The sequence below is a fragment of the Pogoniulus pusillus genome, chromosome Z (genome assembly GCF_015220805.1).
Source record: "Pogoniulus pusillus isolate bPogPus1 chromosome Z, bPogPus1.pri, whole genome shotgun sequence".
Lineage (NCBI taxonomy): Eukaryota > Metazoa > Chordata > Aves > Piciformes > Lybiidae > Pogoniulus > Pogoniulus pusillus.
Genome location: NC_087309.1, coordinates 427,476 through 499,564, shown reverse-complemented (window position 1 = coordinate 499,564; position 72,089 = coordinate 427,476). Strand labels below are relative to the sequence as shown.

The 72,089-nt window shown below is 45.1% G+C and overlaps 1 protein-coding gene across 2 annotated transcripts; it reads right to left on the bottom strand.

The window, feature by feature from the left end:
• Positions 1-35,274: 35,274 nt before the first annotated feature.
• ESM1 (endothelial cell specific molecule 1) lies at positions 35,275-42,171 on the bottom strand. 2 transcript variants are annotated; one of them, XM_064140534.1, is made up of 3 exons: positions 41,868-42,171; positions 38,011-38,166; positions 35,275-35,375 (listed from the first exon to the last, which is right to left on the bottom strand). In XM_064140534.1, exons 1-3 carry the CDS (start codon positions 42,166-42,168, stop codon positions 35,275-35,277), a joined length of 558 nt encoding a protein of 185 aa, XP_063996604.1. In that variant the 5' UTR covers positions 42,169-42,171. The 2 variants fall into 2 exon arrangements, with proteins under 2 accessions (XP_063996604.1, XP_063996603.1); XM_064140533.1 differs by lacking the exon at positions 38,011-38,166 and having other exon boundaries at positions 41,868-42,168.
• Between the last annotated feature and the right edge of the window lie 29,918 nt (positions 42,172-72,089).

Genomic DNA, 72,089 nt, shown 5'->3' with positions numbered 1-72,089 from the left:
ACCATCCACAAGAAGGGTCGAAAGGAGGAGCCAGAAAACTACAGACCTGTGAGCCTGACCTCAGTGCCAGGCAAGGGCATGGAACAGGTCACCTTGGGTGCCATCACAAAGCACCTACAGGATAGCCAAGGGATCAGGCCCAACCAGCATGCGTTTAGGAAGGGCAGGTTCTGTCTCACCAACCTGACTTCCTTTTATGATCAGGTTACCTGCCTGGTGAATGTGGGGAAGGCTGTGGATGTAGTCTACCTGGACTGCAGCAAAGCCTTTGACACTGTCTGCCACAAGAAGCTCCAAGCCAAGCTGGCAGCTCATGGCTTGGACAGATTCACTCTGTGCTGGATCAGGAACTGGCTGGATGGCCAAGCCCAGAGAGTGGTGGTGAATGGTGCCACATCCAGTTGGCAGCTGTCACTAGTGGTGTTCCCCAGGGGTCAGTGCTGGGCCCAGTCCTGTTCAATATCTTTATTGATGATCTGAACAAGGGGATTGAGTCCTGCATCAGTAAGTTTGCAGATGACACCAAGCTAGGAGCAGGTGTTGATCTGTTGGAAGGTAGGAGAGCCGTGCAGAGGGACCTGGCCAGGCTGGATGGGTGGGCAGAGGCCAATGGGATGAGATTGAAGAAGGCCAAGTGCAAGGTTCTGCACTTTGGTCACAACAACCCCAAGCAACGCTACAGGCTGGGGACAGAGCGGCTGGAAAGCAGCCAGGAAGAAAGTGACCTGTGAGTGGTGGTAGATAGTAGGCTGAGGATGAGCCAGCAGTGTGCTCAGGTGGCCAAGAGAGCCAATGGTATCCTGGCCTGCATCAGGAACAGTGTTGGCCGCAGGACGACGAGGTTCTTCTGTCCCTGTACTCAACACTGCTTAGGCTACACCTTGAGTACTGTGTCCATTTCTGAGCCCCTCAGTTCAAGAGAGATGTTGAGGTGCTGGAACGTGTCCAGAGAAGGGCGACAAATCTGGTGAGGGGCCTGGAACACAAAGCCTATGAGAAGAGGCTGAGGGGGCTGGGGGTGTTTAGCCTGGGGAAGCGGAGGCTCAGGGGTGACCTCATTGCTTTCTACAACTACCTGAAGGGACATTGTAGCCAGGTAGGGTTGGCCTCTTCTCCCAGGCAACCAGCAATAGAACAAGGGGACACAGTCTCAAGTTGTGGCAGGGGAAATATAGGCTTGATGTTAGGAGGAAGCTGTTGGCAGAGAGAGTGATTGGCATTGGAATGGGCTGCCCAGGGAGATGGTGGAGTCACCATCCCTGGAGGTGTTCAAGAAAAGTCTGGATGAGGCACTTAGTGCCATGGTCTAGTTGACTGGCTAGGGCTGAGTGCTAGGTTGGACTGGATGATCTTGGAGGTCTCTTCCAACCTGGTTGATTCTATGATTCTATGATTCTATGTCTGCTCAGTAGCCTTCGCCAGAAGCCAGCACACATCTTTCTGCCCACAGAGCCTGGCTGCGAGGACGCTAGAGGGAGTCCTGAGGCTGTGAGATAGCCCTTGTGAACGAAATGTTGAATTAGAGCCTCTAGGGAAAGTGAAGGATCCAGTCCAGATGGACTAAACACTATCCAAGGTCTCAATTCCAATCTTTCCAATGACTCATTAAGCAAGCCAAATGATTTTTCAAAAGGTCATTGTTAATAAGGACCTTATTTTTTACAGTAGAGAGGTTATTTAAAGTTAGCATTCAAAGTGGAATACAATAATCTCATATATTATTCTTCTAGCAATTTAAATTACAGCATCTCTGCTCTATAAATCCTGCATGCTCTTCTTATGATCCCTCAGTGGAGACTTAACAGGTAGACCCTGTGGTCCTGAGCTTTCAAGTTAGGTAACTGAATTTTTACAGAAGTTAGTGACAGCATCTTGAAGTTCAGGCTACACATTTGGAATAAAAGTAGGTTTCCCAAGGCTGCATACATGCATCCCACAGGCTGCTTTGGGAGGCTGTTTCATGCATGTTCCTAAACCACTGTTACCATTGTGAAAATTTTGGGTGTCAGAAATAAGTGTTCATGCATCCAGGGTCTCAGAGTGCTAGCTTACACTGTGCACTGGCTCTCAGAATGCAGCTTGTTCTGAGCGGGCGAGCCACAGAATCAGAATACGTCTGGTTAGAAAAAAGACCTCAAAGATCATCCAGTCCAACACTTGAGCCAGCACTGAAAGGCCAGCGCTAAACCATGTCCCCACATGCCACATCCACTTGATTTAGTTGGGGCAATTATCAAGGCAGGAATTATAAAACATGTAGTTAATTTTATTTCCAGCAAGTGGACAAGCACCTGGGCCACCCTGTCTCTCAGCCTGACTCACCTGTGAGTAAACTGTTGGCTCAGCCTGATTAACAGTGGGGAATGTTGTGTTTAGTAGCCACAAAAACCCCAAGCAGCACTACAGGCTGAGGACAGAGTGGCTGAGAGCAGCCAGGAAGAGAGGGACCCAGAGGTGCTGGGAGAGAGGAGCTGAACAGGAGCCAGCAGTGTGCCCAGGTGGGCAGCACAGCCAATGGCATCCTGGGCTGGCTCAGGAGCAGTGTGGGCCGCAGGACGAGGTTCTTCTGCCCCTGTGCTCAGGCCACACCTTGAATGCTGTGTCCAGTTCTGGGCTACTCAATTCAAGAGAGATGTTGAGGCGCTGGAAGGTGTCCAGAGAAGGGCAGCAAGGCTGGAGAGGGGCCTGGAACACAAAGCCTATGAGGAGAGGCTGAGGGAGCTGGGAGTGTGCAGCCTGAAGAAGAGGAGGCTCAGGGGTGACCTCATTGCTGTCTGCAGCTACCTGAAGGGACATTGTAACCAGGTGGGGTTGGGCTCTACTACCAGCAACAGAACAAGGGGACACAGCCTCAAGCTGTGCCAGGGCAGGTTCAGGTTGGATGTTAGGAGGAAGTTGTTGGCAGAGAGAGTGATTGGCATTGGAATGGGCTGCCCAGGGAGGTGATGGAGTCACCATGCCTGGAGGTGTTGAAGCAAACCCTGGATGAGGCACTTAGTGCCATGGTCTGGTTGATTGGCCAGGGCTGGGTGCTAGATTGGACTGGCTGAGCTTGGAGGTCTCTTCCAACCTGGTGATTCCATCATTCATGAAGACATGCCAGGTCTCAAGGTGACTTCAACACCAATAAAAGTTGAGTCTTAATGGCCACAATTTTGCAGGGTGGAGGGACTGTTGCAGAGGGGGATTCTCACTACCTACACCTATTGGGAGGAGGAGAGAAATTAATTAGGGTGCTATAAATTTTATATAAAAATATAGATTTATTAAATTCAATATTCTGAACTCTCGCCGTCCCCAACCACTGTATATTAATATTCAGTTTGGTACATGGTTATGAAAACAATCTAGGATAAAATAAGTACAGGAATTTGTTAACTAACTAGCAAACATTCAAACTATAAACAGAGAGAGGAGTTTTCCCCATGGCTTAATGATGCTTGAGGTCATATGCTATTTGCCCAGTAGAGTGGGCTGAAACTCTTTCTGCTCTGTGGCAGAGGCAACAGATATTTACAGAGGTATTAAAGCTTTTACTCACAACTCTTATTAATTTTTAATCACCCTCCAGGACTGTGTCACAGCCTATGTCTAATGTCCAGTTCTCCAGGGTTTCTGCCTGTGAGCTCTGAGGCTGGAATCCTCATGACTTGAGGGGAAAGGATATATCTTCCCAGCTTCCGGGGAAATAGGTTTTCTGACCTTTTTTCCTGGTGAAGGATATAATTGCTGCCTTTGGTGCTGCTGGCTTCTTCTGGATGCTGTGTCCAGGAATTCTCAGCTGGCAGGATCTCAGGAGCAGGAGAATATTATGCTGTCTCTGGCACAGTTCTTCATGGCTAGCAGGCAGTGTGTGTGTGCAGACAACCCAGAATCTGCTTCCTGGTTATCTCAGCAGCAGTGGCTTTTACCAGGCAATGGTAGGCAGCAGGCATGCAAAGTGTGCGCGGCTGCTGCGAGTCTGAGCTCCATAGGTAAATGCAACGCAGGATCTGGTCCTGATAACACAATAGCGTGCAGATGTGCACAGCTGGCTGGAGACTATAGGCTCCTTATATATATATATATGTGCAGGCTTAAATGAGCTCTGCATCTAAGGTACGCAGGCAAGTGAGCTGCGAATGAGTCAGAGGTCTGGGCCTCTGAGCTATCAAAGTAGCATCTGAGCGACTGAGCGCTGCAAGTGAGGGTCAGAGCAGCTGAACTATGCAGGATCTGTGCCTGAGGGTCTGAGCTGAGCACGTTGTTTACCTGTGCACCCCTCTTTATTGACTGTGGGCCGAGATTAATGGCCTCTTTGGCCACTAGAATGACCAATCAGGTTGGCAATTAGCCAAATCTTACCATAATAGGCAGAAGCTTTTGCCTGGACTTGCCCCAAATATGGGGATCACACAGACTTGCCCCAGGGAGACATGAGCTGGGTGTTTGGGGGCTTACACAACCTGTTTACAACCAGGGGTCTTGGCAGAAAAACATGTCCAGGCATGCATAGGCACAAATAAGCCTATTCTTGGGCCTACAGGCCCTCCATGACAGGGATAATTTCTTAAACAGCTTCAGTCTTCCTTGCCGTGTGGCTCACTTGTCATAGGGTCAGGTTTCTCACTTTTCCCCAGCCAAGACTGTTCCTTAGATAAAGAAGAGAAAGATTGTTTTGATTTTTAACCCAGTGATTTCCTTAAGAAGAAGGGTGGCATTTGAAAAACTACCTCCTAACACTTGAGGCATGTTTGACTCGTCCTGTCTGTTCACTAATAAACCCAGTGTGAACACTTTGTTCTTCTGCATGGTATTTCAACCCTGAGATTACATTTTGCAAGCAGCTTGTTTTGTGTTACGCTCCACTGCCCAGACCAGCTGAATTTGAGCCAGCTCCCTCTGCACTGCTACTACCATGGAATGTCTCAGTGGTTTCAGTGGTCCTGTGGGAGTTGGGAGAAAGAGACTCTGAAACCAATACGAGCTACAGACTTCCTCATCTATGTCACAGTATCACAGTATCATCAGGGTTGGAAGAGACCTCACAGATCATCAAGTCCAACTCTTTACCACAGAGCTCAAGGCTAGACTATGGCACCAAGTGCCACGTCCAATCTTGCCTTGAACTGCCCCAAGGACGGCGACTCCACCACCTCCCCGGGCAGCCCATTCCAGTGTCCAATGACTCTCTCAGGGAAGAACTTTCTCCTCACCTCAAGCCTAAATCTCCCCTGGCGCAGCCTGAGGCTGTGTCCTCTTGTTCTGGCGCTGGCCACCTGAGAGAAGAGAGCAACCTCCTCCTGGCCACGACCACTACTCCTACTCCATTTTGTGGAATGTCTTTACAATTCCAGGTAGTGTTCTGTAGGCTGCTATATGGGAGGTACCTGGACTGTTATCTTTTCCCTACCTTGTGTGCAAGCAGTCCATAAACCAAACTGTTCCCCCTCCCCTGGTAGTGCACACAATCTGACCTCTAACTGCATGTCTGCCCAGCCACCCGTTCAGATAGGGGCTCCAGGAGCAGCAGCACCCTGACTCCATGGCTGTTTCTTGCCTGTCTGATCACATGCTGTCTCTGTCTATCCTGATGGGTTACTGATGAAAGATTGTTTCCTTACTGTTCTCTAGCTAGGCAAACTCAGTGCAAAAGCCACAGACAGCAACGAGATAGAATTATGAGAGATATCAAGCTTCTCCCCTGACAGTTTGAGCTTATGAAGGATTGCTTCTAAGAGAAGAAATTTAGGCCCCAAGCAGACGAATGTTAAGGCTCACCTCCAGTGCCTCTCAGTGTAAAATCCATGTCAGTTGTGAGCTACTCTCCTTCCAGCCATCTCAGGTGTATGTGGTACTGCTGCTCTTCAGATGCTTCTTCGGGGTTCTGCTGGGATGGAAGTGGCTTTTCTCTTTGGCAGTTTGAAAGCTCTCTGAGCAGAGCAGACTTTTTCTCCTAAAGGGGAGCTTCCTTCCCCTCTTTCTTTATACTCCCAGTAAAGTGCTATTTTCCAAGGCTCCAGATGTGTGCTCATCAGACAGAACTCTTCTTATTGTTATGTAGTCTGACTGTGCTTCTTCTGCAAACACTTCAGCTTTTAAGCACAGCATGTCTAGTTTATTTTGGCATCTTATTCTTTTCACCCAGCATATAAGGAAAATAGACATGCACCTTCTGTGCACTCTGCTCAGCTCTGCATCAACACTCTTGCATCTCCTGTCAGGGTGCATCTTGTTCTGCCAGTGAGAACCCCTTGAATCAGACATTAATCAAAGCGCCCTAAAATAGAAACAGTTTTGCTTTTTCATTGTCATCCCAATTTTATCATTAACAGTGGCAGACAGCAGCCAAATCTAGTTCCAGTAATCTTAGGCCTAACCATTTGTGTGGGTGTTTCTTGAGGAACAGCCTGCTCTTAGCCTAGCTCCCTCTTCACTCCACCTAGTGTGACACTGCTGAACATAAAGATCCCAAGCGGCATTAAGCCGCAGGGAAAACTCCTCTCTCTGTTTATAGTTTGACTGTTTGCTAGTTAAATAACAAATTCCTGTACATATTTTATCCTAGATTGTATTCATAACCGTGGACCGAACTGAATATTAATATACAGTGGTTGGGGGTGGTGAGAGTTCAGAATATTGAATTTAATAAATCTATATTTTTATATAAAATTTATATCACCCCAATTAATTTCTCTCCTCTGCCAAATAGGTGTAGGTACTGAGAAATCCCCCTCATCAACACCCTCCTTTGTGCAAACACAGCTTTTCATAGGAAAGACTAGCACCAGTTGTTTGGTAGCTGACATTTGATCAGTGTTATGCAGATGGTAATTCTTCCCTTAAATACAGTGTAGAGGCTTTCTTTTTCCTTCTTAAGTACACTGCAGCTTTAAGCGATGTGATCCAGTGAAACAATTAGATTCAGGAAGGGAACACTCTGTGGATTTCAGTTATGCAAGTCTGACTACACAGGTACCAGCTTCTTTGACCATCTCTAGCATTTAGAGTTTGCTCACAGACATGGTTTTAATCTTCCACCTGATAGTCAGACAGGGATTTTGCTGGTATGGGCAGCCTCAGAACTGCATTTTGCAACTGATGAGAATTCTCTGAGTGCAACACAACTTCAGAAACAGACCCACCAAGAGCACTACTTCCCATGATGTGTACTCTTTGTGGGATATTTATCTATGTAGCAGCCCTTGAGAGGGAAGTAATAACAAAAGGAGAATTTCACTTGTTCTGTTACTCTCCTCCACAGACTATTGCTGTGCAAGGTGTGCATGGCTGAGTTCTCCATCCCCCAAAAGAAGGATTTAGTTTTTACTTCCAGGTCTTTTTTACCTTAAAGTGCTGAGCATTCTGCATCTTTTTGCAGTGCCTCTACTGCATGGCCAGTTGTTTTTGGTAACCAGGCAGCCTGTTCAACTACCTGGAAAGCAGGGCTAGAAGTTGTACCTATTCAAACATCTTGCCTCTGTCTTGACACCTCATACTCCCCAGTTGCTGCTGCATTGGGATGCTCAGACTTAACAGTTACAGTATGTTGACTGTTTCTCACTTGCATCCATTTTCAGTAGAAAGAATTCAATGAAAGGTCGATGTTTGCCAAAGGAACCACAAAATGATCAGCTATTTCTGTTGGTGAAATGGGGGAGTGGCTGTGGAATTGCACGTCTGATAGCTTGTGAGGATAGGCGCAGGTCAGCAGGAATGTGACAGACACCATGTGCTAGTTTGAAGCAGGCTAGAATGTTTTCGTAAGAAAAACTAGACCATAGGCTGTGAAAAGGAAAACAATGGTGATGTCTCCTTCCCTCAGAGTCTTGCTGAAGAAGAATGTTGTGATGGTTTGGGCTCTTACCCGCCCCCCACACTTTGTATTTGCCCCAGCTAACTCAGAAGGGACTCCAGGAATATAAATGAAGCTATTTATTTTACAGCAGCAAATATACAAGCAGCTATTTACAGTATATACAGTTATATACAGAAATATACAAAGGATAAACAATACAGAAGCACAACTCCCCTCCCAGAAACCTGAGTCCCCAGGAGGGGCTCTCAAACCACCCCAACACCTTCCCCGGCCCCTCTCAACCTTACCCCAGATCCCAGGAAGAATAGAGATGCAGCCAAGAGGTTAAGAAGGAAGGTTAGTGGCAGTGGGGTTAAGGAGATGTGACTAGGTCTGAAGACAAAGGCAGAATGAAAAAAACAAAATGGAGAATGTTTTCTTCTTCTTCCCAGAGTTCTCAGAGTGACTGTGAGAGGAGTTGACACAACCATGTTTTCCTTTTCACAGCCCATTATCTAGTTCTTTTACCAAAACATTCCAGCTTGCTTCAAACTAGCACAAATGTAAACATTAGATAACACTCTCGCTTTTTTGTCTTCACTCTCTGGCTGGGCTCTGGCTGAGCTGCATCTCCCTAACCTCACCTGCCACTCACCTTTGCTTCTTAACCTCTTGGCTGAACCTCTTTTCTTCCTTGGGACTGGGGTAAGGTTGAGAGGGGCAGGGGGAAGGTGCAGGGGTGGTTGAGAGCCCCTCCTGGGGACTCAGGTTTCTGGGAGGAGAGTTGTATTTCTGTATTACTTTTACCTTGTATATTTCTGTATATAACTCTATATATTGTAAATAGCTGCTTGTATATTGTGCTAGCTGTAAATAAATAGCTTCATTTATATTCCCAGAACCCTCTGAGACTAGTCCGAGTGCCTTCTAAAGTGTGGGTTTACACCCAAACCACCACACACCATATCAACATCAGACAAAGGAAACGCTTGAAGTGCGAAAGGAGATGCTTTGGAGACCAAGGAGACTTGTGAGTAAGTGTCCTCTAGCTGGTCAGTGGCTCTGCACACTGTAGTGATTTGCTTTTTTGTGGAGAATTTGTGAAAGCTTTTGTCTGACTAACTGGATCCCAAGTCCAGCTAACCTCATGACATTCAACAAGGCCAAGTGTAAGGTTCTGCACCTGGGTCGGTGCAATCCCAGGCACAGATACAGGCTGGGTGGTGAATGGCTGGAGAGCAGCCCTGAGGAAAAGGACTTGGGGGTCTGGGTTGGTGAAAAGCTCAACATGACCTCCTGAAAGAAATCTCAGGGAAGAATGAATCTTACAATTTATGGAAGAAGGGATTGGTCACTTGGGAGAACTACGGAGAAGTAGACAGGGCTTATAGGAAGGCAACAATGAAGGCCAAAGCCCTCTTGGAACTGAATCATAGAACCACGGAATCAACCAGGTTGGAAGAGACCTCCAAGAACATCCAGTCCAACCTAGCACCCAGCCCTAGCCAGTCAACTAGACCATGGCACTAAATGACCCAGCCAGTCTTTTCTTCAATACCTCCAGGGACAGTGACTCCACCACCTCCCTGGGCAGCCCACTCCAATGACAAATCACTATCTCTATGAAGAACTTCCTCCTAACACCCAGCCTGTACTTCCCCCAGCACAGCTTGAGACTGTGTCCCCTTGTTCTGCCAACTGGATGTGGCACCATTCACCACCACTCTCTGGGCCTGGCTTTCCACCCATATCAGAGTGAATCTGTCCAAGCCATGAGCTGCCAGCTTGGCCAAGAACTTGTTGTGGCAGACAGTGTCAAAGGCTTTGCTGAAGTCCAAACAGACTACATCCACAGCTTGCCCCACATTCACCAGGTGGGTAACCAGAAGCTGGCAAAGGAAGAAAACAGAACAACAAGAGCTTCTTCAAACACATCAGTAGAAAACGGAAGAACAGGGAAGGTACGGAGACATTGCTGAACGTGGAGGCAGCCTTGATAACTGAGGATGCAGAGAAGGCAGAGTTGCTGAATGCCTTCTGTGGTGGTTTGGCTGTTATCTCGCCACCCCCCCCCCCCCCACTTTAGAAATGCCCCAGCTAACTCAGACGGGCTCTGAGAATATAAATGAATCTATTTATTTACAGCTGGCACAATATACAAGCAGCTATTTACAATATATACAGTTATATACAGAAATATACAAGGTAAAAGTAATACAGAAGCACAACTCCAACTCCCCTCCCAGAAACCTGAGTGCCCAGGAGGGGCTCTCAACCACCCCTGCACCTCCCCCTGCCCCTCTCAACCTTACCCCAATCCTGAGAAAGAATAGAGGTGCAGCCAAGAGGTTAAGGAGCAAGGTTAGTGGCAGTGAGGCTAAGGAGATGCAGTCCAGTCTGAAGGCAGAAGCAGAGTGAGAACAAAATGGAGAATGCTATCTAATGTTTACCCCTCTTGCTCCCATAGTTCTCAGTGAGACTGTGAGAGAAGGAGACATCACAATTGTTTTCATTTCACAGCCCATTATCTAGTTCTTTTCACCAAAACATTCCAGCCTATTTCAAACTAGCACACCTTCTTTGCTTCAGTCTTTACACCTAAGGCTGAACTCCCCTGTATACTCCAGACCCTGTATGAAGGAGAGGAAGCCTGGAGGAGGTAGTGCTCCCCACTGGTCAGTGCAGACTGGGTTAGCAATCAGTTACACAAATTAAACACTCACAAGTCCATGGGCCCTGATGAGATGCACCCAAGGGTGCTGAGAGAACTGCCTGATGCTATTGCTCTACAACTCTCCATCATCTTTGCCAAATGGTGGCAGACAGGAGAGCTGCCTGAGGGCTGGAGCAGAGCCAGTGTCACTCCAGTCTTCAAAAAGGGCAAGGAAGAGGTTCCAGGCAGCTTTAGACCAGGCAGCCTCACCTCCATCCCTGGGAAAATGATGGAGTGGCTCCTGCTGGAGGGCATCTCAAGGCACTTGGAAGAGAAGAAGGTTATCAGGAGTATTCAGCATGGATTTACCAAGGGGAAGTCATGCTTGACTAACCTGAGAGCATTTTATGATGCCATAACTGAATGAGTAGTGGATGTAGTCTACCTTGGCCTTAGCAAGGCCTTTGACACTGTCTCCCATGACAGTTTAGTGAGCAAGCTGAGGCAGTGTGGGATGAAAGAGCAGACAGTGAGGTGGTTTAGGAACTGGTTACAAGGTAGAGTTCAGAGAGTGGTGATCAATGGTGCCAGGTCCAGCTGGAGAGCTGTGACCAGTGGTGCCTCCCAGGGATCAGTGCTGGGGCCAGTCCTGTTCAACATGTTCATCAGTGACACTGATGAGGGCACAGACAGAGCCTGCTCAGCAAGGTTGCTGATGACACCAAACTGGGAGGCTTGGCTGAGACAGATGCAGGCTGTGCTGCCATCCAGAGAGACCTGGGCAGGCTGAGAGCTGGGCACAGACGAGCCAGATGAAGTTCAACAAGGACAAGTGCAGGGCCTGCACCTGGGGAGCAATAACAAACTGCACCAGTCCAGGTTGGAAGGTGACTGCTGGAGAGCAGCCCTGTGGAGAGGGACCTGGGGGTCCTGGTGGCTAACAAGTTACCCACGGCACAGCAATGTGCCCTTGTGGCCAAGAAGGCCAATGGGAACCTGGGGTGTATTAGGAGGAGTGTGTGCAGCAGATCAAGGGAGGGTCTCCTCCTCCTCTACTCTGCACTGCTGAGACCTTATCTTGGATGCTGTGTTCAGTTTTGGGCTCTGAAGTTGAAGAGGGACAGGGATCTGCTGGAGAGGGTCCAGTGGAGGGCTACGAAGAGGATGAGGGGACAGGAGGGCACTGCCTGATGAGGAGAGGCTGAGGGACCTGGGGCTGCTTAGTCTGGAGAAGAGAAGACTGAGGGGGGATTTGATAAATGTTTATAAGTATCTGAGGGTTGGCCAGGAGGGAGGGGGACAGGCTCTGCTCACTGCTCCCTGGGATAGGACAAGGAGCAATGGGTGTAAGTTGCAGCACAAAAAGTTCTGCCTCAACACAAGGGGGAACTTCTTTACTGTAAGGGTCCCAGAGCACTGGCACAGGCTGCCCAGAGAGGTTGGGGAGTCTCCTCTCAAGGCCTGTCTGGATGTGTTCCCCTGTGATCTGTGTTAGAGAGGATTGTCCTGCTGTCGCTGTTTGCATACTGCTACTGCTGAAGTTGAGGAAAAAGGACTTACGGAATCCAGTATGGATTGTAAATGCAAGCCATTTAATACATAAATCAGAAGGCTTTTATACTTTAACAGAAGGCTGTTATAGGATTACATCAGGATTACATGTTAATTTCTAATTGGTCCATGATACACATTGCTACATATTTTGTGGTTAAAGCATAATCATCAGTATATTACAAAGGCATATTGAATAAACAAAGGCAGCACTCAAATATGACTAGCTAGGGAGGCACTGTCCTTGCACAGCAAGATACAGCTATCTCTGAGACATATCTGTGACTTATTTATTACTTTGTTTCTTCTACACAGCTACACAACACAGCATCCCTACCTGCTGTGTTCAAGTCGCTTACATATTGTTCGCAAAGCAACAGCTTCTACAAGGTTTCCCACGTCCTGCTCTGGCAGGGGGGGGTTGAACTGGATGATCTCCTTGGGTCTCTTCCAACCCCTAATATCCTGTGAGCTGTGATCCTGTGATGAGCCGACAGTGTGCAGGTGCAGCTCAGACAACAGCCCTATGCTGGGCTGCAGCAAGAGCAGTATGGGCAGAAGGGCAAGGGAAGGGATTCTCCTCCTTTACTCTGCTCTCATCAGATCCCACCTGGAGAACTGTGTGCAGTTCTGGAGCCCCCAGCACAAGAGGGACATGGAACTGTTGGAGCCAGTCCAGAGGAGGGCCACTAAGGGCTGCAGCAGCTCTGCTGTGAGGACAGGCTGAGAGAGTTGGGGCTCTTCAGTCTGGAGAAGAGAAGGATTTGAGGAGACCTTATAGTGGCCTTCCAGGATCTGAAGGGATCCTACAGGGAGGCTGGGGAGGGTCTACTGACAAAGTCTTGTAATGAAAGGATGAGGGGGAATGGGTTTAAACTGTCAGAGGGGAGATTTAGACTAGATGTTAGGAGGAAGTTCTTTACAGTGAGGGTGGTGAGACACTGGCACAGGTTGCCCAGGGAGGTTGTGCCTGCTCCCTCCCTGGAGGTGTTTAAGGCCAGATTGGATGAGGCCTTGAGCAACCTGCTCTAGTGGGAGGTGTCCCTGCCTGTGGCAGGGGGTTGGAGCTGGATGATCCTTGAGGTCCCTTTCAACCTAAACCATTCTATGATTCTGTGATTCTCACTGCCCCTTGTGGAGGTGGTGACATAGCAAGCTGGCAGCTTTGTTTGTCTGCAGATATTCTGCTAAATTCCAGGAAATGCTGCCTACTGTTTGTTGTGAAGGTGTCTTGCTGGGGTTCAGGGGATTGATTATGAGGCCGAATTTAAAAGAGTTTAAATAATTTAATATTATATACACAAGGAATTCCCCCCTTCCCCAAACTGTGTACAGCTAACCTACACAAGCCCTTTGTATGTGGTCATGAAATTACTTTACAGAATGTCCATTTATAGAAAAAAAATTAGCAGAGGATTTCAAGAGGTTTGGATAGGGAGAGAGTCTAGTGGCATAAACGTGCCACAGGTAAAGTCTGAAAGTCTATGCTTCTCAAATCAAGGTTGCTCAGTTACTCACTGGCTGGAGTCAGTCTCGGGGATCCCAAATATGTGCGGCAAAGCCACATTGTTAACCCTTGTGGGTTTGAATAGCTCAGTTCAGGGATTATTGGGGTGCACTGTCTGAGGATTCCACGGGCACGATCAAGCTGGGAACGATGGGCTGGAGCGGTGGCTGGCCAGGAGCGCCTTGGTCAGTTTCCCTGGGCTGGTGCGAGGTGCGATGGGCTGAAATCATGCAGCGGTGGTGGTCCCCAAAAGCAGCTGCAAGCAGGGGGTGGAGAAGAAGTGGCAGGAACACTGAATTGTCCCTTTTATGAGGTATGACCCCGAGATTGATGGTCCTTAGCCACAATTCTATCCAATAAGGGTCTGGCAGCAGGCCAAAACATACCAAATAAGCTGAAGTCCACAGGTCTGGTATCCCCAAATATGGAGAGGGCTCAGGTGGATTCCCTACCCTAGGTGCATGAGCTTACACAATGTGTTTACTTCAACCTTCAAGCAGGCAGCCCAGACTCAAAGGCACCAGTCCTATTGTGCTCCTTTGTCCCCCTTAACTTGTTTTCCCCAAATTTAGGCAGGGCAACACCTTTCAGGGGGGACAACATGGCCGGGCATGAATAGATTTGTAAACACAGTCATTTGGGGCCTGTATGTGACCCTCCACCACACTGTTGGATCAAAAAATCTAAATCTCAGAGTCTTGTGTACCATTTGTTTTCTAGTATGAGTGTGATTCATTCCTGATTGTATGATGACTCATTGCTCCTTCTTATCTTGGCTCCTACGGGTGTTAATTGACAAGTATATGCAGTCCTTATTTGATTCTTGGGGCTGTTTTGGTATCCAGGTAAAATTCACTCAGTGTTTTAAGTAATCCTTTGAAGATTGTGAGGCAGTCATGTTGTTCTTGCAATAATGGAGCATAATGCTGACATCTAAAATATCTATTTTCATAGAATCACAGAATCAGTCAGGGTTGGAAGGTACCACAAGGATCAGCCAGTTCCAACCCCCCTGCCATGTCCAGGGACACCCTACCCGAGATCAGGCTGGCCAGAGCCTCATCCAGCCTGGCCTTAAACACCTCCAGGGATGTGACCTCAACCACCTCCCTGGGCAACCAATTCCAGCCTCTCACCACTCTCATGCTCAACACCTTCCTCATGTCCAGTCTGAATCTTCCCATCTCCAGCTTTGCTCCATTCCTGTTGTAAAGGGGTTTTGTTTGAGTTTAGGGGTAAGGTATGAGGCCGAATTTTGAAAGGTTTTAAAATAATTTAATAATATATACAAAGATAATTCCCTCCCCCCAAACTTATATACAGTTAACCCACACAAGTTCTTTGTATGCGGTTGTGAAATTATTTTACAGAATGCCTATTTACAGCAGGATTCAGGAATTTGGTAGAGGTTTGGAAAGGTTTTGGATAGAGAGTCTTGTGGCATAAAGTGCCATGGGTAAAGTCACTGAAATTCTTAGCTGCTCAAATGGAGGTTGTTCAGTTACTCACTAGTTGAGGTCATAGTCTCTGTGGTCCCGAATATGTGTAGTGAAAGCCACACTGTTGATCCTCGTGGATCTGAATAGTTCAGTTCGGATATTGGGGCGCACTGTCTGAGGAGGCTCCACGGGCACGATGGGGCTGGGAACAGCGAGCTGGAGCGGCGACGTCCGGGAGCGCCTTGGTCGATCGTTCCTCTGGATCGGTGCAAAATACTTTGGGCTGGAAACCATACTGCAGTAGTGGCCCCAGGCGATGAAGACCCTAGGAGCAGTGGGTGGAGGAGGGTGGCAGGAACTCTGAATTGTCCTATTTATGAGATGTGGGCCTGAGATTGATGGTCCTTTGGCCACAATACTGTCCAATAAGCAGGCCAAAACATGCCAAATAAGGTAGAGTCCACAGGTCTGGTACCCCCAAAGATGGAGAGGGCACAGGTGGGCCCACACACTGAGCGCATGAGCTTATACAACCTGTTTACCTCAACCTTACAAGCAGGGCAGGCCAGACACTAAGGCGCCAGGCTCATTGTGCTGCTTTGTCCGCCTAATTTGTTTTCCCCTGGTTTGGACAGAAAAACACCTTTCAGAGGGAAAACATGTCCAGGCAAACATAGACTTGTAAACAAGCCTATTTGGGCCTATGTGGCCCTCCACCACAATTCCCCCCAGTCCTGTCACTACCTGATATCCTGAAAAATCCCTCCCCAGCTTTTTTGTAGGCTCCCTTCAGATACTGAAAGGCCACAATAAAGTCACCTGGGAGCCTCCTCTTCTCCAGACTGCACAGCCTCAACTCGTTCTGTCCTCACAGCAGAGCTGCTGCAGCCCTCTGAGCATCCCAGTGGCCCTTCTCTGGACATGCTCCAGCATCTCCACATCCTTCTTGTACTGAGAGCTTCAGAACTGGATGCAGTATTCCAGGTGGGGTCTCAGCAGAGTAGAGCAGAGGGGGAGAGTCAACTTTCTTGACCTGCTGGCCGCACTTCTCCTGATTCAGCCGAGGCTCTGGTTTGCTTTCTGGGTGTGCTAGTTTGAAGCTAGCTAGAATGTTTTGGTGAGAACTAGATCACAGGCTGTGAAAAGGAAAACAAAATGATGTCTACTTCACTCATATGCTTACTGAGAGATATAAGAACAAGAATCCAAACATAGATAGGGCACTTCTGCTGGGGAGCTCCGAGCTGCATCTCTCTCTCCAGCCTCTCTGCCATTTCTCTGATTAATCCACTTTGCTTCCTAACCCCCTGGCCGAACCACCAGTCTTCCTTGGGACTGGGGTAAGGTTGAAGTGGGGGGGGAGACAAGGTGAAAGGGCAGTTGGAAGCCCCTCCTGGGTACTCAGGTTTCTGGGAGGGCTGTTGTGTCTCTGTATTACCTTTTACCTTGTATGTTTCTGTCTATAATTGTATATACAGTAAATATCTGCTTGTATATTGTGCTAAGCTGTAAATATAAGCATCACTCAATTTCCAGAGCAGGCTGAGTCTAGTCTAGGTGATTTCCACAGTGTGGGGGGGCAGGGAACACCCAAACCATCACACTGGGCTGCAAGTGCACACTGCTGGCTCCTGTTGAGCTTCTTGTCCACCAGCACCCGAAGTCTCTCCTCAGGGCGGCTCTCCAGCCACTCACTGCCCAGCCTGGATTGGTGCTTGGCATTGCCTTGACCCAGACGCAGGACCCTGCATTTAGTCTTGTTTAACCTCATGAGGTTGGCTTGTGCTCACCTCTACAGCCTCTGTTTTCCTTTTTGTTAATAATCTTCTGGAAACACTGAGAGCAATAGAAGAAGCAGTTAACTCTGAAATATTTGTTTCTTATTCATACACTTGTAGAACAAGGTGAATAATTTGATTTTTCAACAAGAAACACTGAGAGCAATAGAAGAAGTAGTTAACTCTGAGATAGTTGTTTCGTAGTCATAGCTTGTAGAACAGGGTGAAAAATTTTATATTTCAATTAGTGGGCTAAACCAAAAGAAATCAGGGAAATATTTTGTGTCTATCTTGGAAAAAAATAAAAAAGTGAAAGCAACCATGGTGAAATTAAACCTTTTATTAGATGCATAAACTGAAACTACATTAAGCAGCACTGGGAAGCAACAGAGTGGTACAGAGTTTGCTTGCTTACAGATGTGCACTGAAGCATTTCTCCCACATAATGATCATATGAGTTGGCCCAACTGATCACAACAGCATTGATTTCTTCTTTGTCATGGGCATCAGGGAGAAAAGGCATCTTTAGAACTTTTCAAATTGCATTTAGGCCGGATTAATTTTAAGGATATCTTTTAACTTTGGTGTTTAATTGAAAGACTGTTTTTACGAACTTGTTAGCCAAAAACAACAACTCTATTGCCAACACTATCTCCCCTTCCCATCCAGCTCTGGCAAGTGTTTCCCTTCCTCTCTTTTTTCTATTATCCACCCATGTCCTTCAACAGAACCAGAGGTTGGAATCTGAAAGTATACAGGAAGGCAGCTGTGAAGAAAGGAGATAAAAGCATTTTAGATATGGAGGGGGCAGAGATCTTTTCTCTTGTTCCTTAGATGCTGTCTAAGCATCCTGCTTGCCATAGAGAAAAGACGCCTCTTCCAAGAAGCTTTAATGTGTTTTAAATAGATACCCCTTTCCTAATCAGATATTTGGAAAGCTGGAATGCCAATAGACAGATCAGCAGTGCAATTTCAGAGGAATATTTGAAGTGCTTTATTTGGAATTATTTTTAAACTACATGTCTTGAATTTTCTATAATCAAATAATTTCTCTCCCTTTTTTCACTCTGAAACTGTTTGCAGAATCAACCTGAGCTGCACTGGTAGCTCCATCCAACCCCCAGAAGTGTCTTTTTCCAAGCATCTGAATATCTGCAGCCTGCTGTAGTGCTTTGTCAGATGCCAAATGTCATCTGCAACCTGCCAGCCACTGACTTAGATCTTGATAAACAGTGTTTTGCATTCCATGTGAACTGAGTTTTGTTCTTGTTTATACTCTGTGGTATAGAACAGCTCTTATTGTCCATTGTTCCCCTATGTACTTTCAGAAAACCTGTTTCTGCCAGCCTTCTCTTCAAGGAAAGTGATGCAGAGCACAGATAAAAGTGCAGGCATCGTTAAGATGATTGACATTATCCTGGCAACAGTGCAGAAACTGTCTGCTGGGGGCAGGCACAGCCAAACGTTCACAGCAGCTTTGACTTGTGGCAGGTATGATCAAGCATGTGCTTTAACTCAAGGAGGACAGGCAAAGCTCGCTGCTTATTTCCTGTCCTTCCTATGCATAGCAGTCGTGCACAAAGTAATTTATTCAGCAAGAGCTGACACTTACATGGGTGCTTTGGGGGACAAAAGTACCATTAAAGGGCAAAAACCCCAGAGTTATTCAAATTAGGTCATTTGTGGAACTTCAAGTGTTGATGCTTTGTTCCAGCCCTGACTGAGGGAGGAACATCTCCCAAGCCATAAGTGCTACTTTGGGCAACCTTGAGAAGATTCTTTATGTTCTCCCATTCCAGCTTTGACCTGACCTGACTCTGCTTAACTTGAAAATCTGACATGCGTAGTCTGATTTTTCTGTAGCTAAGGGTTAAATGCATATTTAAATGCTTCAGGCCTTCTGTTATCAGTGTTATCCTCTGTTCAAAGATACACTGTTCTGTTTGACTTATGCAGCTGATTTTGCCTTGACATCTCTGAAAAATATTTATGTAGGGGAAAATTGCTGAAAATTGACACTCTGTGTGTTTTTATATTTCTCACTATGATGTATTTTTAACAGGAAGCTAAGAAGCTTTGCTGGTGTCCATTGGAATTCACTGCTGTGTTTCTGCAGTGATGTTTTTATCATTATTCCTGGCTTGCTGGCTAGATCCAACAGGATGACCTTCTTGAAAGAGATCAGCTGTAATATTTTTTCCCCTTTCACCTCCCTCAGGGTTTTCTTTTCAGTTTGGTAATATAGAGGCAAAAATTCCTTTTAGATGCTTTCAGCTAACACAGATGTTAAGATCTCTAAATATCAGCAAGGGTAAATAGCTGTGGAGAGTACACTGCACGACAGCAGTCCCCAGCACATTGATGAACTGGTGGGTGGGATGACTGGCATGCAAACTAGGGACGGACTCTCCGCCTGTCACTGATGTGGCTCTGTCGACTGCAAAGAGATATCAGGTTGATACTTTGATAGATTGAAATCTGTTTTCAGCAGCTGACCCAGACATAACATCATCATTTCCTGATTATATTGGTATGTGTTTCTATTATGTACTTATTTTGCGCCTTGGGAAACAATTCCTTTTTGTTGTTCAACTGTAAACAGCATTGCAAGGCCTCATATTAAATCATAATTATTTACCATGCTGTTCACGCACCTTTGTCCCTGGGGAATGTGGTGACGTGAATTTACAGGAAGATCGGGGTATTTCTCACCAACAGTTTCCTGTTATTGATATGCTTTTGTTTGGTTGTGATCTTTTTTTTACCCTTTCAGAGTCTCAGGGGAAAAATAAACAGGCACATGACATTAATCACAGCCCTTGGGTATCGCATCAGAGGCCTTGCAAATGCTTTCGCTGTCGAGTTGGAAGCTGGGTTCGGCTCTTACTGCAGCACCGCTGGCAGGTTGTTCTTTGTCGTCACTTACCCTCCTGCCACAATAGGTTATTGCAATAATCCTTAACAAATGACTCTGTGATTGTGTCCTCTCTCAGAAGCCAGAAAGGTTCAAAAGTTTAAGAAGACAACCCTGAGTGGTTTGCGTCTGTGTGTGGAACTGCTCAGCTGGACTAAGCTTCCATTCGAGAGAAGAGACAAACCACACAGAGATACAGAGGAAGTTAAAAAATCCAGACCCATTTCACCAAACAGTAGCAAACGTGGCCAGAAATGTTTCCTTTGAGATGATTTGCCAACTGACTTCATTATAAGTAGGTGAAGCCCATATTCTTTCTGCCAAATTGTACTCACTGGTGCCTCAGGGGACACCAGCATGACCACCAGGGTGGTTGTCATTTAGCACATAGATCTCAGATGTCTGTCGGTGATTTTGACTACTTTTGTTTCAGTCTATGTGGACATGTGGAACGCTCTAACCACTGACCTTTGCAGAGCATCTTGATGTTGTAATAAAGAGCTGCAGCAGAGCAATGAAGAAGAGGTTCCACCTCAACACAAGGGGAACTTCTTTACTGTAAGGGTCACAGCACTGGCACAGGCTGCCCAGAGAGGTTGTGGAGTCTCCTTTCAAGGTCTGTCTGGATGTGTTCCTGTGTGACCTGAGCTAGATTGTGTGGTCCTGCTCTGGCAGGGGGGTCAGACTCGCTGATCGCCTTGGGTCACTTCCAACCCCTAACATCCTGTGATCCTGTGAACACATTTCATGTCAAACCATGTTTGGGAAGGTTCAGTTGTGTTTGGGTTTTTTTTCCCCTGGACATTGTATGAATATTGTGGTAAAAGGCAAAATAGCAGTGTGTCCCAGGGAGCCCACACCAGAAAGACCACCACAGGCCAGATCTGTTGGCTCAAACAAGCTATTAAAGTGAGCGTACAAGCAGTGCAGTGGCTGTTCAGATTCATTACAGATTCTCAGGGTTTCATGTTTCTGTTTCATCCATTGTTAAGCAGCACCTTAGAAACCGTGCTCCAAAATTTAGAGCAGATTCTCTGAGTCAGGCCTACTTATCCACCTCCTGCTAGTGGCTGTGACATTTGGTACTCAGTGTCCCACCTCAGCTGTGTGACACAGTTGTTGTCTTGCATTTCCACTGTTAGCAGTAAGGAATAGGGCCTAAGCAAATCTGTGTGTGCTGCAACATGATAAAACTCCATCTGACGTAATTTCATGCAGTGTTTTTTCATTACCTTCTCTTCTTCAGGAGTACTTAGCTTCTGGTAACATGCAGGCATTACCTGGATCCATGAAGTAGTCAGTTGTTCTCTTCCCAGCAGGCTATACGGCTCAAGAGACTCCGAAGGGTTCTCCGCGCACATGCACAGTCCTGCACCCACTGGATTTCTGTGAATTTGCCTTCATCTGTAAGCTTCCCCAAGGCAGATATGGCTGCTCTTCCCATGAAGAACTTCTGCAAATCTCAGATTGATAGGTTTTTCTAGGTGTGACATTTCCTCTTTTGGACCTAACAGGCCTTGAATGCAAGTGCAGCTGACTCAGACACATCTCCTCCCAACAGCATCACTTGAAGCTGTCACAACCTGAGCAAAACCGCTTTTTCTTTCTGGAAATCCCAGGATAGAAAAACAAAACGTGAAAAAAGCACAGATGTTTTATTAAGCAGCCCATCCTGCCTGGTTTTGTTCTCTAAGCACATTCATCTCTCAGTCCATAAAAGTATGCGTTCTCCCCAGTTCAAGGTCCTCCCATTCCAAGTGAAGCTAAAGCATAAGTCCTTAGCACAGCAGCAGGTTCCCTTCCCACTCTCTGAAATCACCTCTGAAGACCTTGTGTGCTGAGTTCTCTCCCAGAACTTCCAGATTGGGGGTCTCCTTTTATTTTCTGTTCCAACACGCTGCCTTTTTAACCACACCTCTTGGGATGTCAGCTTCAAAGTGTGTGCCTGTGCACTGTGCTCAGGCTGTGCTTTACCAGATGTGTGGTCTGCAGGCAACGGTGGGTTAGTATTTCACTCATGCAGCTGGTTTGTCTTTCCACCTTCTGCCAGAGCTGACTGACCTGGTGAACATGGGCTTGGCTAAAATGTGTTTACGTTAATGAAATGCCCATTTCCCTCATCATGTCTGCAGTTAATCACTCTCTGAACATGCAGAATTTTAACACAGTTCTCTCACAGATCACAGCCTTCAGTTTAAATACCGGACAGGATTACATTTCATCTACAGTGTTTCAGGCTCTTCATTCCTCCTGGCTTGGTGTTGAGGATCAGTCCTCAGCAGAGAGGAAGAGAAAGACTCTTGTTTCTCTGAGTCCTTAGGCATTTTTTGCTGCCATTCTTCTGAACTTCTAAGTCTCTGCTAACCAGCTCGAAGCCATTTTCACCAGTTATAGTGAGGCCAGCTTATACATTGTTATGTACCTCGAAACCTTTATTAGTGATTCTGATGCTTATAGGATCTCTCTGGAAATTTTTCATTATTATTCTTTAATGCCACAGTAAAATTTGTTTCTGTTGTTGTTTAGTGCCTCTGGAAAGCAGAAGTGTCAATCAGAGTCATTACAGAATCTTGGTTCCCTTCAAATCAGAAACACTTTCAAACTTTGCATGGATGCTCATGACCACTTTGTTTGGATTTGTGTTTGACTGACTGGTTGCTTTCCTATTTGCCACACTTAGGAGGACACATGTCTGACACAACAGACAAAAGACAGATGTTTGGAGGGCAATGTATGACAAAAGCACTTTTTCACAAACTGCCCCTAATACAGGAATACCCAAGTCTGGGAAAATGAAACCTTTTGAGAGCTCAAATGTCTCTGTTTCCACAGTTAAAAATATTAATTTCACCCAGGATGGGCACTATTCAATCAGCAGATACTGAACATATTCCTCTTCTTCCCTAATGATGACTAATAGTCTACTTGTTTCCTAAGTAATAAGAAGTAACACTTCTTAAGTGTTAACACTTAAAAAAGACATGTTTTTGGGGTTTTTTTTTGCCACTGCACTTCAGCTCTGCATATTTAGATAGGAACTGGACTAGATAGCTGGACTAGATGATCATTGCAGGTTTCCTCCAAGTCAAGTGATCTATTCTGTTCTGTTCTGTTCTACTCGATGCTGACTTCCACTCACCAACTGCATGCCAATGTACCCCTTTGATGAGTTCAGGTGCTGTGTTACTGTCATTATATTGATTCACAATTTCCAATCCCTGTAGAGCTGTAACTGATACATTAACACATGGTCCAGAAGAATACTGCAGTATTTATTACAGTTAAAAGTAAAGGGTAGTATGAAGTCACCTGACCTAAGTCAGATAATTGCAGAGTGGACACGTACTGCTTATTGATTCTCTCCAGTTCTACAGAGAAAAGTTATTTGAGTGAGTTACTGTAGGTCAGATGGGTGCATACATCTGATTTAGGTTTAGGAGTGTGGAGGTTTAGCAAGAAAGCAAATGAAACTGCAGCTACAGCTGCATGAACACTTCAAACACACAGCAGCTGGAGGAGACACCCGAAGGGACTCCAAGTCCAACCTGCCCCTCCAAGCAAGACTCATTTCCACTGGATCAGGTCAAACGTAGCTTTGTGTAGCCCATGTACTAACACACACATTGCCACACTTGTAATTTCCCATTTTCCCAGTCTCTTGGTCCCTGCAGCAGATCTCTTTTTAGTGTAGTAAGCCTCACTTAGAACCCTGGCAATGCGTAAGCAGTTCTAAGGCTGGCATTTCTTCATTGTTGCTGGGGCTTTGGGCATTGTTCATCGCATGATTTAATGATTTAACCATTAATTCAAGCATGCAGAGGCACCCAGCACACAGTGCAGATGGAGCACTTGAGAAGTCTCCCTGAAGGCTGTTGTCAGGTTGTGAAACCGAAGCTGAGGGCTCAGCTGCAGTCACAAGGAACAGCAGGTACATCCTGTCTTTGAGACACAGAGTGCAAGAGCAGAGCTGTTTTCTGGGTTCCAGAGAAAGAGCTCGGTTTTGCAATTGAATAGTTACCTGTCTGCCTGGGAGACCAATTACGCAGGTGATATTTCAGATATGGAAAAGCCTGTGGGGGAAATGTGTGAACTTCTACCTGCTGCTCTGTTTGCAAACAAAAATCAGCGTCCCTTAGTATTTAAATCTGACTGACCTGAAGACAGGTGTAGGCTGGACATGATAGTCCCTCGGTAAAACCCCCCAGTTACTGGGATTGTACTGGGGACAGTGTTGCGGAGGGGGTTCTCTATGCCTACATCTATTTGGCAGAGGTGAGAAATTAATTTGAGAAATTTATAATTTATTAAAATTGATATTAATGAACTCTTGCCACCCCCAACCATTGTGTATTAAAACTTAGTTCTTGTGCAAGGTTATGAAAACAATTTAGGACAGAATATATATATATATATACAGGGATCTGGTTAATAACTGGCAAAACTATTTCCACTATTCACAGAGAGAGGTTTCCCTTCTGGCTTAGTGCCGCTAAGGAACTTATGCTATTTGCCCAGCATAAATGGGTGCAGGTTTGAATGAGCTTCTGCATCTAAAGCACGCAGACAGGTTAGCTGCAAATTGAATCAAAGCATGAGGTCTGTGCCTCAGAGAGCATCAGAGCTATGCTACGGCTTCCGAGCGTAAGTATGAGCACCTGAGCGCTTCAGGTGAAGGTCAGAGCTTAGCTGATCCTTGCAGGTGGGTCACAGAGCTGTGCTGCGCTGAGCTGAGCTGAACAGATCTGAACTGAGCTGAGCTGAATCTGAACACATGGTTCTCTTGTGCTCCCCTCTTTATGGACTATGGGCCGAGATTAATGGCCTCTTTGGTCACCAGAGTGACCAATGAGGTTGGCAGTAAGCCAAACCTTACCATAATAGGTAGAAGCTGTTTGCTTGGACTCTCCCAAATATGGGGATCACATGGGCGGACCCCAGGGATACACGAGTTGGGTGTGTGTTTGTTACACAACCTGTTTACAACCAGGGGTCCTGGCAGAAAAACATGTCCAGGCATGTAGAAGCATAAAGAAGCCTCTGTTCGGGCCTACCAGCCCTCCATGACAGACAGTTCCAGAATTGTCCTGGGGACAGCTTGGTCTCATTGAGACACTACTCGAGCCCAACATAGAAAGAAGAAAAGTGAATATAAAATCATTTCTCTCTGTTTAAGAATTTCTTTAGCAGGATCACTGGTCCCAAAAACCAATTTGCACAAAAGCAGAAGCGTTCAAAGCCAGCATTTCCAAACAGGTTTAGTTTTAGCTGAGAAAGGGCAACAGTGATCTATTTCAGTCTGGGTACTGAGAACACTTCAGCTGTGGTGATGTCCTGAGCTGAGTCACAGCGATTGGGAGACTGATGTGGAAGTGGAGTATTTGAGTGCAGATGCATTTCCCACTCAGTCCAGAGTGTTCACAATGCCCCTGGCTGTCAGATACACAGAATCACAGAAACATCCAGGTTGGAAAGACCCTCAGGATCACCATGTCCAATCCACAACTCTAGTCTATAGAGCTCTCATTTCATGCAGGACTATTTCCAAGTGCTTTGAAAGCTTCACAGTTGAGTAGAGCTCACATCTCTGCTTCTGATGTGCTTGAGTTTAAAGACACCAAGCCAAAAGCTGATCCCGCTGGGGAACTGAGGTCCCAGCCATTGAGGTCTACCACAGAGAGCACATTTTTAAAGCATAAAACCCTACTCTCTTCTCCTGCAAAATATTTATCATTGCTTTTCCTAAGCTCTGTTTTCCTCCAGCATTTTTCAGACATTGGTGCCAATGTCATTGTACAGTGATTTTGGCTGAGTACAACACATTAAACTCTTCCTCTCCACACAGAACAAACAGATGAGAAGAGAAATAGAAAATCTGTTATCTGTTTTCTTCTTTTTTCTCCCAGAAGTACTAGTTGACCATTGTTATGATAACCACAAATCACTCATCAATCTTTCCAGCCACATTCTGGGGAATCAAATAGTTCTAACTTTAAAACAAACAAACAAACAAAACTTTAGTATGTTATGATAGAATTGGCACAAATTGTATTTATAGATCTTCTTTTTAAAGGACAAAATGCCTGTAAAATATTTGTAGTGAATTGTGACATGATGCAGAAAATGCCATGATTGCAGGTACACACTGTCAGGTCTGGAGAGTAACTCTCTCACAGCCCACATAGCTCTGCCTGAGGAATTCTCAGGAGGACTGTGAATAAGACAGAGGGAGAAAGCCTAGACAGGGTTTGAGAAGCAAAGCATGTGGTGCTGCACAACAAGCAGCTGGCCTGAAAGGAGGGAGGCAAAGCTGAGGAAAGGAGCAAAAGCAGCAGCAGAGCAGGCAAACTTTGAAGAATGAAAGGAAAAAAGGGAATCAAGGTGGAGGGAAGTAATGGATAGACAGGAATGGCCAGGCAAAGGTAGGTAAAAGTGCACAGCCTGGTAGGCAAAGGTGAGATAGTTCTCCCCAGCAAGCTTCACTAGGTCTGGTTTTATGTTTTCCTCTTTCCTTTTGTTTATATGTTTGGTTGGTTTTATTTCTCCCCAAAATTTGTGTGTGCAAGTGAATTCAGTAACAAACTGAGATACTCTATGGGATTTGAGATCCATTCCAGCTTGCAATACACTTGGAAAATTCTTTTCCTAAAATGATGCCTTATTTTAACAAGCCAAGTAATAAATGAAGATCTCAAGCATGAGGAGATTTGCTGTTCAGTTGGTAAGGAGTGTCTGAGTCTCAATGAGGTTTCTGCTTTTTTGGAAATATGCTTTGCTAACGACTTATCAAGTACGAATTTCAACTAAGTAATTTATTTCAAACAAGAGGGCATACTCTGTGGCTGGTGAAAACTTCTGAAAATGCTAAGTGTACAGATCAGAAATAAAAATATTTACCTTTCATGAAAGCTTGATGGCAAGGAAGGAGTTCTGGAGATATTTCCAGCTGCTGCTTGGCAACTTGGCACTGTGTCTGAGAGACTCATTCTTGCATCCTTTATGCCCCTGATAGAAAATTCCACTTCCCCTTTTATAGTCCTTACTGGGGAACCACTGCAGAAGCAGACCTGTTCATCTCCAAGGAGAAAAATTCAGAGTCTTAGGCTCAGGTTTTGAAAATGTACAAATTCCTTTCCACATTTCAAAGATTAGCAGGAGACTTGAGCCTGTTTCTCGCTCTCCCTCATCTCTTGGGTAAACCTGGCTGTACTAAATCATGCTTTGCACCTCACGTTCTTCATCCTGAAACAAGAAAGGGAAATGTGCTTTAGAGATGAAGATGCAATAGTTGCACAAGAGGTAAATATGGCTACCATGTGTTATTCCAAGTGTAAGACAAAGTCATTGCACTACAGTGTTAAAAGAGTTGCAGCTTCAAACACTGGTTCAGCGTTTCTTCCATTTTTTAAATGTTCTCTTTGTTGCATGTTCCAGATAATGGAAGGAAATTTATCCTTACCATGAAGAACTGGACAGAAATAGTGTAAAGAAGGAAACATTTTCAATGTCATTAAAGAAAATAATTTAAACACGTGATGTGGAAGAGGGAATAGATGCTCCATCTTAGAACAGACATCCTCCTGTCTTAGGGTGCTGGAAAAGACCGAGGCAAGACTTGTCTGCTGAAACAACCTTCACTGCACCCAGGAAAAAACCTCTGTAATGATAAAGATGTGTAGAAGAACTTGTTATAACAAGAATTAGAAAAAATGCAGGCAAGAAGTTACAAATACGAGCAGCAGAGAGACTGAATTCATTTTAGCCTAGCAAGAGGAGCCAAAAGAGCTACTGACTAGTGATATAAAGCACATGGTCCAACTGCGAGAGTGTACTGCTGGGATGGAGCTTCTCGTGTGAAAGTCATTCTTTAGCTATGGAGGGGACACCAGGGGTACTGAACCACGACTGTGAGCAACAGTGTGACACCCGACTCTGCGTCTTGGGTTTAGCTGCTGGGGTTCCACTGTGTGTGCTGTGCCCAGGGAAGCATGGGTTTGATCAGCCCTGCGCTGGGCTGAGGTTCTTTGTGATTCACTGTGTGGGCTCGCAGGAAGACATGGTCTTTGTCCCAAAGCATTTTAATGTCTACCTAGAAACAATGACTTGAAACAAAAGGAGGGAAGCAGAGAGGGAAAGGGACAATGAGGTCTCCAGCTACGTGAGTGAACCCTACAATAGAATTGGCCTGAATCATCTGAAAGGCTCCTCGGGTAAATAGCTTTGCTCTCCTGGTCCATGTCCGGGCAGCTGGCTCTCTTAGATGACTTTGATGGCATGTCTATTCATTTCTTGTTCTGATGTGGAGGATGTTGTTTGCATTGTAGGAGAAGCAGGCCTGATTTTGAGGAGGGAAGCAGGACTTCCAGTTTGGGAAATAAAATAAAACCTTGGACATACAACGTGTTTTGCTTGTCTGAGGAATACACAGGAACTGATACTGGTGTTATTATCTGTCTCTCTGGACTTTTCAGCTTCTATGGTCCCAGTAGGTTCAGAGATACATGTGGGAAGAGGCCGTGGAGTAGATCCTCCTGTGATTTAGTTTATATTCCCTGAGAAATCAGTAAAATTTAACTGCAGAAGACAGTCAGTCAGCATCATTCACGTGCACCTTATGTCTTGTGTGGAAAATGCCATTTCCAAAAAGATCTGTGTAAACAAAACCATTTTCATATCGGTTTTTTTGGAGAAACATCTGTAAAGATGCACAAGTCTGATAGAAGAAAGCATCTGTCCAGTGCTCCACCACCCTTAAAGTTCCTCCTCATGTTTAGACAGAACTTCCTGTGTCCAAGTTTGTGCCTGTTACCTGTGCCTGTTGTCCTGTCACTGGTCACCACTGATCACCCATCCTACTGATGCCCACCTTAAGTATTTAAAAGCATCCATTAGATCACTCTTCAGTCATCTCCAGATTAAAAAGCTCCAGATGCCTTAGCCTTTCTTCATAAGAGAGAGAATCTAGCCCCATAATCATCTTTGTAGGCTTTTGCTGTACTCTCAGGCAATTCCCTGTCCTTGAACTAGGAAGCCCAGTACCAGACACAGTATTTTTGGTAATACTAAGGGGTCCCCACTTTTGCTTTAAGAAGAAAAATATTCCTACCTGCTCAGCACAGACTCAGCTGAGCTCCTGCATAAGTTTCATCTGAGTTTTTTAGAGCACAAGAACTACAGGTAGCTTAGCTGCTTTTCATTTTGTGTGTGTGAGCACTGCAAGATGAACTCTAAATGCTTCTGTCTCCTTTCTTACTAAGGGTGCTATTTATAGCCAGTTTGGCTGCACTCCACCTGAAGGTCAGATTGTTTACACGGAGTGAAGATATATTATGTTTTTCTAAATAGAGAGCATATTTTTTATTCTTAATCATCATCACCCGTTCCCTGCACAGCATAATGGACAGACCCTACTTCTCACTCACGACAGAGACCTGGCCACAAATCCCAGGAGTTCCGGAGAATGAAGCTGGCTGAAGAACTGGGAAAGCACAATGAGGATATTTACATACATGCAAGAGAGTAAAGAATATTCAAGCCATAAACACAAATGAATACAGATTACTGTAAGGGCATTTATCTCCACTGAATATTTAACCCAAATTTATGTTTGGATTTCTTGCAGCAGTTCCTGTTCTGCTAGTGAGCAGTGTATGAAATCCTGCACATACAGAGTTCTACGCTCCAGAAATTTCCCTGTTTCCTTCATAGGAAGCAGGATTGGGTCAAAAGTTTTGGTGTTTACAAACCCAGACATAAAAGGGAAAGGGCAAATGCTGTGTAAGGTAAAAGGTCAGATAATGTGGATATACTGTGATACCTATTCACTGAGTTCCCCATCTAAGGGAGCAGTACCTCCTGCTCTGGCAGAACGAAAGAGCCCCAAACACGACACAGTACAGTGCTTGTCTTTTCTGTTGTTTTGTAGTTCTTTATCATCTCTCACTATAATGTAACATGAGGGGAAATATCACAAAGAAAATAACTATTCCATTCCAGCTTTTAAAGACATACATTTTAAAAATGAAAATAACCCATTTTAGGAGTTTGACAGTGCAGTAGTTTGCAGGAGAGAAGAAGATGGAGTGGCCAGAAACTCTTAGATATGGAACTGGATAATTCGCACTGGTAACCAAGAGAGCTATTTTTGGCATTTCTTTCAATCCTTGCAAATTAAACCTCCAGCATAGAGCAGGAGAGGCCAATATATGGCCAGTGAGCTGATTATAGGCTCACCCTTAATTGGAGAATTAAGGTCAATAGCCTCTCCTCTCCTGTTAATTCCAGCCACTGCCACATCATGCAGTTGCAGTAGTACAGCCTGCCCCCAAAAGCACAGCTCTCCAACAGCCTTTAAGCCTGGTCCTTTTCCATTACTGCAAAGTCGAGAGTGTAAAGAAAAGTTAATAAGCAAACAAACAAATAGATAACCTTAGTGACTGGAAAGAGTGTTGTGTACCTACCACCCTGAGAAGGCATGCAAGGGGCTGTGTGAGGGCTTCTGCCCAGCTGAGCTCTGACCAGACGCATGGACAAGGGAGGAAAGAGCAGTGGTAATAGAAAACCAAAGATTTCAAAGAAGTCACCATATCTCAGACTAAAAAGTGTGAGAAGCTGCAGGTGGACCAGGTGTTCATGGGTGGATTAGACAGGGGTCTACTCCATTCATCATCACATTTGTCAGGGCTGTCTCTGCCACTTGTACTGGTAGGTGCTTCCCAGAACAATCCTTGCTGTATATTAGACCTTGCCACTGGAAGAAGCTGCCAGATCCCAAGGAGATCTGACCTAATATGATGATTCTTACTCCTCCTTTACATTGTACTCTTCACCAAGGTAAGCTACTGGAAGGACAGCTCTACCTTACCAAGTAAGATCAGCTAATGTGCTTTCTGTGTGAAGTCGTCAGGTTCCTGATGCCCTAGTATTCGCCCCTTTGAGTTTTCTGAGACTGATCTTACCTTCTGCTGTTTGTTCCCCTAGGGAAGAAAAGAACAGACTATCATCTGAGACACACTATTCTCTGAGACAGAGCCCAGGCTAGCTATGAGGACCTGGGGTATATAGAGCCCTGGGTATATACAGCCTCTGCTGCCTTGGTAGTTACTTAATTTTGTGCCCAGGGCATTTTTGCACCGTTCACATCAAACAGAGTTTGGCTGGTGCTCAGCTGGGGGTGGTGGAACGGTGCAGCTTGGGCAGTGCTGGGGCAGCTGCGCTCACACTGGCCAGAGGCAGCCAGCAGTTGCTGCCTGTCATGGTAGAAGCCAGATTTCAGCAGCTCAAAGGAGGCCTTCTAAAGTCACAAGAGAGAAGAATTAGGGAGGGGACATGAAACAGGTGTCTCCACCATGAAGCCTCCTGTGTTGTGTCCTCTGGTTTTGCACTGTTCGGCAGTATCGATCTTGCCAGCTCTGAGCTTTTATTCTCCACCGCGACCCAAGTCACAAGGCATTATGATAACTGTTTCGAAGTCCTAAAGGATTTAGTTTGACTCTTTGAACAACTTCTTCTGGACTGGGCATGTGGATGCTGATTTCTGAGCCTGTGGGTGCACACATGCAGTGAGGTTAAATGAGGATTGTTGTGGGGGAAACTTTCTACTTTTTAAATGTCATCTGAGGTTCCTGATTAATTCTGCATAGAGAGGTCCAAGGCTGCTAATGAAGCATTCAGAAATGTGACATTTGTAGTGCAGTTGTAACAGGCACTAACATTTCCTCTTCTGTAGAGCAGCTGTATGGTTGTACAAGGTTATGAACATTTCAGTGTATGCAAGCAAAGCATGAGGAAGACTTTATAATACCATGTTTAACCACAGCGCACTTCGTTCCTGTTCTTTTGGTTATCAAATGCATCCTGGAACTGTAAGGTAGGACTGGGTAGCGTCAGCTTCCTAGGTGCAAAGATCAGGACATACTGAAGAGCATATTTATGTGCATATTGTGTATTCTGCTCTTTTCTTACTGCTTGTAAAATCCAAGCATGTCCAAAACTAGCACTGTAAATTTCCTAAGTGCCTTTAGAAAACCAAGAACTCAGCCACTGCCAAGAGAAACACGAGTTCCTGAAGTTGTACAGCACTGCTTGGGCTTCCTTTGAAGGGAAAAAATATTACAAAGAAATGAACCAAATGCCTGAAATATGTAAGATGGAGCTCTACAGGAGTTAAAGGGAAGCTGCATAGGAAGCAGAGCAATGCCCAAAATAAAAAGCAGGAATGGAAAGCTAAAAATAACAGACAGGAAAGTGTGACACAGCTGCAAGGGCTCTGCTGCATTCTCCCCCAGCATTGTACCTCCTTTTTTTCTGTTGGCTTTTTTTTTTTTTTTTTTTTTTCAGGAACATACTAATATTGTGTTTGGATTTGAATGGCATTCCAATCCATTATTTGTTCTTCAAAAATAGATGTTTCTCTTGTGAGGAAGAAAGATATTTGCAAGTGATGTTCGTATGACTTTGGCTGTCCTCATTTATGGAACAGCGCTTTCATAGGCTCGGCATTTGCAGAGCTCAAAGACTGCATCTGTTTTGTAATTTCAAGAAAAAACAATTTCTGTCTCATTAGAGTGCTGATGGCCAGGTCATGGATAATCAACTGTTGCTTTAATTTTGATTGAATATTTACATGGTAGCTTTCTCAAGTAGGAAGGGAGCTAGCACATGAATCTGAGTTGAAGATACTTTGGAAGCATCATTTGCTAATAAAATTATGGAAATCTCTGTCACTTTCTTCATCCAAACATGGGTTTATTTCTTCACACAGACTGTTTTGCTTGCCCTGAGAATCCTGCAGGAAGGCAGTGTGAGGGCTACAGGTTCCCATGACTGCAGTCACAGGAAACAGGTGAAATGGTGACAAGTGATACAGAAAAAAGGCTGAGATTCTCAATGACTTCTTTACCTCAGTCTTCACTGCAAAGGCCTCCAGCCACACTCGTGGAGCCATGGAAGATAATGGCAGGAGCTGGAAGGAAGAGCTGCCCATCATAAGCAAAGATGAGGTTTGTGATCACCTGAAGAACTTGAAAGTGTTCAAGTCCATAGGACCCGACGTGACAGTGGAGTTTCCAGGCAAACAATAAGGCAGTAAGCAATGGCAGCAGGCAACAGCAGGCACCAATAGAATGGCAGAGCACAGCAAAGCACAGCAGAGCATGGCAGAACACATCACACATGTGATAGTACAAGAGGAAACAGCCTCAAGTTGTGCCAGGGGAGTTTAGACTGGATATTGGAAAAAAATTCCTCACCCAAAATGTTCAACAGGCTGCCCAGGGAAAGGGAGGAGTTACCATCCCTGGAGGTATTGTGAGGCTTAATGACAAGGACTAGTGGTGGACTTGGTGCTGGTTCAAAGGCTAGACTCAATGATCTTAAAGGTCTTTTTCAGCCTAAATGAAACTATGATCATATGCATTATTTCTTCTCCAGTGTTGTCCCATTGACACTAGTAGCAACAGGCAGATGCTTATATTCTAATTTCATACTGGAATTTGTTCTGTGTGGAACACTCTGTCACTGCAGCAGGTGAGAAAATGCAAACAGACTTTATAAATACAGAACAAAACTTCTCAAAACAGTCTGAGGGGTCCCTCTCTTTCTCTCTTTTCATCTGGCTTACCCAGAAGTTACTCATCTATGGTAAATCAAACAGTGCCAATGAGCTGCAGTTGCTCCCTCTGGGCTAAGCAATCTGAGGCTTTATGGTGGCTGCACCAGTGAAAGGAGTCAAACCTTCCCTGCACAGGGCACAACCAGTCATGTGGAAGGGACTATTGCCAGTAGGTAACCTAGATCCAGCCACCTTGTTTTGGAGATGAAGACATTGAGTGCTATGAATACAGGCTGCGCTGGACACCACTCAGCTTCATCAGTGGGGAGTCATCAGCCAATTCACTGAAACAGAGCAGCCACTGAGAAAGCTTTCTGTAGATGTGGGAGCAGAGCTTGCCCAGTCTGTACACACCATGGCTGTGCCACCGCTAGCAGTCTCAGTTCGGCATTAATGGACAGACACAACAGACAGCAATGCTTTCAGTTGTTTTTTATTGAACAATACTAATCATATACTTTAAAACCAACCAGCTTATTAGATGTACATTCAAGAACTTGTAATGTCATATATGACACTGCTGTAAAATAATAATAATGCTTGCAAATATTTACTACATTCTTTAAATAATTCTCTTCAGTCTGCTGAAGGACTGTGGGTTTGATCCTGCTCTCATTGAAATCAACTAAATATTACTTTTGATATCAGTAGATGAGAATCAATACTCTTGCATGTAAATAGCCCAAGATAATACTGCTCCCTCTCATATCTGACATTCAGTGCGAGTGAAAATGTGGTATAAGCAAGTCTGAGGTTTATGTTTATGTGTCTCTGATTATTGTGTCAAGATAGGCTGCACTGCAGTAGTGATGTTTGCATGTCTTTTGTTCTAGACCAGCATGGTTAGGTGTTGCATCCCCAAGTGACAGCAGCTTGCTTCCACTGACATTGGCTTTGGGTCAGGATTAGGACTCTTTAAAGGCTTTGGACTTTCTGTTGTTTGTAGTTTTAAGAGCATAGAGCTGCAGTACTGTGTTGTCCTTCTTTCACTGAAGTCACCATCAAAGCTCACACTGATTTCAAAGGCAACACCAACTCAACCCACTCCCATTTCCAGTGAGAGTGCTCTGCAGTACAAGGCAGTTCCCAAACTTATGCAGTCCAGGCTCACTCTGACAAAGGTACATCAATATCCATTAGCTGAGATCTGGTTGTTTCCAGACATATTAGCAACGACCTCTCAGTGCAGACTTTTGTGTCACAAATAGATCAGCCAGTCTGAACCGAGTGAAGAACTGACAGTTCTACAGCACTTCAGTGTGTTTGTTACTCTCCTGGCTGAAATGCAACTACTTGCTTGTGCAAGTAAGAAACACGGAACTGGGCACTGCTGCTCAGTGTGGCTCCAAGTCTTTCCCTATGCTGGATCAGGTGAACTCCTTTTGAGGCGTCATTACAACCACTGATGAAGGTGAAAAGTCCGAAGGTCCCTTTGCTAGTCCCTAGCATTGAGCTCACTCTTGCCCAAAGCAGCTGTTTTATAGAAAAGTATGAATTCAAAAACTGCTGAGCAGCTTCCTATGTTTCAGATCCCCCTCTACAAATGTGTATAATTTACCAGGCTGCTGTCTCTCTGTACAGAAATTGACTTCAGCAATCCACCGCAATACAACAGCAAATAGTGCTGTTTTATTGAAGTCACGACCAGTGTGAACAAGCCGTTTGGCTCCACAGCAATAGTTGTACTAACCTAAACCAGGGTATTCAGTGAGAGCTTTCCTGGTGTCAGGCTGCAAGAGCTGGCCTCTGGCTTTAGTTACATGAGGAGAGATGAATCTTTTGGGTTTTTTATATCACCATATATTCAGGAATCCCCAATACATTTCTCTGCTCAAATACTCATCAAAGCAAGTATCAAAAAAACATGTATACTGTACAGTCTATTTTTAAGTAAACATTTTTCCCATGAGAAACAATCACAATTGGCCTGCAGAGGTTACATTTTCATATGCTATAGTTCTACTTTGTTCTTGAAGTGTGTTGTAGCATATTGAATAATCTGTGAGAAATGCATCCACTCCAAAGTCTCATGAGTGCAAGCAGCCATCAGCGAGGATTCAGCCACTTCATTACTGGCGGGCGGAGAGGCTTCTCCTTGGTGAATTCCTCTTTCACGGCGTTGCCATCCCCTGATGCCAAGTCGGTTTCTGCAAACACACACAGATACAAGTGGAGTTTATGGAAAGGAAAAAGTGGAACTATTGTCCTGCATCAGTATCCCTGGTTTTGAGAACACTTCCAAAACACCTCAGATGACACACCTTACAGGAGTCTCCCTGCATACCTCCAATCATTTAGCTGCACAATTTCTGCTCAATTATGGCATAAGCCAGGTGTGGTTTTTAACAATTTAAGCATAAGGCAGGTGATTTGACTTCAGTTTCCACTTCTCACTGGAACACTCCAGTGTGACTTTGGACCAAGCAGCACATCTTCAACAGCAACAGTACTAAACTAAACATCCCTGGAGCTTATGAAGAGCAGCTGGGGGAACTGGGGTTAATTAGCTGAAAGAAAAACAGGAGGCCTTACCACTCTACAACTACCTGAAAGGAGGTTGTAGTGCAGTAGGTATGGGTCAGTTCTCGCAAGTAACAGGTGATAGGACAAGAAGAAACAGCCTCAGCCAGAGGAGGTTTAAGTTAGGTATCAGGAAAAACAACTTCACTGAAAGGACTATTAAGCACTAAAACTGGCCATCCAGGGAAGTGGTAGAGCCAATATCCCTGACGGTATTTAAAAGACATGTAGATGGTTTACTGGTCGACTTGTCAGTCCTGTATTAATGGTTGGACCTGATGGCCTTAAATGTCTCTTCCAAGCTAAACAATTCCTTGCAGCTGAGGCCAGCTGGTGTGGAACACCCTGCTGCATACCACCAAACTGCCTCATTCTCAAAAACACACGCAAGATACCCAGCTGGAAATGATGCCTTGGTGATACTGATACCTGAGCAGTGCTGAGTTTGTCTGGCGTAGCTGGCTAGGCTGGGACAGAGTATACCAAGTGCTGCCCTGCTGTGCACACCAACCACTGCCCTGTTGTGCATGCCTGCTGCTGCCCTCTTGTGCATGCCGACAACTGCCCTGCTGGGCATGCCTACTGCTGCCCTCTTGTGCATGCCGACCACTGCCCTACTGGGCATGCTGAACACTGTTCCTGCCGTGCATGCTGAACACTGCCCTGGAGTGCATGCTGATTGCTGCCCTGCTGTGCATGGTTACCATTGCCCTGCTGTGCATGCTGACCACCATGAAGGTGGTCAAACTGTAGTACAGAGGAACATAGTCTGACATAATTACATTTACTGGAGTATATGTAGCCATAATATCTTTCTAAAATACACCATCCAGATACTTGGCTGTTTAAAATACAGAAACCAGAGATATTTTAATCCACTGACCATCTGTCCTAGATGCTATGGCTAGCTCTGAAGATCACTATTAAATGAAACTCTGTGTGACCATCCCAAGCAGTGCTACCCAGAGTATATCTGTTTTGGTGCCAGCGATGGACCTCTGCAGACAGAAATCAGTGTGAAATCTTCACACAGGTGAAAAGTATTTGTTTCTATGGGATTAATATCTCATTCTGACTGGGTCAGACAAGCTGCTAAGCACTGAGGAAACAGCAGGTTTGAGACCAAAGGCAAGGGAGAGGAAAGGGGAGCAGGAATTGATGAAAAAAGTCCACCTAGAAAGAGTTGGAATATAAGATAGATACGGGGGCTGGGGGGAAGTAAGATCATAGATTTTTTTTCCTGTTATTTCACACCCTTGGTAATAAATAAAGCCTGGAAAGGCAAAGGAGCACAGTCATGTAGAAAACCACAAAAGGACCAGGACTGATTGACTTCATAAAGTTTTCTTTCAAGATAATTTTAAAGTAACTATGATCATAGGTGGAAGAAGTTTGCTTCTAACTTTCTCTAAACGGAGAGTGGGGGAAAGATAAATAATGTATCAAGGCAGCAGACTCTACATAGCTTAACATAACAGGAAAAGAGAAGACACACACTGCAGCTGGAGAAAAAATAAAATTCATGGAGTGAAATCCTCAAAAAGCTCTCAGTATGTCTAGGATCAAATCTTTAAATTTGTATTGTTTTAAATTGATATTTCAATTCAGACTGAATAAAGGGTAAGAAATTTTAATTCAATTTAAAACAACTTTAGTGATCTCTCTATCCTGTCTCAAAAACACTCTGGTTTCTCACATGCCATTATTTTAGTCCTGAAAATATCTTTTATGGGCTTCAGACCTGATTTTTAAAGATAAGAACTTATATCAGAGAGGTTGTGATAAATCACTGAAATAAAACATTTCATAAAACAGTTCACTGACATCTGGAAAGGTATAAAGCTCTGTCTTTATGGGAAAACAAATGTTATTTTAACCACATACTAGCTGAGAGTAGTAAATGCAACATGATGAAATCCCATGCACAAAGCAGCTTCATACACTGCCTCTGACCTAACTAATTCCAATTAGTGCACAACCTCCCACTGCGCAGGTGGTGTTGTAGTTCTGGAGCATGCAGCAGCTGTGAAGTATTTCACCATGTTAGGATTGTGGAATGTGTTTATCGTGTGTCAGAGCACACCTAAGTCTTTGCCTTATGTTAAGGGAGATGCCAATAAGAAAGGTAAATGTACCTCGTGTCACTAACTGTTAGCACAGCTCCACCAAAGTAAAGATTACTCACACACAACATACATGGTGTGGCAGTAGCTTGGGTACCAGGTGAATTCTGCTAAAATTAGTAGCCCCACGAAGTCTTACCTGGCTGTGAAACGACTTTTCGTCGATTCGGAGGCTTTGAAGCAGACAGCTGGAAAAACGGGAACTTCAGACACTTCCCAGTCACTCTGTCACAGATGCCAGAGGGACAGTTGCAGGTTTTCCTGCATTCTGTTCCGTAGGTACCATAGGGACACTCTGAAAAAAAGAAATAGAGCAAAGCAGCCCTGAGTGATCCAAGTCTGCTGCCAGCACTCTTAATAGCTGTTCTGCTTAGGAACTTGGAAGTGGAAAATCTTTTAGATGGAGTTCAGCTAAACCTTCACTGGAGGGTTTGAGCATTCCAGCTGCTCACTAGAAGTACTTGTCAGTTTTTACAAGCCTTGACACACATTACACACATAATTACTTTTACTACAACTTATTTATGATGTGTTGCAATTGTAAATTACAGATGTAATTTATAAATTACAGTTATGATTGATAAGCCTCTTGAAACACTCATGGTCTTGAAATGCAAATTAAAGAAAGGCAGTATGAATATGTAAATAAGTCATCATAGAGGACATAGTTAAATTATTAGCATTGGATTAAAAACCCCCAGAAATTTCCTGAAGTCACTGTCTGGACTTGGCATTATCTGATGTGTATTACTGCCATGGTTTGGAGCTGGCACCAGGCTGCTTGTGTTCATGGTCACTGTAGGCTGGCTAGAGGCTGCTGCCCTGACTTGAGGAGCTATCCAGCAAGTGCACCCTCCACCTGGAGACACTCCTGGCTCTTGGGGAAAAGTCTTCCCCTACACAAAAAAAATCTCAAACAGTAAAGGCCTGCTTTCAATGTCAGACAGCAAGGAGCCCATCCACACCTCCAGCCTATCGAGTGGGTATGCTCTAAAGGAATTTCTGACACTGGGGCAGCTGCCTGGTTGTGCTGCATCTGATCACATACTTCTCTGATTCAGGTCTCCCATCTCTGAGAAAGCTCCTGGAGGAGCATCAAATAGCACCATAGAGGAGCTGTCAGAATAGGACCAAATGTTTTTCTGGAAAGAAAAAAGCCATTAGGTATGACCCTGGAAGAATGCTTTCCCTGGACCACAACTGAAGAGATGGAGAGGAGAAACCTCCAACTCCAACATCTGCTTGCCAAGCTCTCAAACAAGGGCTCATCCAAGGATCCATCCAGCCCAGGTTCCCACAAAGCACTTTAAAACACTCTCACAGTCTCCCTCCCACACCTTTTCATCTCTGCAGCCTCCTGAACTGGAGCGTTTCTGTGTATGTAACATCCCACAAGAGGATTATATTGGTTTGCACTGTCTCTTCTTGAATCAATGCCAATAGAGAGTTTCACAATACAGCCTAAGCCAGATGAAAACCAGGTTAATGCCCCCACAAGAAACTGAACTTTTACAGCTTTCTGCATGTCCAATGGGCATGTTTGTGTAAATGAAAAGCACTGAAAATCAATCAATTCCTTGCCACGGGCTGTGCAGTAAATCCCTCCAGGCCAGAGATGCTTAGATTCACCATATTCCATTTTCTAAGCAAGGACACTCTCTCATCAAAATACTGATAGAGCAAAACAGGCTTTGTGCACAGTATCCTCCCTGTGAGGCCGTATGAAAGCACAGACTATATGCCTGCCGCAGGTGCTCAGCTGCTCAGCCCAGAGAGGTGGGGTGCAAAGCTGTGCACAACAGCGTGGAAACATGTCTGAGACCAGAGCACCTGGCTCTGTGTGGAATATTCTGCCATTGGTTCTGCTCTTCAGATTTGATGAAACTGAGATCTGAGTCAATTTTGCTGTTAGAAGATTTTTTTTCAGTAGAAGCCTGCTCCTAAATTGCAAACAGGTCCCAGTGATCTAAGGGAAGGAGTAGTGAGTTATTTACTGTGACATTCACAGCACAGGTTCAAAAGGCATTTACAAGTGCAGCACACCAGTATGCCTTAAACTGCCTGAGAAAGTGACACTGCTACCGACAATAGTATGATGTTCTCTGGGAACATTAAAAGTCATATGGTCCACTCATAATATTAAAGGTACTATGATGCACCATTGTAATACTAGAGGTACTAAAAACGTTGCTCTAAAACTTATACTGCCCATGTTTTACCCATTCTAGAAATTAGAAATGAAAGAATAAAAAGTTCAGATCATTTTCCACAACCTCAAAGTAAATCAGTTGCAGGCAAATAGAGAGAATTTAGACATCCTGACTCTGTGAATTTTTACAGACATGGAAGGTCTAAAATGAGTGAATGATCTGCTACCATAGTCGTAAACAAATACATAGAACACCAATACTTGGCCTTATACTTTGCCTGACAAAAGTCACACACAAGCAGAGAGAGATTTTACTATCTCAGAGCTGAAGTTAAAAAGAAAAATAATTAGAAATTGCATCTATAATTGTGCAAATAATTACACAGGGAATATTAGCCTTCAATACCAGCTTACAACTCTGAGTCATGATATGGCTTTATTGAAATCAATGACAGGTTTGCCACTGACTCACTGGGGGAAAAATAAATAATTCTGGTTTACATTTTCTACAGAGTTTCCAAAATTCATCTACAGGGGTTCAGATCTCATGTGCCTGAGTGTTTCTTTTTTCCCATTTGAAGTGTGCTATTGCAAAGAAATACCCGTGAGGAGAGTTGAAATGTATATAGTGCTTCAGGAGAACTGCTCAAGAATGACAGGTGGTGCCTTGCACCTCAGTCATTTTTAATACACTGAAGATCAGTCAAGTATCTCAGCGAAATACTTCTCTTGCAGCTGCACCAAAGTTCTGATCTTTATGCATAACCTCTAACCTTTGGGAATAAAAGATGATTTGGGGTTTTCACCTCAAACATGCACATCAATTTGTTTTCAAATACGAGTGTAACTAAGTGTGTGCTCTGTTGAGTCAGCCTGATGATTTCTGCACTCACTGCTTTATCAAAGGCTATTAATACCCGTGTTCCTTACATGCCAAGACATCTCCACTTTTAAGGAAGTTGTTCAAAGGCATATCTGTATCTACTTACTGAAGTGATACAGGAACATAGGAAAATTTGCTGCAATCATGCTCTGCAGAGCCTTCCTTAAAAATGTTTCATTCTAAAAATGTCCATCCTATTCTTTTTAGTCATTTACTACCTCCTCTCCCTTTAAAGATTCCCAGCTTTCCATGGAGTGAGGATAGCTCTTAAATGAAAAATGTCATTATAGTCTACATCTAATAAAAATCAGCATGCAGCATACCTGGAATAAGATGAGAACAGTGGCTGGCTGCTCATGTGACAGCTCCTGTTCTGGTTTTTACATCTTTCAGGCAAGAGGGTCTCCATTTGCCTGCCCTGAGGCCACATCCCTTGAATAGCTGAATACCTCAAAGGCAGGACCAAATTAAACAGGACAGCATCCCCAGGCACTCGGGCAGTGGGATCTCTGCCTCCCAGACCACAGAGAGAGCATCCCTTCTCTGGGCAAACAGGCGCCAGTGCCTGAGAGCAAGCACAGCAGGAGCAGGGGCCCCGTGGTGGGGTTGGACTCGAAGGATTGAAGTCTTTGCCATTTACAGAAAGCCACCCATCAATGAGCGGAAGTACCAGGGCTAGTGCCTGGATCTCCCATGTCCCAGTCAAAAATCTCATCCCCAAGCACACTGAATTCCTATTTTCACACACATGTTCACAAGTCTAAACAATATTCTCACATTAATAACCCTGTCCCACTTGCTTGTAACACCTTTTAATACCAGCAGGTAATTTTTTACTCTCTTCTTGGCTAAGGGCTGAGCTGAAAAAAATCTCATTCTTAGCTCTTTTGAGCAGGAGACAAGCTCTATATGTAGATTGCTGTCAAATTGCCACACTGGGTGCATGCAAAGTGAATATTATTACCTTTGCAGATACCAAATTCATCACCAAAGTCATCCTCCTCAGTGTAAAACTGGCACTTCAGCCCAGGACCACACTTGACACCATCCATACCCGAGACCGTACGATAGCAAGTCTCCCCCACCGCAGCTGCACACACTCTGCAGCAGCCACAGTCATCCAGCACCGTTCGCTTACAGCGCAAGGTACTTTTGCATGCGTGACTGTCACAGGGCTCGGGACAATCTACTGCGTATTTCGCACTCCAAGCAGCTCCAGCGTGCACGGGCATCAGGAGGAGTGTAAGAAACAGGAAGTCCTTCATGTCTTGCAGAAGTAAATGCTCTGTCCCAAGGTGCTGATGCCTTGTGCCGAGGGAAGCAGTGATACAGAATCCAAAGTGGTAGCTGCACACATCAGCCTACAAGTTTATGAGCTTTATACAGTGTGTTGCCCACATGCTGCACCGTCGTCAGCTTCCTCAATCCGGCAGCGCTGCTCCTGCCAGCCTCCCTTGTTTCAGTTTATGAAATCCAGGATGAAGGTTGGATTAGCACTGCGCTGCCATCCAGGAATTGAAAAGCCTGAGCTGATGTAATCTGTTATGTTTAGTTGGTTGTTTTGCATGAGGACTAAAAACTCTCTCACATCCGTCTCAAATGCTCAAGGACGTCTGCCAAAAGAATAACAAAACAAAACAAAACCAAACATACACAACAAAAAAAAAAAAAAAAAAAAACCCAAAAAAAATATCTCCAAGCCCGACAAGGTTGCATCCCTTCCTGCAGGACAAGGATTGCTCTGACATTAGGCATATTGCTGACAGGACAGCTCTGCCTTGCTAACACAGCTCACAATGCCAGAGGAGAATGGCACTGAATTATTTCACAGCTGAAAGAATAATCTTTAAAAGAATAAATCCTTGCCACCTCCTTTGTGGGGACAGTTACTTCAAGGCAGAAAGTGAGACCATACCATTTAACAGATGAGCTCAGATGTTTCAGTAGCAGTTTTTCCTGCCTGCATTGAAATGGTATTTCTCAATCAGTATTTAGGTGGGGGCAAATTAAACATTCCACTAAAAAAAAAATTGCTAAAACTAAAAAACAAGTCAGACAGAAAACAGCATCTTGTGAGATCTTCAACAGGAAGTTTGGGAGAATGATCAATGAGCTGCCCTGACCTCACAAGGAAAGGGGGGAAATCCCCATCCATCAACAGCACCATCTGCACAGCCTTAGCATGGGCTGGGGGAGGCTGATTCTCCTCCCCTTTAGACTTCTACAATGATCAAACTCTATGGGATGCCCTGATGTTGCTCTTTGATTAGTACAAACAAGCAGAAAATAAATCTCCATTTCTCCAGTCTCCCTTCCCAGACTTCATTCACACTGCCAGAATCTTGACAAGAAACAGCAAATAATCAGAGTTCAGTGAAACAGACAAGCCATCAGAGGGATGGAAATTTCTGCTCTAAAGAAAGATCTACAGGAAGGGAAAAGAAAACTAAACATAGCCATAAATAAATCTCTGAATACCAAATGTTTCTGCTGAAGTTAATGGGAACTGAATTCATCTAAACTTTTATATGACCAGCTTACCATTTGGGAATATTGTGTCTCAAGCAGTCTAAGGGCACTGACAGTAAGATGCCAAATGAAATGAAGGGCTATGCTGGAAGCGGAGGAGAGCAGGAAAGTCTTTTCTACATGAATGCAAATATGAACAGATAAATCCAAACCAAAATGCATAACTCTTCTCTCTGAAGAAGAGTAGAAAACTATTGAACTGTATGTTGAATTTGGGTAGGTTGTTCATTTGCAGGTGAGGAGGAAGAGAGTAATGTAAACCATTTACATCACCTAAAATTGTCTTTGGTGTCTGTTATGAACAGGTCAAACTGTAACTCGTAGGGCTGAGGAGCTTATGTAAATCCCACTGAGCAGTCCTGAAGTGGGAAAGAGAGGCTAAGTTTCATCACAGGGCCAGTGCATGCAGCTAAAGCTTTGCACAACCATTTCAGGCCCCCAGCCAAACACAGGTGAAACAGCCCAAGGAAAGGGACTTCGTGCACATGCATGGGAAGTGCAGCAGTTCTGTGAAGCTGTAAGGATCCTCCCTTAAATCTCAACTTGTCATTAAAACCGTAACTGTTTGCTCACTCAGAGGAGACCCCTACACATGTGCACTTAATGTTTCTGCCTAGTAGAGAACACCCGCTGGTAAGATCTTGTTCTGTAAAAATGTATAGGAAATTCTGCTTGTATAAAACCTTGAACAAAAGCTGGAAGGGCTGCATTTTGTGTTGAGGTTTCTCACAGGGAAAATATCATAGGAAGATGATAAATTAAAAAAAAAAATTATCCACAGATGTGGTGAGGAAAAGGAATCATAAAATAAATGAGCACACTCCCCTAGCAACTAGCCAATGTTATTTGGAATAATATGGAAACTGTATTCTGTGCTTGGAGCTAAATGCCAAAGTAAATTATCATAATGGATCAAAAAAATACATGTAATGGAAGAAAACAATATGGACAGATAGAGTTCTGGCTTATACATGAGTATCATGGAGGCAGCGATGATAGTCTGAGCTTCCACACTCTCCACTGATTAACTACTGAAAGAAATCCAATGTCACTCCCTCTGATTTTAATATTTCTTTGTTGTTTTACATTGCTCATTGCTATCTACAACTACCTGAAGGAAGGCTGTAGCCAGGTGGGGTTGGTCTCTTCTGCCAGACAACCAGAAACTGAACAAGGGGACACAGTCTCAAGTTGTGCCAGGCGAGGCCTAGGCTGGATGTTAGGAGGAAGTTCTTCCCAGAGGGAGTGATTGGCATTGGAATGGGCTGCCCAGGGAGGTGGTGGAGTCACCGTCCCTGGAGGTCTTCAAGAAAAGACTGGATGAGGCACTTAGCGCCATGGTTTAGTTGTCTGGATAGGGCTGGGGGATAGGTTGGACTGGATAATCTTGGAGGTCTCTTCCAACCTGGTTGATTCTATGACTTCTACCTGTTGAATCTATTAAGTTTTCTTTCCAAGGAACAGCTTGATCCTGTAAAGCCCTGATCTAAGCTCTCCCTTGAAAATTGATGCAAAAGAAATTAATGAAGCTTCCCAGCTATCAATGGTAGAAAGATTTGGCACTGTTATTTATTTAACTTCCAGTATAAATTTACTTTAAATGTGGAAGACTTCATGAATCAGATCAGATCACCACTATTTTTTTCCATATTTACAGTATAAATTGTCCTGGTGCCAGTTTACATCATAATTACATCAGCATACATAACGTTTGGCACTCCTAGAAGCATAAAAGGTTTCAACCTTTAGGTTCAGTGCTTTACAGGGAACGGATCAATCCCTGGTTTGGTGTCGCTGTGAACCGTTACCAGCAGAACACCTGAGAGCACAATTGTTCTAGTTCTTCTGCAAATAACCCATTTCTCAAGCAAAAGGGGCTTGTCGGAGGGGGTGGGTCTTGAGGTTGTATTTATGCGTTCAAGGGCATCTGCTAAAGATGCCCTTGAAATAGCATAGCCCCAAGGCTTAATCAGACCAAGGATTAATCAGTGCAGGTAGATGGGGGCAATCTGCTCACTGGGCCAATACTCTAAGGCTTTTCTTGTTTTTTTTACCCTATCTAAAGAAAAAGACTTTTTAAAAGCTTTTTCATTAGAGAGAGTAACATCTACTTCAGTTCTTTGGAGCTTAAGCATTCTGGCCACTGTTGTTAACCAGACTTTTGAACACCTAAAGTCAGGATAAGCAGGAAGCATTAACATCACTTAAAACATAGGAGAAGGTTTAATGCATGACCCTTGTTGGTAATTTCAAAAGGGCAGTCCCTAAACTAAAAATACGTTACCGTACATTCCTGAACTATCCAACCTTCTGCCAGGCTTCCTTTACAGAAAGCATTAAGTACAATGCTATAGGAGAAGCAAATATTTGAAGGGAAACACCAAAAGGAAGCTGAGCTGCAAAGTCCAAAACGAAAAGCCAGAAATAGGAAGTAAAAGATAGGAATCAGGAAAGTGAGATAGCAGCAAGGACTGCCCCTTGTATGATTTCTTTTCTTGTATCTTCTCAATGAATCGCTAATTACTCTTTGTTTCGACTGTAACATGGCAACTCTACTTCACTTTGGCAAAAATAGATGGCTTGAGACAATTCCTACTTGTTGAAGGCAAGAGATGTTCACATCCTTTCTCTAGGCCGACCAGGTGCTCCGCAATGAGCTGGGTAGGCTGCTTACCTAGGTGCCTACCTATGTCCAGGAGCTATTCCGCAGGGATCTTCAAGAGCCAGAGTCACAGCCTGTCCAGAGCATATCTTAAATATACCTTCCCATCACTCCACATACTAATACATAGCATATCCTGCCTGGAGGCTGGAATCTAAACTGACTGTGTACAACTTCTGCTTTGAGATTCTGCCTTTGGACTGGTAACTATGCATACGGCCCTGGACACTTTTCAGGTTCATGGTACTGAGCCCATGGTGTGCAGTCCTGTTTCTCAGTGGGTTATAGTTATGGGCTGGCTTCAGCTGAAGGATCTCTGCATTGTGTCATTCCTACACACTGTGGCTGTTCTTAGTGTTCACTAGAGCAATCACTGTGATGATTTACATAATAGAAATTGCTGGCTTTCCCTCAATTAATCAAGTCAAATAATTCCACTCTGCTTGGCAAACATGTTCAGGAGAGTAAAAATATTAAGGTGGTGGAAAAGCTCTTTTACATGGCAACAGGGGTGAATTTTCTCCAAGGCAAGCAATTTTGAGTTTGTTACACTCAGAAAGTAGCTGATACAAGTGGGGAAGAATATTTTAGAAGTAGGTTGTGATTCTGTTGTACTGAAGTCTTTTTTACTACTGCCAAATCTTCTCTTTCCAGGGAAAGAAAGAAACTTCAGTGCCCAGCACCTTTTGGATCTGTATCAGAGAGTCTGCCACATGCTTCTGTGAACACAATGCTAAACTTAATTGATTGCTCACAGTCCAAACCAGTGCTCTGCCTTCACACCTCTCCACCTCACCTTACCTTGTGAGTAGGTTATCAGCAGATGACTCTTTTGTGGAGATCTCTGTTTGTGGAGACCTCTGACTCAGGAATATTAAGTCACCCTGGCTAAGTCATATGTCCATCTGGGAAAAAAATCAAAGCCTTTCCAAAGAGAAAAATGTCTCCTCTGCTGATTGTCAACCAGTCGCCAGAACCAACAACAACTTCCCTCTTTTGGAAATGGTTTCAAAGCATTCCATTTCTTTATCAATAAAAGAAGATAAGATGTAAATTATTATGGATGGGCAGGGAGCTGCTGAAGGAATTAAAGATTAAAAAGAGAGTGTATCACCTTTGGAAAAGAGGGGAGGTGTCCCAGGAGAAGTTCAAGGAGGTTGCTAGGTCTTGTAGAGGAAAAATTAGAGAGGCAAAAGCCCACTTGGAGCTCAGGCTGGCCACAGCTGCCAAGGAAAATAAAAAGTGTTTCTTTAAATATATGAATAGCAAGAGAAGGGCCAAGGACAACCTCCAGTCCTTGTTAGATAGAGAGGGGAATAGAGTGACAAAGGATGAGGAAAAGGCAGAGGTGCTTAACACCTTCTTTGCCTCAATCTTCACTAGTGGGACAGGTTGTCTCCAGGACAGCTGGACTCCTGAAGTGGTGGATGGAGTCAGGGACCAGTACAGTCCCCCTCTAATCCATGAGGAAGCAGTAAGGGATCTGCTAAGTCACTTGGATCCTCACAAGTCCATGGGACCGGATGGGATCCACCCTAGGGTGCTGAGAGAGCTGGCAGCTGAGCTGGCCAAGCCACTCTCCATCATTTATCAGCAGTCCTGGCTCACTGGAGAGGTCCCTGAAGACTGGAAGCTGGCCAATGTGATTCCCATACACAAGAAGGGTCATAAGGAGGAGCCAGAAAACTACAGACCTGTGAGCCTGACCTCAGTGCCAGGCAAGGTCATGGAACAGGTCATCTTGGGTGCCATCACAAAGCACCTACAGGATAGCCAAGGGATCAGGCCCAGCCAGCATGGGTTTAGGAAGGGCAGGTCCTGCCTCACCAACCTGATCTCCTTTTATGATCAGGTTACCCGCCTGGTGAATGTGGGGAAGGCTGTGGATGTAGTCTACTTGGACTTCAGCAAAGCCTTTGACACTGTCTGCCACAAGAAGCTCCTAGCCAAGCTGGCAGCTCATGGTTTGGACAGATTCACTCTGTGCTGGATCAAGAACTGGCTGGATGGCAGAGCTCAGAGAGTGGTGGTGAATGGTGCCACGTCCAGTTGGCAGCCAGTCACAAGTGGTGTTCCCCAAGGATCAGTGCTGGGCCCAGTCCTGTTCAATATCTTTATTGATGATCTGGACGAGGGCATTGAGTCCAGCATCAGTAAGTTTGCAGATGACACCAAGCTAGGAGCAGGTGTTGATCTGTTGGAAGGTAGGAGAGCCCTGCAGAGGGACCTGGACAGGCTGGATGGGTGGGCAGAGGCCAATGAGATGAGATTTAACAAGGCCAAGTGCAGGGTTCTGCACTTTGGCCACAATAACCCCAAGCAGCGCTATAGGCTGGGGACTGAGTGGCTGGAGAGCAGCCAGGAGGAAAGGGACCTGGGGGTACTGATAGATAGTAAGCTGAAGATGAGCCAGCAGTGTGCCCAGGTGGCCAAGAGAGCCAATGGCATCCTGGCCTGCATCAGGAACAGTGTGGCCAGCAGGACAAGGGAGGTTATTCTTCCCCTGTACTCAGCACTGGTCAGGCCACACCTTGAGTACTGTGTCCAGTTCTGGGCCCCTCAATTCAAGAAAGATGTTGAGGTACTGGAACATGTCCAGAGAAGGGCAACAAAGCTGGTGAGGGGCCTGGAACACAAATCCTATGAGGAGAGGTTGAGAGAACTGGGCCTGTTTAGCCTGGAGAAGAGGAGGCTCAGGGGTGATCTTATTACTGTCTACAACTACCTGAAGGGACATTGTAGCCAGGTGGGGGTTGGCCTCTTCTCCCAGTTAACCAGCAATAGAACAAGGGGACACAGTCTCAAGTTGTGCCAGGGTAGGTATAGGCTGGATGTTAGGAAGAAGTTTTTCACAGAGAGAGTGATTTCCCATTGGAATGGGCTGCCCAGGGAGGTGGTGGAGGCACCGTCCCTGGGGGTCTTCAAGAAAAGACTGGATGAGGCACTCAGTGCCATGGTCTAGTTGACTGGCTAGGGCTGGGTGATAGGTTGGACTGGATGATCTTTGAGGTCTCTTCCAACCTGGTTGATTCTATGATTCTATGATTCTATGATTATTTTCTGCATGCTCTGACGAGGTGCTCAGGTGTGTATATTCTGCTCGTATGGTACAGAGCTCTGATGCTGAGGTAATGAGACAAATGCTCTGTGTCTCACTACTGACATAACTAACTGATGTAGGACAACACACTCCTTAGTTCTCTGCAGAGCTAAATTAGAACATACCAGACCGGAACATGCATTTTTGTTAGTCTTGCTGGGTCACAAGCAATAACACAACAGTCAATAACATTAATAAATATTATCAATTTTGTTCTTTCTCTGTTCACTGTAAATGGTAACTGTACTCTGAATCACTGACAACGAGGCCAGCTTCCCATCTGAGAAATGTTTGTTCTTGGCACACATGCAGAATTTCAAAGTTCACAATTTAGGATTCAGATCATAGGTATCCATTTTAGAACTGAATATTTTAACTGGCTACTCAAGCTGGTTCTGCTCTTTGGCAAGGTTCTGCGCTTTGGCCACAACAATCCCAAGCAACACTACCGGCTGAAGACAGAGTGGCTGGAGAGCAGCCATGAAGAAGGGGATCTGGGGGTACTGATAGATAGTAGCTGAACAGGAGCCAGCAGTGTGCCCAGGTAGCCAAGAGACCAATGGCATCCTGGCCTGTATCAGGAACAGTGTGGCCAGGAGGATGAGGGAGGTTATTCTTCCCCTGTACTCAACAGTGGTCAGGCCACACCTTGAGTACTCAAGATGACCTGTTCCATGACCTTGCCTGGCACTGAGGTCAGGCTCACAGATCTGTAGTTTTCTGGCTCCTCCTTACGACCCTTCTTGTGGATGGGTATCACACTGGCAGCTTCCAGTCTTCAGGGACCTCTCCAGTGAGCCAGGACTGCTGATAAATGATGGAGAGTGGCTTGGCCAGCTCAGCTGCCAGCTCTCTCAGCACCCTAGGGTGGATCCCATCTGGTCCCATGGACTTGTGAGGATCCAAGTGTCTCAGCAGGTCCCTTACTTCTTCCTCATGGATTAGAAGGGGACTACATTGGTCCCTGACTCCATCTGCCACTTCAGGAGTCCAGTTGTCCTGGAGACAACCTGTTCCACTATTGAAGATTGAGACAAAGAAGGAGTTAAGCACCTCTGCCTTTTCCTCATCCTTTGCCACTATGTTCCCCTCTCTATCTAATAAGGACTGGATTTTCTCCTTGGCCCTTCTCTTGCCATTCATATATTTAAAGAAACATTTTTTATTCTCCCTGACAGCCATGGCAGCCTAAGCTCTAAATGGGCTTTTTGCCTCTCTTTTTCCTACAAGACCTAGAAACATCCTTGAACTCTTCCTGGGAAACCTCCCCTCTTTTCCAGAGGTGATACATCCTCTTTTTTATCTTTAATCCCTTCAGAAACTCCTTGCCCATCCAGTCTGGCTGCCTCCCTCATCAGCTCATCCTCTGGAACAATGAGACAGCCTGCTCCTGAGCCTTTAGGAGTTCTTTCTTGAAGTAGGTCCAACCTTCCTGGACCCCTTTGTTTTCAAGGGCTTTTTCCCAAGGAACTTTGTGAGCTAGTTCCTTAAATAGGCTGAAGTCTGCCCTTCAGCAGTCCAGTGTGGAGGTTCTGTTGATGCCCCTCCTGGTTTCTCCATATATTGAAGACTCTCTAATTTCATGGTCACTGGACCCCAGGCAGCCTCCAACCACCACATCCCCTACCAGCCCCTCTCTATTTGTGAGCAGCAGGTCTATCAGGGCTGCCCCTCCCTGTGTTGTGAAGGGGTTTGTCTGGGCTTTGGGGGATTGAAATATGAGGCCGAATTTAGAAGGGTTTAAATAATTTAATATTATAGACACAAGGAATTCCCCCTTCCCCAAACTTATCTACAGCTACCCCACACAAGTTCTTTGTGTGCGGTTGGGAAATTATATTACAGAATGTCTAAATACAGCAAATTGGGAATTTAGCAGAGGTTTGGAAAGATTTAGATAGTCTGTGGCATGAAAGTGTCACTGGTAAAATTACTGAGAGTCTATGCTGGTTTCAGTCGAGATCGCTCAGTTACTCAGTGGCTGGAGTCAGTCTTGGGGATCCCAAATATGTGCGGCAAAGCCACGTTGTTAACCCTCATGGGTCTGAATAGCTCAGTTCAGGGATTATTGGGGTGCGCTGTCTGAAGGCTCCATGGGCATGGTCAAGCTGGGAACGATGGGCTGGGGCAGCAGCTGGCCAGGAGCACCTTAGTCGAATTTTCCCTGGGCAGATGCGAAGCGCCATGGGTCAGAATCATGCAGCGGCAATGGTCCCAAAAGCGGCAAAGCAGCTAGGAGCAGCGGGTGGAGGAGTGGGGAGAGGTGGCAGGAACACCAAATTGTCCCTTTTATGAGGTTTGAGCCCGACATTGATGGTACTTGGCCACAATTCTGTCCAATAACGGTCTGGCAGCAGGCCAAAACATACCAAATAAGGTGAAATCCAGGGGTCTGGTACCCCCAAATATGGAGAGGGCTCAGGCGGATCCCCACTCTAGGCACATGAGCTTACATAATGTGTTTACTTCAACCTTGCCAGCAGGCAGCCCAGACTTGAAGGCACCAGTCCTATTGTGCTCCTTTGTCCCCCTTAATTTGTTTTCCCCAAGTTTGGGCAGGGCATCACCTTTCGGTGGGGGACAGCATGTCTGGGCATGAATAGATTTGTAAATACGGTCATTTGGGGCCTGTGCAACCCTCCACCACACTCTGATAGGCTATCGTAACAGCTGGGATAAGAAGCTGTCCTCTACGCACTCTTGGAACCTTCTAGACTGCCTATTCTCGTCGTCCCTGGGGCAGTTCAAGGCAAGGTTGGATGTGGCACTTGGTGCCATGGTCTAGCCTTGGGCACTGTGGTAAAGGGTTGGACTTGATGATCTGTGAGGTCTCTTCCAACCTTGGTGATACTGTGATACTGTGATACTGTATTTAAGTCCCAGCAGATGTCTGGTAGGCTAAAGTCGCCCACAAGAACAAGGGCAGGTGATCTTGAGGCAGCCTTCAGTTGCTTAAAGAGTGATAAATCAACTTCTTCTTCCTGGCTGGGTGATCTATAACAGACTTCAACGAGGATGTCAGCCCTTTTGGCCTTCCCTGTAATTCTCACCCATAGGGACTCAACTTGATCATCCTTAATCTTCACCTCCATGACATCTGGAGCATTGCTAATATACAGAGCCACTCTTCCACCCCTTCTCCCTTGACTGTCTCTCCTGAAGACTCTGTAGCCATTGATTACAGCACTCCAACCATGCAAGTCATCCCACCACGGTTCTGTGATGGCCACAACATGATGGTTTTCCTCCAGCACCAAGGCTTCCAGCTCCTCTTGTTTGTGACCCATACTTCATGCATTTGTGTACGTGCACTTCAGCTGGGCTGCTGCTTTTACCCCTATCTCTAGCCTACGATCCTCAAGTTCCTTTAGGTTATCTCTAGTACTGTCACCCTCTCCCCCTTCCACTCTAGTTTAAAGCCCTCTCAACACACCCAGCCAGCTCATGTGCCAGGGTCCTTCTCCCCCTCTGCATCAGTTGTATCCCATTTGTTGCTTGCAGACCTAGGGCCACATAAAGTTCCCCAAAGAATCCAAAGTTTTGTTGGAGGCACCAGCCTCTGAGCCACTTTTTAATCAAGTATGATTTCCTCTTCCTCTCTTCATTGCAACCTGTGACTAAGGGTATAGATGGAAATGTGCATCATTTTACCTTCCCATACTGGTTTTACCTTCCTGTATTGAAACACATTTCTGCAAACCTTTGTTCCCTTTAAGAAGTGCTCTTGTCTCGCAATATTCCTGCCAACCTTTTTTTATGCTTCATATGCTATTTGGTCTTGACTATTTTCTATAATAAATAACAAAGCTGCCAGAAGCTCACCTCTTGTCATTCTCCATGGGCTGTTAACCAAATAATCCATGGTCATGTTTTTGCGGAGGGGAAATTAATTGATGTGAGATTCTATTTTTCCCAAAATTAATATTGTTTATTAATTTTGATATTCAGAACTCTCACCACCCTCGACCACTAATTTTAATAATATTTCATTTCTTACACATTTATGGAAACATTCTATGGATAACATCCAGATCTAGCAATAAACACTAAAATATATAAACATTAATTGAACTGGAAGAGAAGGTTCTGCGATGAATGCCACTTGCGGTCAATATGCCGCTGTTGCGGAAGGGATTCTGCTGCCTACGCCAATTCTGGTGGAGGGGAGAAATTGAGTGCTGTGAGATGATATTCTATAAAAACAGATATTTATTAACTTCAATATTCTGCACTCTCACCACCCCCAACCACTGAATTTTAATGTTAATATTTGTTCTATACGGTTATGGAATCATAGAATCATAGAATCAACCAGGTTGGAAGAGACCTCCAAGATCATTCAGTCCAACCTATCACCCAGCCCTAATCAATCAACTAGACCATGGCACTAAGTGCCTCATCAGTCTTTTCTTGAACACCTCCAGGGATGGTGACTCCACCACCTGGGTGGCCCATTCCAATGGCAAATCACTCTCTCTGTGAAGAACTTCCTCCTAACATCCAGCCTATACTTCCCCCAGCACAACTTGAGACTGTGTCCCCTTGTTCTATTGGCGGTTGCCTGGGAGAAGAGACCAACCTCCACCTGGCTACAACCTCCCTTTAGGAAGACATTCTAGGAATAACATCAAACAGTAACTTTTTAATAACTAGCAAACATTCAAACTATAATCAGAGGGAGAAATTTCCCTGCGGCCAAATGCCACTTGGGGTCAATATGCTGTTTGCCCAGTAGATGGGCTGAAGCTCTTTCTACTCTATGGCAGAAGGCAGTAGAGAATTGCAGAGGCATTAAAGCATTTACTCACAAATTAATAACTTACTAATTATCAATCACCCTCCAGGGCTATGTCACAGCCTATACAAGTGTCCAATCTTCAGGGACTCTGCCCATGGTTGTTGAGGCTGGAATCCTCCCAGCTTCAGGGGGAAAGGACAGTCTCTGACCTTGTTCTCCTGACTTCTTCTGGACGATCTGTCCAGGGATTCTAAGGCAGGACCTTCAGGTGCAGAGGCAGGATGTCATGAAGTCTCAGCACAGTGTCACGCTGGCTGCACAAGCCCATCGCGTGCAGACAATCCAGGGTCTAGTCCTGGTAACTCATGGCAGCGGAGCTTCCCAGGCACTGATAAGGCAGCAGGAGTGCAATATGATTGTGCTAGTTTGAAGGGTGGAATGTTTTGGTGAGAAGAACTAGATTACAGGCTGTGAAAGGAAAACAATGGTGATGTCTACTTCCCTCACAGTCTCACTGAGATGTATGGGAACAAGAAATGAAAACATTACATAACACTCTCACCATCTTTCTCTCACTCTCGCTTGGGCTGCTGACCGAGCTGCACCTCTCTAACACACCCACTTGGCTTCTTAACCTCTTGGCCGAACCTCTATTCTTCCTTGGGACTGGGGTAAGGTTGAGAGGGGTAGGGGGAAGGTGTAGGGGTGGTTGAGAGCTCCTCCTGGAGATTCAGATTTCTGGGAGGGGAGTTGTGTTTCTGTATTACCTTTTATCTTGTATATTTCTGTCTATAACTGTATTTACTGTAAATATCTGCTTGTATATTGTGCTAAGCTGTAAATATAAGCTTCATTCGTATTTCCAGAGCTGGATGAGTCTAGTCTGGGTGATTTCTAAAAGTGGGGGGGGGGGGGGCAGGGAACACCCAAACCATCACAAGGGTGCAGGGCTGCATGGGAGACTGAGCTCCATAGATAAAGGCAGGCAATGCAGGATCTAGTCCTGGTAACTCACCACAGTGGCATGCAGGTGTGCACAGCTGGCTGGGAGCCCATGGGAGATTCTGTGGGTGAGCAGGCAGGCAGGCAAGCAGGCAAGAGCAGGTGAGCCTAAGCAAGTTGTTTACCTATGGGCCCTCCACAACAGCTGCTTGCCCAGTAGACGGGCTCAAGCTCTTCCTGCTCTATGGCAGAAGGCAATAGAGATTTACAAAGAGGCATTTAAGCATTTACACACAAATTATTATTATTATTATTTCCCTCACGGGGGCTAGCCATAGTCCAGACAGTGCCCAAATGCTTTCAGGGGACTCTATCTTGTTGGATGTTGAGACTTGAATCTTCCTGGCAGACAATCTCTGACCTGTCTCCTGGCTTCTTCTGGACGATCTTTATATATGTCCAGGAATTCTAAGCAGGATCTTCAAGTGCAGAGGCAGATGTGGTGCAGTCTCAGCACGATGTCATGCTGGCCACACAGGCTGATCGCGTGCAGACATCCAGGGTCTGCGTCTGGTAGCTCGTGGCAGTGGACTTTACCAGGCAAGCAACAAGGCAGTGTGCAATAGCAGCATGGCTGGGCACAGCAGAGAGAGCATGGGAGCAAAGCAGGGAAGCAAAAGCATATTGTTCACCTGCCTATCTCCTTTTATCAATGTGGGGTGAGATTAAGTGCCCTTTGGACACAAGAATAGCCAATCAGGATAGCAGTTAGCCAAACCTTACCATATTAGGCAAAGCCACAGGCTCACTTTTCCTTAATTTGGGAAAAGCACAGGCCTTGCACCAGGCAGGCACAAGCTAAGTGTGTGCACCTTACACCACAGGACTCTGGGCAGGCCAGGCTCAACAGCTCCAAGTTATTTTGTGTCTGTTTCCTACGCTTGCCTCGCTGGTGGAGCAGAAAAACAGGCCTAGGCAAGGCAGGACATGTATAAGCCTATTTTGGGCCTATCAGGCCTACCACAACACATGTGTGTGAAGTGTTAAGTTCCTTGACTTCAGGGCTTGTGTCTCTACCAGCTAATAATTTCAAGTATTCTTTGGTATTAACCTTTCCATTGCCAGAGAAGAACAGTTTGAACTTACTCATTTAGATACACAAAATGATCACATTTATATTAATCAGACTTTTTTCTTTAAGAGGAAATCTCTCCCTATTCACAAGTACTCCTCTTTGAAGCATAAACCCTTTCCAGAATAATTAGATGATCCTAGGCAGGGATTTCAGCATCTCCTAAGCAATAAAACTTCAGTGAAGAGCCAGCCAGAGGCTGAAAGGAGTAAGTACAACAACAGGAACTATTAAAGAATTTTCTACAGTGTTACACCTTTGTTCTTTGAGCGTCTTCTTAGCCCATGCACAAAACACATCCTAAAAATAAGAGTGGGACAAAAGTGTATTCCTTCATTCTATCTTTGCTGCATTCTCTGCAGTTTTCACACTGTCTACCTTGTCTGTTGATACTGAAGCCTCTTTGAGACTTGGAGCTAACTGGTAGTCTTCCTCAAGAATAGGGAGGCGATTGTCCCCTTGTACTTGGCTCTGGTGAGGCCACACCTCAAGCGTTGTGTTCAGTTTTGGGCACCTCATTACAAGAGGAATGTGAAGGTACTGGAGCCACTGCAGAGGAGGGCACGGAAGCTGTGAAGGGCCTGGAGAGTAAATCTTATGAAGAGTGACTGAAGGAGCTAGAGATGGTTAGCTTGAAGAAAAGACTGAGGACAGACCTCATGGCTGTCTACAGCTACCTGAAAGGACATTGTGAAGAGGCTGCTGCTGGTCTCTTCTCACAGGTAATTAGAGATAGAACAAGAGGGAATGGCCTCAAACTGCATCTGGGTAGGTTTAGACGGGACATTAGGAAATACTTTTTTCCCAGCAAGAGTGGTCAGGCATTGGAATGAGCTGCCAAGAGAGGTGGCTGAGTCACCAGCCCTGGATGTGTTTAAAAAACATTTGGATGTGCTGTTTGAGGATATGGTTTAAGGGAGAACTTTGCAGAGTAGGGATAATGATTGGACTTGGTGATCCTCGGGGGTGTTTTCCAAGCAGAATGTTTCTGTGATTCTGTGAAAGAGGTCTGGATATTTCGTGAGAATTGAGTCTGTTTCTTGCTTTATCTTGTCACTGGCTGTGCTCTTACCTCTCCATAATGAGGCCAAGACAACCTGGTAATATTGGCACCATTGTTTGTAAAATAGAATACATATTTGCACTTTGTTTAATAATTCAGGGCTCTGATCTGCAGTCCCAGTCCAATCTCACTGTAGTGCTGTCCTGTACAACTGCTCTGCAGTTGAGTCTTATTTCACAGCTCCACAAACTGTTTCACAAGGCATCAAGGCAACTGAAACCACCTATTTCTTCTCCTGGAGAATCACAACCACCACTCCCCTACAGATACAGAGGTGGCAGCTTCTGAAGTTGGTGCACCTTGAATCATGAGCACTGTAGCCCCTTCTATCTCATTTTTTAGCACACTCGTGTTTCTCATGTACTCGTATTTTAGAGTAGAGGCATTCTCAAGAAATCTTGCAGATAGGACTGATCCCTTTGAATTATTACAACATTAATTACACAGCAATATCAACATGTTTCTCTTCCATCTTGATATGCATGAGATCTTTAGTGCTGCAAGTGTAGTTACTGCCTCCACATTATTCTTTTTATTACAACGTGGATTGTACACAGCAGTGTCTTGGTTCTAATTTAAATTCTCAGACACTCAAATAAATTTTATAGAACCAAACAACAGTTTATAGAGTGCCCTTCCCTCTTCTCCCTTCTTTCCCAAAAGAAAGGAACTAGATGTGGAGAGAGGAAAAGGTAAGCACACCCAAATAAATAATCTCACTTGATTTGGAAGTTAAAAAGAAGAAAAGTTCAACAATAAATTAAAAAGGTATCTGAGGTAGGGAAGTTACAAAGGTATAGGGGAAGGAAAAAATAAATACAAAAATATGTAATAAAACCAGATTTTGATGGTGATGGCTTTGTCTGCCTCGCTCGTGGGCGATGGCCACGTGGTAAAACAAAGAGAACCAGGAACAGGATGGTGATGCTGGGAAGCAGGGAGGCAGGGAGTGCAGAGAGAGAGTGAAATAGGCAGTTCCCCTGTTTATATGGGTCTTTAGACAGGAAGGGGGAGTGGGCTAACCATCACCTTGTGGTGTTCAGACTCACCCCTGGGGAGGGGTCAAGACCACCTAGGGTCAGGTTCAAGGTTACTCCCCCTGGAAGGTTAACCCTATACAAGCAGAAATTGGTTGACAAGATGTGGCTGGCCCACTTTGGAAGATGGAGCCTCCTACAATCCCCAGTGAAAGCAAGCAGTGCAAGTGACATTGTCATAGCAAACTGGTAGTACCATCCTTTTCTGTACAGTTTTGCCATTTACTTCAGAAGTGAGGTAGTACTCATAACACATTATATCTAGTCAATTATGTTAAACCTACGTACTGATCCTGCATATAAAAACATCTCTTCATTACCACAGGCATAACTTCAAAGCACAATCCAGAGATCCATCCTAGATTTCCTAAGCATCCTACTGAAGTCATTATGTTTCTACAGGTATAAGCAAGAAGACGTACCAATTTTCTTTTTCTCAGGAATGTGGAATCAGCACTGAAAGTGCTGGTAGCAGAAAGGCAGTCCTCCAAATGCAATTGACTGTCTACAGTTTTCCATATAAAGACTGTCCTCTCCCTATTCAAAACACCCATGGCTGCCCTCATGTCAATCTCAAGACTGGATTAAAGGGGTTTTCAGTGCAGGGACATCCTCCTCTGCCTGATCCTCAGTTTCTAGTGCCCCATATCTGTTGTGCAAGGGCAGCTGGTAAGGTCTTCTCTTCCTGAGAAGACCAGGAGGAGGCTGTCCTGTCTCTGCTGGGGGGACCTGCTTCCACTCCCCCTCATCTGCTGGGTCTCCTTTACCCGTTTTGTCTGGGTAGCAAGAGGAAACAGAATCCTCTACTACTTGGGCAGCCCTCACCTGCTGCCCCTCCCTTGGGGATGGTATAGCCTGGCTCCACCAGGCAATTTCCCTTTCACAATCCCATACCCTTATCCACTATGGTATCCAGGATAGTAACACTGGAAAGGACACATTTTCACACTTCATTCTGCAATGTCTTGAGCCTTCTTCACTATGTGACCACTCTGTATTGTCCATACTTTTACTAAATGTGGTTACCCAGACTCCATTGCATACATCACTTCAGCACTGCCTTTGAAAAAGTACTGAAGAATGTCTTTGATTGTTTTGGAGAGGCTGCTGCAGTGAGTGGGTTAAAGGAGGTTTTAGAATGCAGAACAAGCATGAAATGGTTCACTGCTGCTCACGGTGTCAGAGACCCTGTAACCTTATCTAGACAAGTGCAATCAGCAGCAAGGTGTTCTGTGATAAGCCATCTAAACCATGTACTCTCTGATATCAAAGAACAGCCAAAACAATCATCAGCAAAATTCTTTTTATAATAACACAACAGTAATTAACACCATGCCCTGAGAAGCATTAAATCATTTTCCTTGGATGACCCATCAAACTGAGGATTAGAGAAGTAGTGTGTAACCTTAAATATCTGCTGTTCTTTTTCAGCTGTGGATGCTTGATGGGCTCCAAGAACAACTCTATCTCCTAATCTGTTTAAGGTGTAATTTAAAGAAAGTTCAGATATTTTTCATTTTGATGCTTTGACACAAGCTTGTGTTTTCCTCTACAAAGTAACATTCCTTTACTGCAAATCTAGTTTACTCAAATCAGAGTGTGACAGTTGACCTCCAGAGATTTCTGGAGTTTGGAATTAAGCTATTGAAAAAGCCTATTGGCTTTTAAAGGAGAGTTCCTTCCAGAAGGACTGCTGATACTGATGCCTTTCGTTACTTTTTTAACAGTGTCCTTTGGCCTCCTTTGGAGTTTTCTTGCTGACATCAGTGGGATGTTAAGAAACATGTGGATACTCAAGACTCTAAGCATTATGCAGACAGGTAAGTGCTCTGTGAAAGTGGACATCCTTTATGCTATTAAGAGTTTTGCTGCTACCTTCAATAAATACAGGATTCAGCCCATTAAGATGCTGCTGTGGTGGAGGGTTGCACAGGCCCCAAATGACTGTGTTTACAAATCTATTCATGCCCAGACATGTTGTCCCCTTGAAAGGTGTTGCCTTGCCTAAGCTTGGGGAAAACAAGTTAAGGGGGACAAAGGGGGACAATAGAACTGGTGTCTTCCAGTCTGGCCTTGCCTGCTTGAAGGTTGAAGTAAACATGTTATCCTAGGGTGGGGATCCGCCTGAGCCCTCTCCATATTTGGGGGTACCAGACCCCTGGACTTCACCTTATTTGGCATGTTTTGGCCTGCTGCCAAAACCCTATTGGACAGAGTTGTGACAATGGACCATCAATTGGGATCAGACCTCATAAAAGGGGCAATTCAGTGTTTCTGCTATCTCACTCCTTGCTCCTCTCTCCTGCCACCCTCTACCACCCACCGCTTCTAGCCGCTTTGCCACTTTCAGGGACCACCGCCGCTGCATGACTCCAGCCCACGGCACCAGCCCAGGGAAACTGACCAAGGCGCTCCTGGCCAGCCGCCGCTCCAGCCCGTTGTTCCCAGCTTGACTGTGCCCGTGGAAGCCCCAGACAGCGCGCCCCAGTAATCCCTGAACTGAACAATTCAAACCCACGATGTTTGGGACCATCGAAACTGACTCCAGCCAGTGAGTAGCTGAGCAAACTCAATCTAAACTAGCATAGACTCTCAGTAATTTACCAGTGGCACTTTCATGCCACAGACTTTCTTCCTAAATCCTTTCAAACCTCTGCTAAATTCCCAATTTTGCTGTATATAGACATTCTGTAATACAATTTCGGAACCGTATACAAAGAACGTGTGTGGCATAGCTGTAAATAAGTTTGGGGAAGGGGGGAATACTTGTGTACATAATATTAAATTATTTAAACCCTATTAAATTCGGCCTCACATTTCATTCTCCCAAAACCCAGACAAACCCCTTCACAACAGCTGCCTAGCTCCAAGCACCCCTACAGTAAACACCAGAACATTACTAAAAATTCCAAAGCCTCCTACCAAAGTTGTATGTCCAGTTCCTGCTAATAAAGAGTAGAAGTTAAGCAACTCATAATTCTTCCTGTTCCCCAAGCTCTCTGAGTATAAATACATTTATTAGAGTTTGCTTTCTTCATTTTGCACTATTCCACTTAATGAAGGCCAGTAAGATGACATTGCTAGAAGACACATTGCTGCTTTCCCGTGCCTTGTATGCAGAGCACAATCTTGCTACACATGGGACAACTTATTCAAGCCAGGACTTTATCAATCCAAACAACAACAACAACAAAGTTATTTTCTCCATTCCATCTGCATGTCTCATTGAAAGACAGGGTTAATTTATTTGTTTGTGAACATGGATGTCACCTCACCCAAGTCTCCACAAGGCTGTATCCAGGCCACACAGAAATACTGATTAGTTAGGAAGACTTACAGGTTTACATTTGCATCTGCTTACGATAAACTAGACATAGCAAAGGGATGGGATTTGTTTGGGCATCATCACACAGCTCAAGAGGAGACCAGGAAGATATTGCTTCAGTTTGCCCCAAGATCAAAGTTATTAAGTCAGCCCAAAACAATGCATTCATTAGAAAACCAAACTAGTAACCGGAGAGTGATCTCCACAGGACCAGGAAACAACCAAAGCCATTTCCACTGAATATTTCCCAAATCTGAAATTTTGTAACAGTAGCTGACCAGATGTCTCAGACACACTGACTGAAGAGTGAGAGAGTCTCATCCAAAAATCCTGTAATTCCACGGACAAAGACTTGGTGGGTTTTGTTTTGTTTTTTTGTAACTGTCCAAAACAGCACATACTAGGTGTGAATATTTCTACCCTTAGTAAAAAGAAAATAAATGAAAAAAAAAAAAAACAAAAAAAACACCAAAACCAAACCACAACCAAAAAAACCCTGATTCAGCTGAAATATGGAAGTCAAATTCACACAGAAAGAAGGAGCCATGTCCTCTATTTCAGACTAACTGATACAAGGCAGCTGGCCAAGCTTCCCACATTGTGTTTGAAGAGGTCAGGTTTGTATGGGTTTATGGCAGTTATGTGTTTGTCATAGCGTTACAGAATCATAGAGTGGTTTGGATTTGAAGGGACCTTACAGACCATCTCATTCCAGCCTCCCCAGCCATGTGCAGGGGCACCATTCGCTAGGCCAGATTGCTCAGGACCTTGTCCAACTGTCCTGGAGTCCTGTATACTCCTAAATTCCTCTCCTGCTGTGACTTCGGGGGAGAGGGAAAGCCGCCTGGTTCCCCACCCCCCTCCCCTCGCCTGCCCTGCAGGCATGAAGGGCAGTGAGCAAAGGGGTCCTGCCCACATGAGGAGTGCCCCGTGCAGTGCCCATGCTGGAATCGGGCTGGGATTGGCTGTGCGCTTTCGCCCCTCAGGTGTGGTAACTCTGCCCTTTGTCTAGAGAGGGTATAAATATTGGGGTCTTCCTGCCTTTGGGGGTTCCCGCCTTGGAGTTCGTCCCTGCTTGGAGTTAGTTACTGCCTGAACCTTCGTGCTCCCCCACCTCTCTCACCTTGCCTTGGATGAAGAGAGATCTTCAAAGACTGCTTCACCTATTGACACCTTTTGTAAGAGCTGAATACCTCTTAACAACTCTTCGACAGCTTCTGAAAAGGAACAGAGGGACAGGCCTCATGAGCAAGTCAGCCTGATCGTGAGTTATTTTGGCTCAACTTTATTAGTAAGACAACGCTATTCATTAATAGCTAAAGCCTTTTCCAACTTCTGACTTCCAAAATAGTCAGATTATCGATGGTATCCCTGTAGATAGTTCTCAAGCGACTGAATCTGCTAATTAAACTAAATTAATCTTTGTATATATAGTTTTGGGGGCGTTTTTTTTGAAAAATAAAATAACTCTATTTTTGTATAAAATTCTTGACCGCATTAATTCCTGCCTCCGCAACACCAACTCAGCCTTGAACACCTTCCAGGAGGTGCCCACAACCTCTGTGGGCAACTTGTTCCAGTGTCTCACCACCTTTACTGTAAAGAATATCCAGTCTAAATCTTCCCTCATCAATCTTAAATCCATTCCCTCTCATGCTGTCATAAGAATCTCTTCTAAACTGTCCTTCCATCTTTCTTGTAGGTTCCATTTTAGTTACTTAAAACATAGAAGGGGAAGGGGGAGGGAAAAAAATTAGAGAGAGAGGGTTAAAAACTTATTTAGATGTTTCAGCAAAATCCAGGTGTTAGCTTCCTAACATGAACAGTAGGTGTCCTCCTTACTCTGAGCCAGATGCTTAGCAGCTATGACAGCCCTGGGGTACCCTACTGGTGTAACCTGAGTGCTCCAGCCCTGGTTCGATTTGGGGGAAGGACAAGGCTCCTTTTCACAGTTGTAGCTGACAGTCAGGTTCCGTAAGCCCAGGTCACTTAAAATGGGAGGAATCTAATTCAGTTTCACCTCTCAGGGTATTCTGAGCCTTAGTCCCAAGCACACAGCTAAGATGTATTTAAGGCAGTTTGGAATAGATCTTCTTTGCTAAGAAACTGCTGTTTCAGATGCGTAAGTAATGAACTGGATCATTTACCAACACAGACCTTATCCTGTAACACTGGCAGGATCTCACTAATGGAGGTAGGTGTGCCTCATGCAGATCAGTACGTTACAAAACCAAACAGAATGACAATTCTTAGATCAATTTAGAGAGAGAAATGCAGTTTTTAAAAATATTTTTTAAATTTAACATCCACTTTATGTGAATATTAATGTGCAAGCTTGCATGAGCATACCACAACTCAACCAATAGAGAAAATTGCCCAGGCATAAAATACTTACTCACAAGGAACTGCTTCCAAAACCCATTGCTTTTACACTAGAGCTTCTCCTCCACACTCAGTTAAATTCTTCTCTGGGTAGCCGCCATGTAAGGCCAAGAATGAGGATGCACAATGTGCCCTTAAATAATGCCCATGCAGCAATCTGAAATGCAACAGAAATGCAATTACAGAATCATAGAATCATTAAGACTGGAAAAGACCTTTAAAATCAAGTCCAACGGTATGTAACCCAGCTCCTGTGGCCACTAAACCATGTCCTGAAGCACCATGTCTACACACTTGAACACTTCCAGGCATGGTCACTCCACCACCTCCCTGGGCAGCCTATTCTAATGCCTCACCACTCCAACACCAAATAAATTTTTCCTAATACCCAATCTATACTTCCCCTGGCACAATTTAAACTAATTTCCTCTCATCCTATCACTAGTTGCTTAGGAGAAGAGACCAACACCAGCCTCACTATGGCCTCCTTCCAGATAGCTGTAGAGAGCAGTAAGATCTCCCTTAGCCTTCTCTGCAGACTCCCCAGGTCCCTCAGCCACTCTTCATACAACACACTCTCCAAACCCCTGACCAGCCTCATTGCTATTCTCTGGATGTGCTCCAGGATCTCATTATCTTTTTGATACTGTGGCACCCAGAACTGGACACAGTACTCAAGCTGTGGCCTCACCAGCACACAATGACTTCCTTACCCCTGCTGGACACACTGGTTTTGATACAGACCAGGATGCTCTTGGCCTTTTTTGGGGCACCTGGGTGCACTGCTGGCTCATGTTCAGCTGGCCATCCACCAGCATCCCCAGATCTTTTTTCATAGAATCATAGAATCAACCAGATTGGAAGAGACCTCCAAGATCATTCAGTCCAACCTAGCACCCAGCCCTAGCCAGTCAATTAGACCATGGCACTGAGTGCCTCATCCAGTCTTTTCTTGAAGACCCCAAGGGACGGTGCCTCCACCACCTCCCCGGGCAGCCCATTACAATGCCAATCACTCTCTCTGTGAAGAACTTCTTCCTAACATCCAGCCTATACTTTCCCCAGCACAACTTGAGACTGTGTCCCCTTGTTCTATTGGTGGTTGTCTGGGAGAAGAGGCCACCCCCCACCTGGCTACAATGTCCCTTCAGGTAGTTGTAAAAAGCAGTGAGGTCTACCCTAAGCCTCCTCTTCTCCAGGCTAAACAGGCCCAGCTCCCTCAGCCTCTCCTCATAGGGTTCGTGTTCCGGGCCCTTCACCAGCTTTGCTGCCCTTCTCTGGACACGCTCCAGCACCTCAACATCTCTCTTGAACTGAGGGGCCTAGAAGTGGACACAGTACACCCACTAGGATGTTTTCTAGCCACTCTTCTCAATGTCTGTAGTATTGCTTGGGGTTGTTGTGACCATACTGCAGGACCTGACACTCAGTCTTCTTAAAGCTCATCCTGCTGGCCTCAGCCTATCAATCTAAATCTAACCTGTCCAGATCTTTCTGCAGTGCCTTCCTACCCTCAAGCAGATCAACACATCTGCTCAATTAAGTGTTACCTGCAAAGTTGATGAGTTTGCATCATTAATATCATGTTATTTAACTGCAGCATGTCTTCTTTAGGCCCTTCCTTCAGGTTTCATTAAAACATGTCTGTTTCTTGAATCCACAACAAGTGTCAATATTAATAGGTCCCAGTCTTACAGGAACTTCAGCAGCCTTTCACCACAGTAGGCAGACCAAGCTGCTAAAATTCTCAAGTTGATACAAACTGTGATCCTGACCTTGATTGAAAACACCAAGGTAAACTGTTCCTATCTCGGTGGGCCCATGATTCATCTGGACATCAAGGCAGAGATGCAACATACCGATGGGCAAGCGATAGGTCAATTGACTTGTCCATGGACGCTATCACCCAAGACATCCATGACTGTGACATCTGTGCTGCTATTAAGCAGGCTAAGCGAATCAAGCCCTTATGGTATGGTGAGAGATGGTCAAAGTACAAGTATGGTGAAGCCTGGCAGATTGACTACATCACTTTACCTCGATCTTGTTCTGGCAAGCAGTATGTGCTAATGATGGTAGAGGCCAGCACCGGATGGCTGGAAACCTATCCAGTTCCACATGCCACTGCACCTAACACCATTCTTGGCTTGGAGAGACAGATCATGTGGAGACATGGAACCCCAGAGAGAATCAAGTCAGACAATGGCACTCATTTCAAGAACAATCTTGTGAAAAACTGAGCCAAAGAACATGGCATTGAGTGGATCTACCACATACCCTACTGTGCTCCAGCTGCAGGGAAGATTGAGCGCTACAACAGTTTGCTGAAAACCACCCTAAAAGCCATGGGGGGTGGAACTCTGAAAAACTGGGAGAAACATTTAGCACAAGCTACCTGGTTGGTAAATAGTAGAGGTTCAGTAAAAAAAGCAGGACCTGCACAATCAGATTTGGTTGAAACAGTAGATGGTGACAAAGTTCCTGTTGTATGTGAGAAGAATCTGTTAGGGAAAACTGCTTGGGTATTTTCTCCTTTGGGTGAAGGGAGACCTCCCCAAGGGGTGGTGTCTGCTGAAGGTCCTGGTCATACCTACTGGGTAATGCAGGAGAATGGTGAGATCCAGTGTATTCCACAGAGAAATTTAACCTTAGCTGAGAGAACTTAAACTCATAGTGTATAATACAAGCTGTTACAGGTTTATGTTTCAGGCTCAACATGATGTTCAAAGAAAACTCTACAGTACAATAGCACAAGCCCTAAGTCACCTGGGAGTTTCTGTTCTCACCTGTGAAGACATGAACTGTTTCCTGTTTTCTGAGCTTTTGAATCACCTACATCTGAGATAGCCAGAATGAAGTGTAAACTGAAAATATGGACTTTACTTTTCCTATTTTGGCAGAGGAGAGAAATTAATTGGGGTGAGATAATTTTATATCATAGAATCATAGAATCAACCAGGTTGGAAGAGACCTCCAAGATCATCCAGTCCAACCTATCACCCTGCCCTAACCAATCAACTAGACCATGGCACTAAGTGCCTCAGCCAGTCTTTTCTTGAACACCCCCAGGGACGGTGCCTCCACCACCTCCCTGGGCAGCACATTCCAGTGGGAAATCACTCTCTCTGTGAAGAACTTCTTCCTAACATCCAGCCTATAACTACCCTGGCACAACTTGAGACTGTGTCCCCTTGTTCTATTGCTGGTTGCCTGGGAGAAGAGGCCACCCCCCACCTGGCTACAATGCCCCTCCAGGTAGTTGTAGACAGTAATAAGATCACCCCTGAGCCTCCTCTTCTCCAGGCTAAACAGGCCCAGCTCCCTCAACCTCTCCTCATAGGATTTGTGCTCCAGGCCCCTCACCAGCTTTGTTGCCCTTCTCTGGACATGTTCCAGCACCTCAACATCTTTCTTGAATTGAGGGGCCCAGAACTGGACACAGTACTCAAGGTGTGGCCTGAGCAGTGCTGAGTACAGGGGAAGAATAACCTCCCTTGTCCTACTGGCCACACTATTCCTGATGCAGGCCAGGATGCCATTGGCTCTCTTGGACACCTGGGCACACTGCTGGCTCATCTTCAGCTTACTATCTATCAGCACCCCCAGGTCCCTTTCCTCCTGGCTGCTCTCCAGCCACTCTGTCCCCAGCCTATACCGCTGCTTGGGGTTGTTGTGGCCAAAGTGCAGAACCTTGCACTTGGCCTTGTTAAATCTCATCCCATTGGCCTCTGCCCACCCATCCAGCCTGGCCAGGTCCCTCTGCACGGCTCTCCTACTTTCCAACAGATCAACACCTGCTCCTAGCTTGGTGTCATCTGCAAACTTACTGATGCTGGACTCAATGCCCTCGTCCAGATCATCAATAAAGATATTGAACAGGACTGGGCCCAGCACTGATCCCTGGGGAACACCACTAGTGACTGGCTGCCAACTGGATGTGGCACCATTCACCACCACTCTCTGGGCTCAGCCATCCAGCCAGTTCCGGACCCAGCACAGAGTGAATCTATCCAAACCATGAGCTGCCAGCTTGGCTAGGAGCTTCTTCTGGCAGACAGTGTCAAAGGCTTTGCTGATGTCCAAGTAGAATACATCCACAGCCTTCCCCACATTCACCAGGTGGGTAACCTGATCATAAAAGGAGATCAGGTTGGTGAGGCAGGACCTGCCCTTCCTAAACCCATGTTGGCTGGGCCTGATTCCTTGGCTATCCTGTAGGTGCTTTGTGATGGCACCCAAGATGACCTGTTCCATGACCTTGCCTGGCACTGAGGTCAGGCTCACAGGTCTGTAGTTTTCTGGCTCCTCCTTTCGACCCTTCTTGTGTATGGTATCACATTGGCAGCTTCCAGTCTTTGAGGACCTCTCCAGTGAGCCAGGACTGTTGGTAAATGATGGAGAGTGGCTTGGCCAGCTCAGCTGCCAGCTCTCTCAGCACCCTAGGGTGGATCCCATCCGGTCCCATGGACTTGTGAGATGTATTTATTAAATTCAATATTCTGAACTCTCGGCACCCCCAACCACTGTATATTAGTATTAAATTGTTCTTTACACGGTTATGAAAACAATCTAGGATAAAATAAGTACAGGAATTTGTTAACTAGCAAACATTCAAACTATAAACAGAGAGAGGAGTATTTCCCCATGGCTTAATGCCGCTTGGGGTCATATGCTATTTGCCAGCAGGGTGGGCTGAAACTCTTTCTGCTCTATGGCAGAGGCAACAGATATTTACAGAAGTATTAAACCTTTTACTCGCAATTCTTATTAATTATTAATCACCCTCCAGGGCTGCATCACAGCCTGTGTCTAATGTCCAGACTTCTGGGGATCTCTGCCCGTGGACGTTGAGGCTGGAATCCTCCTGGCTTGAGGGGAAAGGATAAATCGTCCCAGCTTCTGGGGAAATAGGTTTTCTGACCTTTTTTCCTGGTGAAGGATATAATCGCTGCCTTTGGTGCTGCTGGCTTCTTCTGGATGCTGTGTTCAGGAATTCTGAGCTGGCAGGATCAGGCAATGATAGGCAGCGGGCATGCAAAGTGTACGCGGCTGCTGGGAGTCTGAGGTCCATAGGTAAAGGCAATACAGGATCTGGTCCTGATAATGCAGTAGCGAGCAGATGTGCACAGCTGACTGGAGACTATAAGCTCCTCTTGGTGCCATGGTCTAACCTTGGGCACTGTGGTAAAGGGTTGGACTTGATGATCTGTGAGGTCTCTTCCAACCTTGGTGATACTGTGATACTGTGATATTTATGTACAGGCTTAAATGAGCTCTGCATCTAAGGTACGCAGGCAGGTGAGCTGTGAATGAGTCAGAGTATGAGGTCTGGGCCTCTGAGCATCTGAGTGGCTAAGCTATGCAGGGTCTGTGCCTGAGGGTCTGAGCTGAGCACGTTGTTTACCTTTGCACCCCTATTTATTGAATGTGGGCCGAGATTAATGGCCTCTTTGGCCACTAGAATGACCAATCAGGTTGGCAATCAGCCAAATCTTACCATAATAGGTGGAAGCTCTTGCCTGGACTTTCCCAAATATGGGTATCACACGGACTTACCCCAGGGAGACACGAGCTGGGTGTGTGGGGGCTTACACAACCTGTTTACAACCAGGGGCAGAAAAACATGTCCAGGCAAAGCAAGGTGTAAATAGGCCTCTTTTCAGGCCTACAGGCCCTCCATGACACCAGGAAGGGCTCCCAACTACCCTTCCACCTCCTTTCCACCCCTCTACCTTATCCCAGATTTTGCCTTGTGTTCAAGATGAGTTTGAAGGATTGGCCAGACGGGTTAGAAAAGCAGAAGGATTAGTTACACAGACAGCAGCTTAGGGAGAAAAGTGCAGGCAGCCAGAGACTACAGCAACTGTGTTATCTGTGTTTGTGTTCTTGTTTTTGTACATCTCAGTAAGCCTATGAGTGCAGCAGACATCATCATTGTTTCCTTTTCACAGCCTATAATCTAATTTCTCTCACTAAAACATCCTAGTTAGCCTCAAACTAGCACAAACAGAAAACAGAGTAAGCTTCACTGGCTTCTGCTCATCTTGTCTGTCTGTCTGGGAAAAAGAAGAGGGAGAAAGAGGGAGGTAGCTTAGAGCCCCTTGTGGGCAGTTTCTTTGTCCAGGAGGGAGTCTGGATTTCTGTATTAGTTCTGATTTGTATACAACTGTAAATACCTGTAAATACATTGTGTATATATGCTTGTAAATTTTTCCATGCTGTAAATAAAGCTTCTTCTTACTTCCAAGCTGTCTGAGCTAGTCCAGTAATTTTCAATAGTGGCAGGGGGGAATTTCCTAACTCATGTCACTGTTACATTAGATAACAAGCACATAAGAAATCTTCATGTGATATAAATATATAATAAAATCTAAATGTCTCAGAGAATTCTATTTTCTTTTAAGATTTTTTAACATAGGGAAGGGAAGGGAAGGGAAGGGAAGGGAAGGGAAGGGAAGGGAAGGGAAGGGAAGGGAAGGGAAGGGAAGGGAAGGGAAGGGAAGGGAAGGGAAGGGAAGGGAAGGGAAGGGAAGGGACGGGAAGGGAAGGGAAGGGAAGGGAAGGGAAGGGAAGGGAAGGGAAGGGAAGGGAAGGGAAGGGAAGGGAAGGGAAGGGAAGGGAAGGGAAGGGAAGGGAAGGGAAGGGAAGGGAAGGGAAGGGAAGGGAAGGGAAGGGAAGGGAAGGGAAGGGAAGGGAAGGGAAGGGAAGGGAAGGGAAGGGAAGGGAAGGGAAGGGAAGGGAAGGGAAGGGAAGGGAAGGGAAGGGAAGGGAAGGGAAGGGAAGGGGGTGTGAGAAGAACTAAACTGGCCATCTTCAGGCTGGTTGACAAATGGGAGAGCAAATACAAGTGCCTCCTGAAAAGGTTTCATAGAACACTAGTGAAAGTGAGAACACAGGTCATACAGAGAAGAAAAATCATTCCCGAGACATATCAGTGGCCAGCAAATCTTCAGCAGAATTATACTGCCCAAGTAACATTTTCAGTTGAAATACTAAAATTAATTTTATGAGAGCCACTGAGAACTGGCAGCATTTGACATCTGATAATCTTGTCTGATAATCTTGCCTCACACAAAAGACAAGCTACACACATGGAGGGCAGAACAAATTGTATTTTCTTAGTAGTAATTTTTGAAGGTGCAAAATTCAGATGAGAAATCCTAGAGTGTCTAATGTCTAATCAGTAGTCACAAGAAAAAGACACAATGGTGGAAGTAACACTTCTTTATGGGAAACCTCTGTGTCTGCACCCATGTTTCACATGCCTTGCTGGTAAACCGCTACAATAAAACAGCAGTACCTGATGTGAAGAACTTTAAAAACTTGCTGTCATCTCAAGTACTTGCAGAAACAATCAGAAATGTAACTTGTTTAATGGAGCTAGCTCTCCGTTTGGTTCAGGAGACAGAGAACAAAAGCTCTCCAGGTTGTGGAACGAGATTACAGCACTGAAATGTCTGTTTCTATAGCACGGAATTTTGCTAGCCACAACCCACTTTGAAAACACTTTCTTGAGGCAGTACAATGTAACACACTTCATATTTCACAAGATTCTTCCCAAGGTCTTTTCAAAGAAAATATGACTTCTAGAATTCACTAGCTCATAAAACAATCTGCTCTAGTTACCCCAAAATCACTCTCCATCCTCTACCTAATTCTGGGATTATTCTCTATGATGGTTTGGGTGTTCCCTGCCTCCCCCCCCCTCCCCCCCCCCCCCCCCACACACACACTTTAGAAATCACCCAGACTAGACTCAGCCAGCTCTGGAAATATGAATGAAGCTTATATTTACAGCTGGCACAATGTACAAGCAGATATTTACAGTATATACAGTTATAGACAGATATAGACAAGGTAAAAAGGTAATACAGAAATACAACAGCCCTCCAGAAACCTGAGTCCCCAGGAGGGGTTCTCAACGACCCCTTCACCTTCCCCCTACCCCTCTCAACCATACCCCAGCCCAAGGAAGAATAGAGGTTCAGCCAGGGGGTTAGGAAGTGAAGTGGGTTAGTCCAAAATGAAGGGTGATGTTAGAGAGTAAGATGCAGCTCAGCCAGTTCCCCAGCAGAAGTGAGAGAAGACTCCTTTATCTATGTTTTGCTTTTATTCTTATACATCTCAATAAGCCTATGAGGAAAGTAGACATCACCATTGTTTTCCTTCCACAGGCTGTAATCTAGTTCTTCTCACCAAAACATTCTAGCTAGCTCCAAACTAGCACATTCACCTAGTGGAGATTATCTCGGCCAAGACTGTCCTAGAGGTATAAT

Excerpts from the sequence above, each read along its gene's own strand:
- ESM1 (XM_064140534.1), bottom strand. The coding sequence starts at position 42,168 with ATGAAGGACTTCCTGTTTCTTACACTCCTCCTGATGCCCGTGCACGCT. Across the intron at positions 38,167-41,867 it reads TGAATTTGGTATCTGCAAAG|AGTGTCCCTATGGTACCTAC; the intron begins GTAATAATATTC and ends TCTTTTTTTCAG. Across the intron at positions 35,376-38,010 it reads AAAAGTCGTTTCACAGCCAG|AAACCGACTTGGCATCAGGG; the intron begins GTAAGACTTCGT and ends GTGTGTTTGCAG.